Here is a 72,089-nt window from a genome sequence, read left to right as displayed (position 1 = left end):
TATCTCCCTGTGCATTCCCATGTGATAGCTCAGGAGCTGTTGATGTTGGGCTAACGTCTACTGGGATTTCATCTGACAAAATCTGTCTGCAGCACCAGCTTGCCAAGTCTGAATTCTTCTTCCCTGTTCCCGACAAATTACCGAGCAGGCAACAAGAGCACATCAACTGTAGGCTAAAGCAGAACCCAGAGCAAGTCTCTGGATTTTCTAGCTAACTTTAGGGAATATTTACTTCACAACTTTCTCAGCTCCATGTGATATCTGCTGTCCCCATTCAGCTCTGGAAATTTGGGGGTTGAAAAATTAAAGACAACATGTCAGATTTTAGCAACACCTTCTCATGCAGGACTTTCACAGACTTGTGAGGAAGTGCCTTGCATTGTTGGGTCAATGAAAACTGGTTCAGTACAAGGAAATATCCTTTCTCTCTGCCCATGAAACCTTCTTGGAAGTTGCTTGATCCTGGGAACAAAACCAACTAAAGCCTGTCATCAGTGTCACCCCTCACCTGGACACAAAGGCACAGCCAGGGACACAGACAGCCCCGGGCTCCCAGCAGAGCAGGGGCAGACCAGCTCTTCTGTAGGCACCTGCATGTGCAAACAGACTCCTTTATTTGCTCCAAACCCTTGGGTTCTTCATGTAGGGGAAACTCTGTACAAAATTACCAAGAAGAACTGGAGCACCCAACTGGAATACAGGAATACTGCTCAGGTACATCCACAGATTTATGCAATTCCCCAAAAGTTTAACTGAAAGATGACTGGGTTGCATAATTCTGCAGAGTTATTGACGAAAACTCTTTGCAACTATGTTTACTTTGGCTAGTTGATGACAGCTCTTCTCCATCTGTTAGCCCCTGGTTCTTAAAAACAGTTTAATTTGAAAAAGGCCTGCAAGGAATTCCTGAGCCTTCTATAGACTTGAAGAGGAGGGATAGAAAGACATTGGGGAATTATCACCTGAAAAACATATGCCACTTGCTTACTGATGTCATCAGTCAGCTTTCTCAAGCTGTACTCTGTAGAAATTATATTTTTGTCTAAACACAAGACCTACAAAATTAAAAACTGGAACTTTAGTTTTGTGTTTCAAAATTATATTTGCTGAAAATTATATTGTAAAGCCATTGATCACAGCAAAAATTTTGCCTAATTTGAAATAATTTATTTTAAAGTTAAGCTTGCTAGCTACTTCTTTTTTGATGTCTCTTTCTTTCTTCCTTTCAGACCAATTATTTTCCCCAAACTCCAGAGAATTTTCCCTTAAATTTCACCTACACATCTCTTATGCTTTCAGCAATTGCCACTCACCTGTTCCTCTCCACCTTCTTTGCACCCGTCCCAAACAAGGCTATAACATTTAAGACTAATCCTTGTGCTGCTGCTGCCACCTTCCATATTCCCCCTTTGGAAAACATTCAGGCCAATAAAGCAGAGCAACAGCCAGGCACTCCAACAATGAAAAGGTCACAACATAGTTGTTGATGCCAGATTTTTTTTCTCAAGGTCCCTGTCTCCTAGAGAGCCTTTTGTGGCAGCAACCTCCGTCACCAAAGGACGCAAACGTTGAGGCTCGAGGCATCCCACGGGGCAGGAATTCACAACATGGCTTAAGGGATCATATAATGTGAGCCCTTTCTCCAAATAAAAATTTGAGGACAGTCAGAAAACTGAACAAAGACAGAATCTATTATGAAGACAACATGAAACCTCCTTAGAGACCCAGATGACTCTGCAGGCTGCCATGGAAAATATATGCCTAACCCTTCATTACGGGCATAGTCCGTGCTCTGATGTTGCATTTCTCTTTCTTGTCCCAGTTAGTGAGCTAATAAGAATAAAGACACCAAACAACTGTTAAAGGGCCAGCTCCTGTGGGAAGCTGAGCCTGTTTGATGAGTGTTTGCTGACAGGACCACTCTAAAGAATACCCAAGTATGTGCTTGTTTAGAGTTATCATCTGAAAAAAAAAGAAAAGAGAAACAGGAAGCACAGAGGAGTTGGGTTTTTTTCTTCCTGAACATTTAATGGAAGTAAATGTTTGATAATTTACTGCTAGAGGGAAAAGGAAAGGAGAGTTTTGCCATGCAAGTATTATTTTTGATTTACACCTTCCAGACACTACATTTGGCAAAGGACAACCAACCAATGGTGATCAAACAGATGATCAATATATTTTACTCACACATATTACTTCAATTAAAGTTGGAGCTGCTTTTGACATCATAAAGGAAGACATGATAAGATAGATGTTTGTGGTCCTGATCTGGTCTTGCATTTAAGGATGTGCCACTCTGAGATGTTCACACTGACTTTGAGTCCTGCTGCAAAACACACACCTCACTGAGCACCTGAGCCTAAGCCCCCTAAAGTTACTGGCACTGCCTCTCCTAAAACAAACATCAGCACCTGCTCCTTTCAAGTCCTGTGCAGCTCAGTGAAGCCTGTGAGCGTGTTGGAATAAAAGCTCGTTCAAAAGCAGCAGTACACACACCTCCAGAGCAGGCAGTGAGGGGCAGAAGCAGCACAAGCCCCATGCCTCCTCACTGTTAAGTGCAATAACAGGATGAAATTTATGACCTTTACTATGTGCTCTTAATGCCTCTATGCCTCATCAGTTCAGCCACTTAAGCACAATTAATCTGATAATACCTACAAGTTTCTTGTGCTGGGAGACACAGCATGGTAGCACCACCCAAAAAGGCAACAACCACTGTGGCCACAGGCACCAGGGCTGGGCTGGCATTTGAGCCACTGGCACATGGCTCCAGGTTCAGTGTCATTTTCCATCACTCTCCCTTATTTTTCATACTGCAGAAATAGATGACATTCTTCATAAACTTGACATGAGCAATTTCTAGAGGAAGATGGCAATTTCCTCACTGTCATCCATAATATACTGTGTTGCCATCTGGATGGCAAATGGGAGTAATGGTCTGATCTGTTATTAACTATAAAAAACTTAGTAAAATGCTACAGCTCTGCCTTGTTACCTTACACCCTTCACTAGGGAAAACATGCAAATATAACTCCAGAAGAATCATGCATCAGCCTCCTTTCCAACTTCAGACTTTAGTTTGCTTTAATTTGAATTTTGTTTAACCTTCATAGCAGATCCATATTCATGTAATCTGAAATTTCTCATGCCTTCTCTGCACACAGGGTAGCAAAAAAAAAAATTAATTAATAGAAGCAAATACAGGATTTAGCAGCATCTCACAGGTGACCATCTGCACTCACAGTCTCAGCTCCAGCAGTGGCAAGAGATTTCCCAGAAGCCAAGCCTGGAGTGTGCAATTGCTCTCCAAGCACACAAAGATCTGTAAAGGCAAATGGTTTCAGATTCTGAGAGATGACAAGCAACAGAAAACTTCAATGATATCTGTAATAACAGTTCAGACTAAATTTAGCAGTTACTGAAAGGCACGCTTTGTGAGAGTCTTGGAATTTTGGAGAAGCCTTCCTTTTCAACCTCTAAACTGAATTTCAGAAAGCTAGGAGTGACTGGGAAAAGAGTTCAAACAGGTAACTCTCATGATAGCAATAACCAGAAATTACATTAAAAAATTACAAACTTTTCAGTGGTTAATATGAGAATCTGATTTCAAAGTCATCACAGCCTCAATTCTGTTTCCTGTATCTAAGACAGATTACAAAGTTATTTTATCAACATAGCTTTCCATGCAATAAAATGAAACCTATACTTCACATTATCCTACCCTTTCCTTTTGATGTGGCACAGTGAGTGTAGTGATGCTTGATTTGAAAATACTTTTTTTTTTCTTTTTCCTTTACTTTTTCTTCTGCCAAATATAATTATCTGTTGGATGCACTACCTTTAAAAACAAAATGAACTCAAAGCTTACTTTGCTTTTGGAGTCAAATAGTAGATTCAGCTGCTCTGTACAGCTCAACTGTGTTCAACATTATTTGCTCTATTTGGATCCAAAACAGCAAGCAAAATACTAAATTCTAGATGACACAAAAAAAAAAAAAAAAAATCAAGAGCCTTTCAATGTGATTAGCAGTTCTTAGGAGAAATTCACTGGCAAACCCAAACACACAATTCTTTCTGTTCAGCAAAGAGAGTTCTTGCTCTCCCAGCTATGGTCCTTATTTAGGTCCATTCATTCTCCCTGAACAGCTTCTAGCCCTAATCTGCTCAGAATCAGCACTTTGATTCACATTAGTGAAGGCTTTTCAACAAAAAAATTTTAGATAGGGAGGTATGTATCAGTATTTATATAGCTTTTGAAAAACTCCTCTGCATGCAGCATGAAGATCTAAGATTTTTCTTTTTTCTTTTTTTTTTTGTTTGTTAATTTTAAGACTTTCTACTACAAGAGAAATTCAGCAATGCCAATAATTGCTAAGCATAAGAAATAAAGGGGACAAAACCACTGAAAATATTCAAGTGCTCAACTTGAACCCTCACCTGACTATAAGTCATAAACTAAAGACCATTGGAAAAGTTAAGAGCTGCTTGCCCAGCATAAGTAGAAAGCTTATGGAGGCACTGATAAACATCCAGCTGTCCAGTCAAACACAAGCAGAGATCACATAGGAAAGCATGCCAGGAAAAACTTTGTTAGAATGGGTTCCCAGCATGGGAATGGGAATGGGACCCTGCTGCCCTCGTGAGTAGGAGCAGCCACACATCACCTGCCACCACTCAGACAAGCTCGTGTCTCACCCTAGGTAATCTCTTCCTCCTCCTCAGTTCTGTGGGCTGTGGAGAAGCCCAGCATGGCATGGTAATTCTGCATTGAGCTGTTTAGAAACAATGATATTTGGAAGCCAAGGAGAGCAGGGGAGCAGGATCCTCTCCCATGAAATGAACAGGGCGAGGTTCACACATGCAGTGAGTTCACTTGCCCACGTTCAGAGGTGTAACCATTCTCAAACCTGATCACACTTCAGAGAATTTGAGAAGAAAAAGAGACAAAAATTTAATCATGAGGGAAACCACAGACTTTGAAATCAAGGAGACAGCTCTTGCTTAGTCCCACTAAGCCACAGCATTGTGGGTTTAATTTTCATACATCAAGGAACGGTGAAGACGTCAACATTTAACAATGCAAGCTCTTCCTCAGACATGCCCAGAGCCCTCCCTGAATCCAGCAGGATTTGGCTTCCAGCATGGTCTGTGTCTATTTTCCTGCCATAAGGTTAAAATGCCTGCCAGTTCTAAGGGGTACTTCATATCAAGTTCTAACACTGCTCTTAAAAACACAGCATTCAAAAGAGATTGGAAACAGAGGAGATCATCATGGCATTTACTACAAAAACACTTCTACCCTTTTAGGAACTCACACCATAAAGTAAAGACTACAACCTGAGTGTCACAGTGATCTTCCACCCTCCCAAGGACAGAAAACACATGCAGGGGGAGATTCACTCTCCTCTCCCAGAAACAGTGCAGGGCAGAGATGAAAGGAACAGAGAATGCTATCACAGTAGCACAAATCCAGCCCAGCCACAGCCAAAGCACTTGCAAGACGTTAGAGGAACAACCCACATTTTTTTTCATTGTTATTTCTTCCAATCCCACTAAATGAGTTCACAAAGAAAGAAGCAGCCCTTCCTTGTTTCACAGCCATGTCAGGATAACATCCCAGGTCACTGCGACCTTCGGCGCTTGTGAGCTTTTCATTTTCACATGAGCACCAGATGTTGAGCCCTCTCCCTCTGATATTCACTTTTCTACAACACCAGGCACTCCTCACCATGTGTGTTTGTAGCACTCCCTCTGAGTTTTGGTTGGGAAATCTCCCCGTTTAACTGTAGCTGTTACAGCAAGCATCCATTAATTTCAGCTCTCAACCCTGTTGACCTGAATCTTCATGGGATTTCAAATACAGCTTAGATTACATCACTGCTGTTCTCAACAGCAGTCCCTTTCCAGCTGAAGCAACCAAGATAGCACTTCAGTTTGATCTATTACATCTTGGCATCTGTTGCCTGTATTCACTTTTTAAAGCATTCACTTTTTAAAATACTCAGAACAGCTATTTGTATTCTTGTTCCAAAAGTCTGCTTTGGAAACACAACAAAAGGAGCAAAATAGCAATCTGGGGTGTAAAGAGCAACAATAGGATGAGCCCCAGGTGTACAGCAGAGAGGACAGAAGGTGTACAAAAGAGGCAGCAACAGCACATGCATCCTCTCCAAAGGGAGGGGTTCTGCCAGGCAAGGAGGGAAAGCACTAAACTGTGTTTTCTGAACCTGAGGCTAAGATTTGTTCCTGTGTTTCAGTATTTTGGTATTAGTCCTCATAGCCACAGCTGTGAGAGTGCAGGGAAAGGGTCCCTGAATGCATAATGTAGAGAATGGGCTGTGAGCAATGCAGGATCATGCCAGCTCTAACAGGACAGCATTTCTTTCTTCTTAACTGTTAGGAAAACTTCATTTCCTTCAGTTAACACAAGCAGTCCTGTTAACACAAGCTGGATTCAGCCTTGTGTGGACAAGTGATGGAGTCTGAATAATCTAATCCTCCACTACCAGGACCGTGGCTAATGTAAGAGCCCCCCGAACCCTCCCATACCTCCTGCATGAAAAACACTTGGAAGGAGCTGCACGAGAGCTGGGAAAGCCCAAGGAGAAGCCCTCCTGCCATCTCCCTCAGCATTGCTGTGAGTGCCCCCCTGCAGATCAGGCACACCCAGGGGGTTGCACTGGCATCAAATGAACCAAGTGTGCAGCCCCTGGGAATCCCTGCCACATTCCTTATCCTGCTGGGTCTGTGCCCACAGCAGCCATGGCAAGCTGCTCCTGTGCCATGTGGGGGACAGAAACAGGACAGAGCACACATCCACAGTGCAACAAGGCTGATCGAAGGAATCCAAACTAAATTCCCATATGGATTATTAAAAAATTATACCAAAGAAAAGAAATTTAGCAATAAAAAAATACCTACTCTAGTACTCTAGACAGGGTGGTTTACTCACAAATGATAAAAAAACACACAGAGAGAATGTATTTTTCAAATGCAATCTTTTATATCTCAGTGGGCAGACATGAAAAAAATTTCTTAAAGCAAAGATAACCATTGTTTTGATGGAACTGTGCTTTTAGAACTTAGAGGAAAACTCTCTCTTCCTCTCTTGGCTGCTTGTAACATGTGAATGATCAGCCCAAAGTAAACAACATGTGGTCTTGTGTGGTCTTTTCATATGAGGTTGGTATTTCACTTGAAACTAGGAAGTGACAGGAAGTGGGGAGTTCTGCACAGATACAGGAGACCTTGTGCTTTCCCAACAAGCTCTGGAAATGCAGTGTGTTTGAAGAAAAAAAAATCATTCCTGTTGCAGATGGGAAATACAAAAAAAATTACATCTAAACACATAGAATGAATAAATGTTTCTTTAATGTTTCTTTGAGTCACATAACTAAAGAATTTTGTGTAGCCTAACTTACAACATTTCCTGACTCCTTCATGAGCATTTCAATGCTCCAGAATCACGGAGTACCTGTCAATTCTTAAACTGCACTGTTAAAGGAGTTCCTGAAAGCAACATAACTGCTGCATTATTTGCAATATAGCTCTTGGTGTGCTGACATAAATCACCCACCTGGGGAAGAGGAGCAGTGCCCTGGCAGACAGAAAGGCTCAGCCCAGCAGGGGCTGTGCTCCCCTTGCAAGGAGTCCATTAGCTGCTTTCTTCAGCAGGGCTCCTGAAAGAATGATGAGTGTTTAACATCCTGCTGCCCATTTTCACAGCCATATGGGCTGTGGAAGGTTTGTGTTGGTTTTCTGAACCACTGCTTGCTCACCCAGCCCCAGCATGCCCAACTCCTCCTGCCACGGCACGGGATGCACTCAAAGCATCAACTCCCCGACTTTTCCAGCTGCCTGCTCCCTTTCCCTGCCCCAAAACCTCTCTCACACAGGACCTATCCATATCCCCAGCACTCTCTCTGTGTGGTTTTGATCTCCAATCCAGCTCAACCAAAGCCCAGGAGGGGTTTGTTCCCTCCAGGCACCCCACAGGATTTGGCTGGGTCCCTGTGTCCCCCGGGCTCAGCTTTGTGCTCTGTGGAGTACAAGGACAAGAGGACACAGCCTGCTCTCATACACAAAATCCTCCACTGTGAACTGAAAATGCAAACTGGAAGCCATTGCTTTGAACACTGGCACTCATGTGGTCCTTGCCTTCATTTCTGGGCTTGCCACCTTCTGAGTTAAACATCCCACCACCTTCTCCCTCTGTGGCTCTTGTCGCCTTTGATTTCTCCCAAGTTATCTCATTTTCACAATCAGTCCTTCAAAAACCAGGTTGCCAGAGCCTCTCCTTAAAAGCTCTCTAAAATCAACCTATTATCTTCGACGGTGGGAAGTGAGATAGAAAAAAGATTTTAAATAACACTAAAATACTCTGAAAAAATACTCATGTGCACTCAGTACACATCCTTGCACTTGTCCATGCCTTCTGTGCCTTTTCTCTGACATTACTGGCTGTGAGCACAATGTGTCACATCAAACCAAATGGCTGTGTTTGTGCTGGGGCAGGACTGTGTTTTTCTGGAGCTAAATACCTCAGATTTTTCTGAGCCCTGAGATATCAATCTCACCCCATACATTTGGGAAGCACTCTGGGCTGGGACAGCTCTGCAGGCTTCCAAGTGCTTTCCCAACACCTCCCTTCAAGAAAGAGCTGCCCAAAGCAGTTCCTTCCTCTCCCCAAAAATGAACTCTCTCTGCCAGATTTCCCTGGGGTGCAGCTCAGCCCCTTGCTCCCCACACCACCAGCACTGGGGACATTCCAGGAATGCTTCCAACCATAGTCCTGTGCTTCCAGCTCGTAACTCTGGCCTCTTTTCCTGAGAGTTCACCCATGGTTTAGTCAGAATTTCTCATTTTAAATAGTTGTTCATTTGAAAGCAGAGTGCATCTATTCTGGAAGGTTCCCTGCTCAGGTCCTCGTTGCTTAGTATATCCTATTAGGATTGGAACACAGACCAAGAAAATACTAATCTGAATTCATTTCCATTTGTAAATAACAGATTTAAATGAAAGAGTGAATGCAGATTTAACAGCATTAGGATTAGCTAGCAGAATAAGCAAAAAAAGAACCATGGGAAAAAACCACACAAAAAAATTTAAAAGCCAGTTCTTTGGGATTAAGGAGTTTTGACAATTAAGCTTTATGATTTGCTGCTGAACCAACCAACAAATCAAAATATGTCATTATTTTTTTCTAAACCCAAGAACTAACAAGGAAAAAAAAATAAACTCCAATCAATGTTTTGGTCTATTATAAAGGCTTTTTTTTTTTCAATATCAGGATCTGAAGATTACTACAGACCATAACTAAAATGCAAACAGCACAAGATTGCCAGTGATGAGCTGTGCCAGGGTGCAAGTTTGAGATGACAAGGGCAGAACCAACTTGTTCTGGACTCCTGCATGATGTGGGGGTGAATAAAACAGAATAAATCTCTTCCAGTTACAAGAAGGACTAAAAGCAGCTGCAGAGTCACTCAGAGAGGCACAAGTCAGAAATCCCTGAGGGTACCCCAACCCTTATCTGCAGGAGCAGCAGGCAGGACCTGCCTCTGCTGCAGCCCCACTGGCTTCTGCAGCTCTCTCAGGAGGCAGGGCTGAGCTGAGAGGCATCACAGGATCCCAAATGTTCCCAGAAGGAAGCTCACAACCCCCAGCACACTTCATTTTAAGGAAAGAAAATATCTCTTTTATTACAGACACTCAACCAGCACAGGCACAGCCTGGGAGCTGCTCAGTTCCAGAGGACACAGCAAACCCACACAGAGATCATTCCTCACTGAAGTTGCTGGGTTGGTTTGTTTTTCTGTAAGGTGAATCATACTCTGCCCTTTGGGTTTAATACCTACATCCTTTTCTAGAAAAGATTCCTACCACCTCAACTCTGCAAATTGCTTCATAACATCCCACTGATGTCAACAGCAACAAGGGCTGGTCACCTCTTCTCTGTGCCCCAGAACACCACAAATCTGCCCCTCTGCAGCCACCTCCAGGTCCCACAGGTCAGTGTTTGCTGGTCCTGGTACATCTCTGCCATGAGAACCCCCTCAAACACAACTCACGTGGACTCTCTTTGGTAGTCAACAAACCACAACAGGTTTCCAGCAGGTGGGAGCTGTGATAGATCCTGTCTCATCACAAATCTCAGGGTAGGGAAGTTTAGATCACCACTAAAACACAAAGTTGGCTTTTTAGTTTTTTGGTGTTTGGCTCATGTCTTTGTATCCTGCCCCCCATTACCCATTTCAGGGTCTGATGAAACTCAAAAAGGAAAGAAAAGAAAATGAAACACAGACATTAATTTGGGTACCCAGTGCTCAGACACTTCCAATAAATTGCCCTGTGCCTTGCTGTAATTGAGCTCAGGAAGGCAGCCCTTTTGCTAAATTACAGATATTAGAAGCCTTATGAGTAAAGTGATCCTAGGCTTTGCCCCCTAATTTATTAGCATTTTCATTTAATTTCTCTTATTTTACTCAACCCTTCATTTCAGAGCTGGTCAAGTTACAGCCACAGAGGTTCATTATCACATGGAAAATCCACGTGCCAGGCCAGTGCCACGGACTGCAGCAGCACCTTGAGGGCAGTGGCTCCGGCAGGAGGGAGATGCACGGCCCCAGCCCGGGTTGCCATGGCTACCAGCGATGCTCAGGGAGATGAGATTGCCATGGCACCGGCAGGAGAGGCCACCGGGGGCAGGGGACACACTCCTGATTCCAGATGCCATCGTTTTAATTAATAAGGGATTGTAATGGAGCCAACTGCGCACAGGTAGTGCAGATTTCTGGGGCCATTTCTGTTGGACTAAACTTAGCAGAGGTTCTCATCCAGCTTTAAGAACAAGGGGCAAAACTGCACGAGTTTGTTCACAAAATAAATCACAGACAAAACATATTGGATTTCTACTGTTGCAACAATAAAGTGGGGTCAATTAATATGGACTAAACATAACAAAAAAACCAAATGAGGATCCCTCACATCTACATGAACTCCATATTACTTTCTAAAGATGAAAGGTGGAGGCTTCCACCCCAGGAGGCAGATACAGGGCAAGGAAAACGGAGCAAGCAGCAATCTCCTCTGTACCAGGATTTTTAATCCTGGAAATTTGTGCACAACTGGGGGTGCTCAAAACTCACTCTGTGTGACTCACAGGCACTCCTGAGCAGGACCGTGTTATCACCTGCCCCCATTTAATCAGATACCTTGCAGCACTGAGACACTCACCTCACACAGCTGAGCTGTTGCCAAGACACCATTCACACTTCTGGCTCCCATTAACATCAGCTAATAATCTTCTGCCCTGGGCTTTCAAAGCACTCCAGAAGGATCCAAGGCTGCTGTAAGAAAACAGAAAAGCTTCTTGCTCTTGCAAGCAGTCAAGTTAAGTTTAGCCCATGGCTTTTACATGCCTCAGATAACCAGGAAACCAGAAAAATAAAATCCTAAATCCATTACTTTAATCATCTGGGGATCTGAGTTGTGAATTTTGAATTACAACTTGCTAGGAGTTGGCAGGGGCAATTAAACTTTAAAAAGCAGACACGACCACAGGTTGCCCTGCCTCCACCCGTTTCTCCCTCGAGTGCTAACAAGCTCTCTCTCCCTGCTTACATCCACAGCTGGGTCCCTCCTCCTTCCCTGGAAGCCCACAGCACAGCCCCAGCCCTGCTCAGCTGCTTTCCCATTTTGTTCAGAGCACAGAGGATTTGAGCAGAGGTGCAGAACTGTTCATCCTGAACAAAGCTTCTGGGATCAGCATCCCAGGGCTGGGGCTGGGGAAAGCCCTGCTGCACAGGCTGGCCAGCACTGCTGCTCCTCAGCATGGACAAGGGCAGGGAGACAGAAAAATTCCAGCCAGCCTCATCTCACCCCATTATTTCGCTCTGACTGAAACAAACTGTTATCTTTGACCCTACTCTCCTCCTAGGACGCAATCACAGCACTTGTGAAATGCTGCTGCTTCTGCAACACTAAATCCTCAGTGGGGAAATCAGTTCCATAGACGTGAGTCTGAGCAAGAGCTGCAGACCCTGAGTAGGTGCCAGCGTTTGCAGGGCTGTGTGTGCCAGGCTCTGCACTGCTAACACTCAATCCATGTCTTTACCCTCGCAGAAAGGGAGCAGGGGCACAGGGAGATGAATGCCAAGGCTGCTGCAGGAAGCCAACAGAGCAATAAATGTCCAAACTCTACTGTAGCAACCAGACTGTTCTTACCCTCAGGTAGGTTTGTGTCAGATCTTATTTCAGCTGAATTTGATATTAGCCTTCAGAACAGGTAAAACAGAGAAATCCTTACATCTATGAAAAAAAAAAAAATACAGGCAAATAAAAGAGGGATAAGAACCCCAAACCAACACATTTTGTTGAGGTTGTTGTGATGATACCTGGGTGTGAGAAGTGGAGATTTCTGACTCGCACCCTTCATTCTGTCGCTGGACACGTCACTGGCTCCAGGACTGAGAGGAAAACACGACAGGGTCATTGCCCAGCAGGAACACGACCTCCAGGGAGGTCAAGGCCTCTCCCTACAGCACGAAAACTACAAAGGATAGATTCAGAAGAGATAAAGATTTTTTTATTCTGCTCTGCTATTGTGAAATAGACAGTCAAAATCCTTTCAAAAATAAATAAAATAGGACTGGGAAGATAATTCTTTACAATAATGAAAGGTATTGCTTTTTTCTTGATCCAAAATGTGAGGGAATCAGGTCAGAGCCATGGGTCTTTGCTCTTGTGGGAGATTCCCAAATTCACAGGAAAACAAATGTCGCTGCTGCTCACCAAGTCATCCTGCATCACCAAGGCATGCACGCAACTGCTGTCGTAACTGAGTCATTGAGGAGCTGCAAACATTTCCCACCATTTTCCTGTAAGGTTGTGGGGGTTTTTTGGTCTAGTGACTGAAAAAAAAAACCAGAAACAAAAAACAAGTCAGCACCAGCACAAAAATTTAAAATTACATTTTAAAGATTACTTAAATTATATTTAAATAGTATAAATGTCTATTGCCATCCTTCACACCTTCTGTCAGCTGAGTTTTCTCACACTACAGTTTCGGGGGATGAACACACTCAGACTGTGCCCCAAGATACTCACACAGCTGCCTTTTAAGGCTATCACATGGACCAGCAGAGAAGCAACAGTAGAGATTTTTTTTCTTTGAAACTACCAAAACCAACATTTCAGTTCATTAGCCAAGGAAATAAAATAAATTCAAGTAAATGATCCAGCCTCACATGGTCTGAGTTACTGATTCCCTCAGTGCTGCAGGAGCATTGCCCCCAGAGTGGCTGCAGTGACAAGGGGCTCTGTGACACTTGTGTGCTGATGTCCCCAGCAGCTGGGGACCCCTGGCTAAGGTGGGTGCACTGCAGGGGAGCCAGGCTGCTCCAGCCCCACCTGTGTAAACACCTCCTGAAGTGATGCCTGCTCTCACCAAAAAACTCCTGCAGAGAGCTGGAGGTACAAACTCTAGAATAAAACAGGTGAAGAGGAGGGATAATCAAGAGGGTTAAAGTTTCAATATACTTTAGAAAAAATTTTGACAAGACTTCTGTCAACTCAGTTAATACACAGAAAGTCTTTCACTGCAGTGAACACGTGCTTCCAATTTAAAAATGATTTATAAATTAGGAGTAAGATACCAGATGTGGAGATGATGCAAGCATTTGAGATGCATCAATCTTTAAAGCTATTTCTCTCTGAAAACTATGAGAAAGGTCTTGGCAGCAAAATCAAAAAGTTTTTAAAAAGGGTGAAAGGATACTAATTGTTTATTAAGGGGAGCTGGGAAGAAAACCAAAGCAGGACTGGGGACAGTGGAAGCTGGGTACCATTTTCTGCAGCCTCTGCTGAAGGTTGCCACAGTGTTCTTCACCGTATAAAGTCGGTGTTTAGGAGGAATGAGCTCAGTTCAGGGGCTGCTGTGGGGAGGAAAGGCTCCGTTTGCCCGGCGGGGTTTGTGCAAGCCCCGCATGGGGTGGGCGGCCCTGCCCTGCCCGGCCCCGCCGCAACCCCGCTGTACCAGGGCCGAACTGCAGGAGAGCGTGGGGGCAGGAGAGCACGCACTGCCAGTGCTACCCATGGCACCCCAGTGCTACCCATGGCACTGCCAGTGCTACCCATGGCACTGCCAGTGCTACCCATGGCACCCCAGTGCTACCCATGGCACCCCAGTGCTACCCATGGCACCCCAGTGCTCCCATGGCACTGCCAGTGCTACCCATGGCACCCCAGTGTTACCCATGGCACCCCAGTGTTACCCACGGCACTGCCAGTGCTACCCATGGCACCCCAGTGTTACCCACGGCACTGCCAGTGCTCCCATGGCACCCCAGTGTTACCCATGGCACCCCAGTGCTACCCATGGCACTGTCAGTGCTACCCATGGCACCCCAGTGCTACCCATGGCACTGTCAGTGTTACCCATGGCACCCCAGTGCTACCCATGGCACCCCAGTGTTACCCATGGCACCCCAGTGCTACCCATGGCACCCCAGTGCTACCCATGGCACTGCCAGTGCTACCCATGGCACCCCAGTGTTACCCATGGCACCCCAGTGTTACCCATGGCACCCCAGTGCTACCCATGGCACTGCCAGCGCTACCCATGGCACTGCCAGCGCTATCCATGGCACTGTCAGTGTTACCCATGGCACCCCAGTGTTACCCACGGCACTGCCAGTGCTCCCATGGCACCCCAGTGTTACCCATGGCGCCCCAGTGTTACCCATGGCACTGCCAGTGCTACCCATGGCACCCCAGTGCTACCCATGGCACTGCCAGTGCTACCCATGGCACCCCAGTGCTACCCATGGCACCCCAGTGTTACCCATGGCACTGCCAGTGCTACCCATGGCACTGTCAGTGCTACCCATGGCACCCCAGTGCTACCCATGGCACCCCAGTGTTACCCAGGCACTGCCAGTGCTACCCATGGCACTGCCAGTGCTACCCAGGGCACCCCAGTGTTACCCACGGCACTGCCAGCGCTATCCATGGCACCCCCAGTGCTCCCATGGCACTGCCAGCACTACCCATGGCACTGCCAGCACTACCATGGCACTGCCAGCACTACCATGGCACCCCAGTGGTTACCCACAGCACTGCCAGCGCTATCCATGGCACTGCCAGCATTCCCCATGGCACTCCCAGCACTCCATGGCACTCCCATGGCACTGCCTGCACTCCATGGCACTGCCTGCACTCCATGGCACTCCCATGGCACTGCCTGCACTCCATGGCACTGCCAGCACTACCCATGGCACTGCCAGCACTCCCATGGCACTCCCATGGCACTGCCTGCACTCCATGGCACTCCCATGGCACTGCCAGCACTCCCATGGCACTGCCAGCACTCCATGGCACTCCCATGGCACTGCCAGCACTCCATGGCACTCCCATGGCACTCCCAGCAGTCCCATGGCACTGCCTGCACTCCATGGCACTCCCAGCACTCCCATGGCACTCCCATGGCACTGCCTGCACTCCAGCTCTGGCAGACAAGGGAATAGCCAGAGACTCCCACAGGTACAGGCAGAAGAGAGCATGGAAGAGAAGGAACCACACAGTTCTTTAAAGATGTCTCACTTTAACAAAAATCTGAAAGAAGCCAGAGGTTGGCTGCAATCTCAGCCCTGAGAGGGGAAGAAGATGTGAAATGCTGTCAGCATGTGTTCCTAAAGAGACTTTCCAAGGCTTTGCTGCACTGAATCAGCACAGGATTCTTCAAACCACAATGGGCTAGAAATTTCTATCACAATAAAGCTGTTCTGAGTACTACTGGAGCTTTCTTGAAAAAGTAAATAAACAAAGACAAACAGATGGAAATAATTATAATTCAAATACTTGGAATTGTTGAAGTGCTGCTTTCAACTGTCCCAAATTAGTTTGGGCCCTAAAAACCCATCCAAACTTTTTCTAGCTAAAGCTAGAAAAGAGAAAATAAAATAAAATAAATGAATCCCTCCTGGCATAAAGAGGTGGGAGGTTCCTGGGCTCTGGCCCATCCAGCACACACTCCAGGGAGCCCTGAGGAACAGCCTGGCACCCTGGGCACCCCCCACCTTCAGGAGGGACAAGCCCTGGGAGTGGCACAGCCAGGGAAGGGCCCAGCAGTTCAGGTGACTGACCAGGTGTTTCCTGTGGCACACAAGGGCCAGGACCATGGTCTAGCAAAGGAGAGGGGCAGCCAGTTCCCCCCAGCACAGAGGGGGATGGAGAAGGGGTGAAGGGGCAGCATCCTGGCACCAGGAGTGCATCCTGTGGCCAGTTAAACAGCCAGACATCACCTGGCAATTCAGGACCTTGTTTAATTTTAACTGTGGAATATTTAGACTAACGGAAAAAGTAAGGTGTCAGGATAATGTAATTTTTTTTCTCTTCCTTTTTTTAAATGAGGTTTTTCATTTCCCACTGAATTGGGGCTGCTACAGACCAGCAACCCTGACTGCTCACAGCTCCTCAAGCCAGAGGCTGAGGACAGCAAATCTTTGCTTTCATGGCAGGCATTTCTCAAATGGAGTTCTTTCTCTCCACCCAATTAGCTCCCCCTTCCACCAGGAGCACAAAGACAGGGTGGGTACTCACCTGCACAGTCCCTGAGCACAGGCTGCTGCAGGTGACACCTGGCAGGCACAGCCTCACTGCTCCAGCATTTCAGAAAAAATCCTATCTAGAAATCTCTGTCAGTCAAGACTTACAGAGAGCATCATGTCTCCTGTGGAAGCAATCCATTTTATCTACACCTTTTTGTAAATTCTGTAAAATAATTTTAAAAGACAAACCATCAGTTATGGAAAAAAAGCACACCAGAAAGATCTGATCAGCCTATGGTATAATGAAAAGTTACTGGCAGAAAATAAAAGTGATAGAAGGAAATGGAAAAATGGATAAAAACAAGTATCCCTTAGTAGCACTGGGAAAAATTCTGGGGAAAGTCCCAAATCTCATCTATTTATGAAAAGATGAGGAAAATTACTGCAAAACACACACTTCCCATCAGCAACATTCTGCCTTCAACCAGACCTGCCACCTGCTAGTCCTGGAGAACCTCAGATAAGCTCAGAAAACCTCCATTGCTAAACACATGGAGGAATAACCATATGGGAGATACTTTCAAAGAGATATTTCAGAAGTTTATCAAGACTTCAAATAAAAATGAAAGAAAATTTTGACAGAAGTTTTAGCACGTTTTCCTTATAACATCCTTGGAGAGACATCAAACAGTTCAGCAGGAACCACCTCCCCTCAAAGCTCCATTCTGCACCAGGAAGGGACAACCCAAAACCTTCTGGCCCTAAATCTGCCCTGTTGCAGGTCACCCACACCGTGTTTGCCTGTGCCTGTCAGCCTGGGAGTGCAGAGGCACAGGCACATGTCCCACTGGAGCTGCACTTAATCAGCAACTTATCAACCCATTTTGATACAGAAATACATCAATGGGAACCAATCAACCCATTTTGATACAGAAATTACTCTGGAAAAGTCTCCCTTTATTTATTCTCCTATTGTTTTACAGCTCTTCTGCAGCTTTGGCAAGCAGGGGAGGGAAGAGGATGTGATGCTGAACAGGCCACATTGCTCACTGGCATTCCAGCCCTTCTGCTAATTGTGTTCCACTGCTTTAGCTGGAACACACCAAGTCCTGAATTGCAACAAAATTGAGCAAAATCACCTCATTTCCAAGAAACCTGGCAGAAATACCTAGTGAATTTGTGTGAGATCCAGAGAACTGATGAAACATAAAATGCTTAATGAGTTTCAGTAAATAGCTTCCTTACAGCTTGTGAAACATCCACAGCCTATCTTCCAACTACACTGCATAACAGGAACTATGCTTTCCAAATCATTCTTCAGTCTTTTAAGCTAGATGCTTAAGATTTAAAAACAGCTATGCAAATATGGTACTAGAAAATGTACCAAATATAGAGTTTGCTAAAAAATTCCTGATACAAATCTTATTTCAAAAAACTGAACTGTTTTTTGATCTGACCAGCATTATTAAGATAAATACAATAATTTTATGGGAATGTGATAGTTTCATTTCTATTAATAATGTCATATTTCAAAATGATGCTTCTTTCTCTCCCTTAACTTCTCTAGGAGCCTAAAGCAGCAGAAACTCGATGTAAATTTACTTTATGTAAGGAAACTCACTCAGTGTAAGGGTCTACATCAAAATCTCACCATTTCAGAAGAATAAAGGTAAAGTTTGGCTCATTGCCAAACACTGCTGTGATTGCACATCAATGGGAAGCCATATAAATTTTCCACTGAGGTTTAACTCTTACATTCATAAAGTTGCCTCTCAGTTATCTGCAAATAACTACCAAAACAAAAACCAACCAACCTACCCAACTTTGCTACCAATAGAGGCATTGCAGTTCCAGAGAAAGAAATAAACACAGCACTTGTAATGCAGTGGGAAAGGGTACAGTGGAATACATGGAAATTCAGGAGCTGGGATTCAAATAGGTACTTGGCTTTTCCTGCTGTTGCACTTGGCAAGGCTCAGCACCCCTGAAGTCTGATATAAAACATCTTTTTGACATTTCATGCACAACAGGCTCCTCTATCCTTTTGGGTACATGTGCTCCCAGGAAACTGAACCCACCCAGCTCCAAGAGGGAAACAGTGTTTGCATTTCTACCAACCACCTTGTCCTGGGGACCAGGCAGCATTTGGGGATGCCCACCAGGAGTACCTGTAGATGGAAGTGCCCTGATGGCCAGCCCTGTGCGAGCTCTCTTGGCTAAAGCCCAGCCTTGTTTGCACATAAAGCAGGAATTAAATGCTGAAGCCAGTCCATGTAATGAAATCTGGAATTCAAACCATAGAGACACTACTTGCTAAAAGCCACAGGTACTACTTTAATTGTAGCTAGAGTAGAGAAAACACTTGCCAACACTCTCTGAAATGTCCAGCCCCACAGCTGGATCCATGCTGGACAGCCTGGGCAGACACAGTCCCAGTGCCACCAGCTCTGCCCTCAGCTCCAGCTCTCCCACTGCTGCAGAGGCTGCCCTGGGAGCATTCCCTCATTTCCCATTTATCACTGGCACCTTTCATCCCTAACAGAAACTCTTCTCCCACTGGCTGCCCAGCACAAAGAAAAGGCACATCTGTCCTCTGCTCCCTGGATTGCTGAGGGCACACAAATCCCCTTTACACCAACTCCAGGGAAAGCCAGAGCTCCCTTCCACAGCCCTGAACAGGAGGGCAGGGGACTCAGAGAGCAGCAGAGCCATGGCCAGCACTGCCCAGCAGCTCCCTGGCACAGCAGGCAGGACAGGCACTGCTGAGCAGAGCTCAGGCCTGGCTCTCCTTTAACCTCCAGTGCCAAGAGAGAAATCCTACACACACAGAAATAACAACAGGGCTTAAAAATATTTTAAAGTATTACAATTATTTTTTGAAAAATTACTCACCTTTTTAACTGAGTACTCCCTTTTCCTGCTGTCACCCCTGGATTTCTTCGTAGACAGGAAGAGCAACTCAGGTTTACAATGTTTTTATTTGTATTTCTAATGTATCTATTTTGGATCTCTCGCTCTCTATTTTATTGTAACTATGTTGTAGCCCTTCTAATGGCTACATTAACATATTTTCTGATATGGTTACACTTATCCTTCCTGAGAGTAGTTGCTATTATAAATACCTATTACAATAGTTCTGAACTTGTTTATTTCTCTTTACTAAAAAGAGCCCTAACAGCATTTTATTAGCTAAAAATGTCTAACAAAAGAAAACCAAAAAAATCAGTTAAGGTGGATCGCATTATCCAAAATAATGTGAAATAAGTTTTCAGTCTAAAACCCCCCAGGTATTTTTGAAAGAAAAAAATAAACAACTAAGGATATAACTGAATCTAGAGGAAGCTGAAGCCTCCTCATGGCTGGGTAAAGGGATAAACAAAAATATCAGCTACACAGCAAGGAGGGTTTGACATTTTGTCAGCACTATGAATGACCCTGGGCATTTGGGGAACCTGTAAACAGAGACACAAAAAAGGGAAAAGAGGCTTCTGCTGAGATGCCTCCAGGCTGGACTGTCACCAGCAATGGTTTGTGAGCTTGCAACCAAAATCTGAAATTTAAGTGCTCAAGATCTCTTAAGAAGCCCAATTGCAAGCATCTACTATCTGACCCTTCAACACAAACTTAAGGGAAATTACACACTAAATACAAGTCCTAGCACACTTGGATAGGAAAAAAAAAGTCATAAGCCTATAGCTTTACATCAGGTATTACCCACAGCCAGTGCTTTAAAAGCAGGTAAATGGCAGATTATATGCAAATAAAAATTGGCCAAACACAATTATTTTTCCTTCAGTGAAAATCCAGGCTAACCTGGGTAATTCCTGCTCCTGCATTCAGTCCAAAATGGTCACGTGTATTTGAAACACTCGACAATAATGAACACATTTCTATATTATCAACTCTGTACCACTGAAAAACTGGATGTACAGGACCCAATTTGTGAAATTAATTTTATTTTTGAAACATGATATCCAATTACAAATAAATAATTCATACAATATAACTCAGGGTATACAATGTTCAGGCAGTTCATAGTAACAACCAAGATCACATTGAAAATGAGTTTACATTAAATAACCCATTACAACAATATACAATTGGTCATTCAATTCATGTTTCAGCCTGGTCCAAGGTGTAGGCAAGTTGAAAATTGTTCCTCTTACCAGTAAAGAAACAGATGTACACTATTTTATACCAAGTCCAAAGTAGTTAATACACCACAGTAATAAAAATTAAAAATGCTGCATTGCATCGCCTAAATGTAGTTTTAGTACAGAATAAAAAGGTTGTGAATTTTAGCAGGACAAAGGTTATTGCAAAGGAGTTTTATGTCCTATAGCAATTCCTGCATAAACTTACCAGCTTTAGAGGGTGTTCCTAATGCAGGGTTTGGATTCCACACCCTTCTCTGCATCCTGTCTGTAAAGCAGTGGGATGTAGGGACCTGCTGTGTTCTCAGCTCCAGTCACACATTGCTGTTCACTGCCAGTCCAGCAGAATCTGTCCCTGCTCAGCTACAGCTCCCCTCTGAGGTGTGCTCCTGCCTCTGGCAGACCTGCAGCAGCAGCAAACTCACGCTGTCTTTTCTGACATGCAACTTTTGAATGTCTCACCTACCCAAGAAACCCTATGCTCTGTAAAGAGCACTTACATCTAGATTGAATGATAGCCTAAAGTCCTGAAAATATTTTAAAGAATTGTGAAATTTAAAGGATAGTCACAGCATCCCTGGAATTTCTTGGTCAACCTGTTTTAATAATGAAATACATAGGATTTTTCACAAGAGAGTAAGTAGTTACAATTTTCAACAATTCAGAGACCTGATAAGTTTTTATTTACAAAACTTTTGTTAAAAATCCCCCTCTTTTGGGGGCCCTTCAGGTGAGGTATATGCCCCTTTCTCTTAGTTTGAACTCAGATTGTTTAAAGTTTGCAGCTCTTCCCATTACAGATCCCCCATGTGACAGAGAGCACCCCTCCCAAACACCTCTCAGCTCCTGCAATTGCCCACAGCCCCTGGGACACTGCAGCGCATCCAGCAGGTACTTTTGTACTTTTGTTCTTGTAACTCAGGGCATGGGAAGACACAGACCAAGAAAAAACAAACAAAACAAAACAAAAAAAAATTATGGAGGTGATTCGAGCAAGTGCATCTCTGCAGGGCTGGAACAAATCCCTCCAAAGCTGTTCTTGTGCTCAGCAATGCAGGAGTGGCAGCCAGAAGGACCTGGCAGCCCAGAGGAGCAGGGGAGGGAGCCCCACACCTGAGCTGGAGCTTGACTGAACATCCCATCGCAGCCCCCAGCACAGGTGGCCTCAGTGGGACATGGAAGTACTCTCAATCCAGCAGGAGTGGAATCTCTCTTCTGCTATAAATCAAAAGAAAAAATCCCACACTCATCACAAAGATTTTTAAAAAGTCTCTCCATCTCCAGCACTGGGACTAAACTTAATGAACTGCTTTGTTTTCACATTCTGTAGAAGAAATAAATGTCCACAATGGATCTTAATGCCTAATGAAAGAGAAACTATATATATCATATCCATTTTAAACATAAAAAAACCTGAACTGTAAAATCAAATGCACAGTTAGACTGCAACCCCATCTTGTGACTGGATTGGAAAAAAGAAAATAAAACTATTTCCAAACTATTTTAAGTTTTCTTTATGTGATTTCTCAAAAGGGGATTTAAACCCTTAGCAGAACAAAATACTAACTGCAGATTTGTTTAACCAAAAGCAGATTTGTTTTCTTAAATCTGCTGCACAATGCACCGAGTGATATAATACATAGTACTTGAGCAATTTATTATTTTTCACTAAAAATCACAAAAATATTTGAACAATGTACAGTCTGTGCTGAGTTCTATTTAAGAACATGTTGATGGAGCACAGATAGAAATTTAAGTGTTAGTAATGTCTAATACATGGTGTGACACTTCCCTACAGCCTTGGCAATTTTTCCACATTTGGATTCTTCAGTCATTTTTCAACATTTGTCTTAATCTCTATTTGTTACAAGGTTTTCATTCATGATCTGGATATCTAAAGGCAATAATCTCAAAAATATGGTTCTGATTTCTTTTTGTTCCTTCTATTTCCATTTGATTACTTACACCAAAATTTACCAAATGTTAACATTTTGTCATGCAGCAGCAGGGGAAATCCATAATTAGCATAAACCACCTCATCATTTCATCAGGGAACCTGCCTAATAACCTTCAACTCTTATGAATCTGCTTTCTATAATCAATGGAGAGCATTGGGTTAAAAAAAATATTTCAGAGGTTTATAAAATGAAACTTGCACATCAAATACCTCCCAAAACCTCATGTCTCAAAGACAATCAGCAGGAACTCCCTCTCCCAAAGCAAGCTTCAGCATTGCTATATGCTACCATAGCAGGGCACTAAGTAAGCATCAGGACCTTGAGTTTTAGTACTACAAGTAAATGATACACAAGAGAGTGATCTCCAAATCAAAACCATTTTAGTATTTGCTTCATCACCAAGTTGACTGATGTATGCCTTTTCACATTCTCATGTAACCCTGAATATTCTTTCCAGAAATATTTTGGAAATAAAATTCACATCTGAAACAAATCTGAACGCTCTTACTCAACATGAAAAGAGCCCCCATATTTTTTCAAACAATATCCATGAATCTCTATTGAAACAGAAATTGAGACTCTTTCCCAAAGTAAGAATTAGATGTAACATACCAAGCAACATAAATAACTCTGGCTGACAAATGCTTCAAATATCTGTTTTTAAAGCAAAAAGTACAACACAAAAGAACAGAGAATCAAAGGGAGATTTTTAATGGCACAAAGGGCAGCTAGGCACTGTGTGAGCTGAGAACATAACTGTCATTATGACTTTAAAAATCCCCCCAGGAAGATTTGGGTTGCAGCTAGGGCAGGGGTCTTGCCAAACCTTAATAAACAACAAAAGAGGAAATCCACTGTAATGTCCAGACCTAATGAGAAAAGACAAAGGTTGCTACAGTCCCTCTGTTAAAAGGACACAGTCAAGCTTGTAAAGTATAAGGTGAAATTAATGATGAGAGTTCATATTAGCACTACACAATTCAGCTCTGGATGAAATGGTCACGAGCTATTTTAAAAAGGAGTTTCTGTATCTGAGAGATTATTCCTAGGTTTAACTTCTGCTGTGTTAATAGCATCTTCTGTATTAAAGGAGCTTTAACTAACACCTGCAAGAGTACCTGCCTTGAGGCAGAGCTGTGCCACAAGCATCCTTCCATTTTCAGATAAAAATAAAAGTAACCATTAGGCACATATTGAAGGTGCATTACACAAGCTGGAATGTCAAACATTTTCTCCCTCAGATTTACACAGAAAAATAGCACAGCAGCAAATAACCTGGTCCTCTGTTCAACAATTACCTTGTTACAGGCATTTTCAATGTACATAATGTCACAACATCAATACCTTCTTATCTTTAAATAATTAGGTAAAAAAAGGCCCCCAGTATAACCATTTCTTATATAGCCAAGTTCTCTCTATATACACCCAAATTTGAAAGATACAAATAAAACATTATACAGGATTTATAAATGTTTAAAAACTTGAGGCTTCAGAATCGTGGTTTCCCAAAAAGACCTGGGAAAATCCACAGACTGACAAGGTAGCAGAGAAAACTGGAGAAAAGGAGACACACAAATTTGCTGCCATAACATTTTACTAAACTCGCCAGTCATCGTGGTGATGTCATTAGAAAGAGCAGTTTAAGCTGGAAATGAGGAGTGGTGGTTTTGTGTGTTGATCTCAAGTGTTGGGTTGAGACAGGCAATTCAAGTATTTGCTGTTTGATCCCAGCTCAGCAGAGCAGCAGTGGGCAGGGCTTATTTGACGTTGGTGCCGTACATGCGCTCAATGTCCGGCTGGTAGAACGCCGTCAGCTCCTTGCGCTTCAGCTTGAACGCGTCCGTCACCAGACCAGTCTCTGGCGTCCAGGGATCCGGGCTCAAACGGATCTTCACTGGGATTTCAAACTTCTCCAGGTTTGCTGTCAAAAGAAATATTTTTAATGCAGAACCTAAAATAAATGGAGCTGTTTTCCTGAAGTTAAGCACAAAACGTGACCCAAATGAAGAAGTGCTCCTCCAACCCCCCCATGGCTGGTTTGACCACCTCTGGGGTCACAAGCAGAAGGACAGAATCTGCTAGTACTTGTTTGTCCCATTTCCACAGAAATACTGGAATAAAGCCCAGCTGTTCAGGTGTCTCTGCAGTTCCCTAACTTCCATGCACTTCCTCAGTGCATGGAAATGATATCCTCAAGACAAACGCAGTCAGAATTCAGGACATCCCTCTGGCTGCCCTGGATGGCTCAAACCCCTGCCAGGGGGCTCAAGAGACCTTGGCACAGAACCCAAGGCACCTGTGACTTTGATTATGACCCATGGAAAAAATTGCCAACTTTATATGAGGATCTGCAAGCCACAAAAGTCTAAATAGAATAATAGTTTGTCATGGGGCAAAAAATAGATTTTTGGGGTTTTTAGAATGGAGGTTCAGGAGGCAAGATAAAGGAATCTGGGTGTGTCCAGTCTTTCTCCTTCTTCCTGGCCTCCACCTTCTGCCATGATGGTGGCACTTTTGGATTGGTTTAAGTAGAAACTCACTGTCTAACATAGATGATAGATATTGGGAAGTTACTGTAAATAATGTATACGTAGTTTTTAGTATAAAAAGATAGCACTGCCCTGAGGGCGGCCAGTGTTCCTCTGTCTGACCTGCTGAACAGACCTCAGCAGGCCAGAGAAAGAATTTTACAGATAAGAAACAATAAACAACCTTGAGAACAAGAACAGAAGAGTTCTGACTCCTTCTTGGACTGCCGGGCTGGGAAAAGAGATTTTCTAACACATCTCAGGGTCACTCTGACCAGCAGAAGGCTTGAGAAAACTCTATCAGCATCATGGTGCTCATCATCTGGAGAGAAAACCTTAAAATCCATACTGCTTAGGTTAGAAAAAATGGGGGAGTTTGTTTTTTCCTCATAGCTCTAAATTGATCAAGGGAATTCAGTTCATATGGGAGCTCTTCCCTGTACTGAAAGAGAGCAGTGCTCTCCATGCTACACCTTCAGCACAAAACACTATCATTTGCAACAATTTCTGCTGTGGTTTCAGATATAAGAAAAGAAAATAACTAAGAAAAGTAGCCAACAGATAGCAATGATAAAAAAATACTCTCCTTTCAAGTTGAATTTCAAAAATATACACAAATGTATATTTATCACATGCAACCTGCCATTTTTAGATTTTCCTGCCCCCTTTTCTCCCTTTGACATTAGATTACTAGTTCTGGGTTTTCAGGGTTTTTTTGCAGTTTATCACTAAAATCCATAGTATTTAGAAGTAAAGCCTGTGATACCAACATGAAAACCAAAACCAAATATAAAATAACATCAAAATCATTGAATCAAATACTACCTTTCATCAAATTTTAAAAGTACTTAATTCTGCTTAGAATAATGTTACACAAAAAATGAAAACAACTTTTACATGTTCCCCATCACAGCAGCTTCTGAGAATGACTTTGGCCATGTGCTCCATACAGTGAAGAAAAGCAGATTAGAGAGGTGGGGCAAGGAAAGAGCAGCTGCAGTGTTGAGACTCCACTCATGGCAGGAGGGTGTTTAACATATTCACAAGCAATATGGAGAAAATATTAACAAGCAGAGATTGTTGGAAGCATGTAGTTATCCAGGGTAAAAAAGGATGAGGACAAAGGGCAAAGAGGGACAGAAGGACATTATGATGCTGCAAAACAGTAGGCAACATCCATTGCAGGAAAGTGCCCAGAGATGAGTATGGAAAATTCTATACCCCTGATGATCATTCAAAAAAATCATTCTGTGGCCATAACTGACAGTGTTATGAAAAAAGCCCAGAAATGCTCAGAAATGGCCAAAAGCAAGGCAGAAATTATTATAAGGAACAAACAAAATACCCCCGTGCCACTGCTTCATTCTGCACCAGAACAGCCTGACAGAGTATGGCCAATTAGCATGAAAAAGATACTGAGGGGGAAGAATAATCCACACTGCCAGAACCACAAGCAGCACTGGCACTGTTCACTGCCCCTCCCAGAGCAGAGCTCAGCAGAGTCAGCCTGAGCTGGCAGATGGAAGGCTGGGACAAACAAGCATTTCTTCACACAAACAGGCCAAGAAGCTACAAACTCCCATGTGATACTGTGGACACTGGTACAGAGTATCTGAGTAGTTTTCAAATGTGGCTAGAGAAGTTAATGCAAGGAAAGTCTTCTGAATATTACTAACTACAAAGATGCTGCTTTGGTTTTGGAAATCCTTCAGATGCAAGGTCAAGCCAGGAGAGCCCTTGTCACCATGGCTTTATTTCAATTCTGCACTGGTATGTAGCATGCAAGACTGTCTCATACCTAATGCATATGTAATGATTATGGATCTATAGCTGGCCCACACTGGTTTTGGACCAGCAGCAAGGCCAACAAGATACTACAGAACATCTTAAAGAACACACATACATACAGAGAACTGTACTTGTAAAGCTTCATTGGTTTTATATTCTTTCCTCAGCTATGGGTGACAGTAAAAGAAGCTGCATGTGACAAAAGGACTGGCCCAATTAATGTTTTGTTGTTGAGGGTTTTTGTATGAAAATCTTACTTCATAAGAAATGAATATACACAACCAAGGAAATATTTTAGGGCCTATGCATACCTATTTCACAGACATTGCAGTCCACAAGATTGATACCATCTACCAAGGCACTCACCTGCCACAGCAGCCTCAGCTAGCACCTTCAGAACCTCTTTTTCCATCTCAGGACTGTTGCAGATCTCTTCCCAGGTTCCTTTAAATCCTTTCTTTCGGGCTAGTTCTGCGAGCTCCTTTTGATTTGGCACAACAAATCCAATGACATAAGAATGGAAACTGAGAAGCACAATGTACTTTAGTATGAATTTGGCAAAGTAAACAACTCTTCAAAAAATAGCATTTCAAGTTGGGGGCTTTACACTTCATACAGAGATATTGCTCTTAACAGCTGGCTTTTGTTCACCTGATAATCCTCCTGAAATAGCACACAAATTACCTCTGCCTGCTTAAAAGTAAGTAGAAAGAGAAGCTACTTACCTTACAGTAACTGGATTGCTTCAAGGTGTGCTGTCCATATGCATATTCCACTGTGTCTCATGCCCAAAGCTTTGGGAAGCAGCACCCACACGATGCCTCTGCTCATGTTTGGCAGCCCGGAACGGAGCCTGGTGTGAGGCCTCCCTACCTCAGATTCCTCTCAACTGCAGAGTCCAGTTACTGTAGAGGGGTAGAGGACTGCAGTGAAGAGGGGTTGGACAGCAGGTTGTGGAATGAGCATATGCACAACACATCTCAAAGGATGCCTGCTTCTGTAAGGGAAGTGACTTCTCTTTCTCTTTCCAGTGATTGTCCATACACTCACTCTACTGTTGGCACTCTTTGTCTGCTCCTGACAAGCCAGAACATAGAAAGATGTGATCTCAAAGTCTTTGGGCCCTGAAGCACAATTCACTCTGAAATAGGTATTCAAAGCTTTTCTGATGGTGTAAAGTTTAGGTAAAACGTGCACAGAACCTCAGACAGCAACTTGACACACTGTAACAAAGCAGATCACAGAGGCAGAGTTGAAAGTGATCGCAGAAGAGCTCCTAATCAATTCACCTGCCCTGAAGCAGGGTCAGATACATCTAACAGATGTTTGTCTACATCTTGCTTAAACATCAGCAAGCCCTAATGCCAACACTTCTTCACTCATAGCATAGATAAGCTGCTGCTGATGGCAACTCCTGTCTCTTCCTCTTTGAAATTGACCTCACAATTGTCACTTGTCCCTCTCTTTTCCACAGAAGCTATTTATTCATTCACAGATTTTCCTTGTCACCTTTTTAGTCTTGCTTCCTTTCTTAGGTTTATTTAGACATACCAGCAGTGCCCTTTCCTCCCAATTCACACCATCACAGGCCTCTGCCCAGACATTGTCATTTTTTCCCTGGACTCTTTTCATGAAGTCCATCTCTTCAGATAGGCTACATGTGGAACTCAGACCCCTTAATACTGCTTAGAGCAAAGAGATCATGGTGCATTTTGTAGGCAATACACCTGATTATGCCTTTTACCTTCTTATAACAGCATGGCACTTGTGGACTCATGTCAGCTCCTACAGAATTGCTACCAGCTGGTAGTTCTCACCCTTAACTTCTGCAGTTTGTTTAGCTGTAAGTATAATCTACAACTCCTCTCCTTCAAATTACTGCTCTTTTCAAGCAAATCTCCATCTAGCCAAGCTTGCTCTGAATTCTCATCCTATCCTCCACTGTGGCTTTGGTTCCCTCCCATCTTAACTATCTACAGAATTATTAAATCTTTTCAGCTCTCATCGGACAGATCATTAACACAAAATATGGAAACTCAGCCCTAGCATGCAGATTACTGTGCTATATCCTTTAAGGTTTTCAAGATAATTTTAAAATACCACCTCTAAATATGCTTTTGGTTACTGAACATTGCAATTTTCTCCCTTCTTACTAGCAGAAATCATAATGGGCATCTGACAGGAGTTGAGAAGACTGCACCAGAGTCCATTATAAACACAGACTTCCCTGGCAGCATCATCACAAGCTTTGCCTGCCAGCTCAAAACCATTCTCATTTTTCTCTTCCTGAAAATGTATTAAAGGATGATTTCAGATTAGCCTCACAATCACTACTGCTTGCATCTCACCTTCTGCCTTTGCCCCTGCCCCATTTTCCCTCTGCACACTCATGCTGTACTCTGCACTGAACCCGTGTAACTTTGCCTCCATGCTGTGTATGCACTGTGTGTGAAGGCACCTGGGACACAAAGGACTCTGTAACTTCCATTCCTGGCTCCTCTAGTCTTTTAACATGCTCAAGATCATGTCCTGCAGTATCACCAGTGTCTCCAGGGATAAACAGCACACAGAAGTAATCAGCTGGCTGGGTAAGCATCAAACTTCCAGTTCATCTAAAATTCAGCCCCTTCAGTAGAAGTGTACTTGTTTTGGACAAAGAGGTTCATCCAATTGTTTTTTTCTTGGAGAGAACACCTTGCAGCTCTCAGGTCCTGGTACATGTAGTTTTCATTCTGTGCCACGAAGTTCAATCTTCACTTGTTGCAGTTCAAATGCTAAAACACTGTTTTGTCTTGAGAGGTATCCTGAAGGCACATCTTCCCTCTCAAGCAGTCACTGCCCTGTTGCTGCTCCTTATGCTGGTCCTTTGTATTTGGTACCTTTGTCTCGGAAGTGATTTTCAGTGGAAATTTTCAGACTTTGGTCCTCAAGACCTCCTTAGTCATCTCTTTCACAATGAAAGATTTTGCCAAAATGTCAGTCCTACACTAGGGCAGCCTCATTCCCTTGCTGTGCTTATGGTTCTATGCACATATGGCTCTCAGACCTGTGGTCAGAAACATATTTCATGGCACTACACATAGATACCACTGTTTCTATTCTGTAAAGCCTGGTCCTTATCTCCTTCAGATTACTGAGGACTTCCTCAGGTTCTTTGCCATGTTTGCTCATTCCTCAGGTAACTGAGCTACTTCTTTTCCTGACGTGATGCTTGAAACCCACTTTGTGTGTCTTGGATGGGTGAAGTGTTGATAAAGCAGTAGGAGTCTCCCCTGACAGAGCTCTAATCACCATTCCTTTCAGCAAATATTTTTATTGCTTATCTCACTTATTTTGTCTGAAGTCAATACACCTTTTGAAGTAGCAATATCACACAAACAATTCTGATTCCCTACTACCATGTTCAGAGGAGCTTTGCACCCTAAAATCGAAGGTCAAATCAGATATTAAACCCATTTGTACAAGTGTTCCCTCCTTGTCCTTTTGCATGTGGGAGACAGAACAGCTACAAGTAAAGGACTCCTCCTGCATACAAGATCACCCAGACAAGTATAAGGAGAGACAGGATCCAAGAAAGGTCACAGGCACTGTTACAAAGCCTCTCTGAGCTCACACTGCTGAGGTGAGCCCATGGCCACAATGAAATGTGCATATGGACAATCATTCAGGGACTCTATCACGTGGCTACTCAGGCCACATCACACATGTAACAGTATTAACAAAGTACAGCAGCAACAGAAAAACCTATCTGGAATGTCTTGTCTTGTTTGTCCTTGGTCTGGACTCTTGCTTGTAAATTACCTTTAAAAATTGCTCAAAGGTTTTCCTGTTTTTAAGTAATAGACAAGACATTGTCTATCAAAGTCAAGTGTCTGGTTGGCAAGTGTATTTTAGCTTCCAATGTTATGTTGGCCTGGCAAAATTAACACAAAAATTTGGTAGCACAAGTCCAATAGTGAACTGCAATCCTGGAAGAGAAGAAATCACACTTAGGAAGCTCTTTCTCCACAGATTACAGAGGGTGCTTGGAACAGCTGCAGCTTCAGGCTGTCAAAGCCAGCAAATGTGAGACTCACACAGTGAGTCCAAACCACAAATAAAGCTTAAAAGAATGGAAATTTCCTCAGCATTGGCTGGCCCAATGCATGCCAGCCTACTGATCCAAAACTGTCAAAACTGCAGATACAGATGACTATACAAACCCCCCAAAATTACAGAGAACCAGGTGAACAAACCAGAAGTTAATTGTTTTATTTATTACCACTGAGCAATTCTCTGGTATGCTTATCCTGGCTTCTTTCAAAGTAAAGTGGGGCTTTTTGGGACACAATGGGAGTCAGAATATTTCTGATCATTCAGAAGCTCCAAAATAACTTTCCAAACATCAGTGTCAAATGTCAACAGGAAACAAAGACCACCTGAAGTACATTTATATGTGTAAGAGCTAAGAAACTCTAGAAATAGAAACTTAAGACATGTTTGAGCCCTTATCACCTCATTTATTAGTACACATATAAAGCAAATAGAAATGACATTTGATTGTCATTTATTGTGTGTTTGCACAGTGTTTAGATTGTGGTTTCTCTCAAGCTTCAAGGTGGTGTACTGCAGGGATAAAGAAAAGTAACTTTAATTCACAAGGCAACTACTGGGCCATTGGTGTTTTTTTCTCCCACCTTCCTCTGAAGTACCACAGTACTTCCTCTGAAGGACAAATGACAACTAAACACAGCAAGGAACAAGGTCCTAGGGCTTCTAAAGGTAACAATCTCAAAGTGCTTGAGTGATGCCTGTAATTAATGCAATAGAGCTCAGCTGCTTTTCAGATTGGGGAAGGGGGAATGTAAGACTCATCATTGGTATTTCCCAATAAATGATGACAACAAATGAGAAAGGAAAAATAAAAATGGATTTCAGATCTTTTAGTTTTGATGGAGAGTTATTCCATTGTATTATAAGTAAAAGCCTTTTTTTTAGCTGATTAAAAAAATTCTACACATTGAGCAGCAATAAAATTTGTTTCAAGAGGACAAAGAACAGAGCAGTGACAAAGTATAAGCTGCTCTTACCTGCTTGCATATGCACAAATATTATCTACCAGTGGGAGATTCTTCAGAGCTGCTTCCACTTTGCCAAGAGAAACATACTCTCCTGCCTGCAGTTTTACAAGATCCTTTTTGCGATCTATCGAGGAAGAAAGGAATTAAGTGTTAATTACAGAATAGAAAACTCTGAAACATTGATTTTACAGTTTCTGAAATGCTTATTTAAATATCCAAACTGATTCATGTTTGGTGAATGTACCAGAAACCTTTCATGTTAGGTTTCTAGAATGCATTTTATCAGTCTGTCTGTCCCAACAAAATTAGGGATATTACAACTCCATGCATTTTCTGCCTTCAGAACAGCATTTCCTATATGACAGCACCATCATGTGCATGGAAGACAAATAGGACTATGCAAAAGCCACTGTTAGCCAGGAGCACACATTTTGTGCTCTCTGGCCCAGAACCATAAGGCAGGATATGCACCACTTGGTGGCATTATGTTATTTATTTCAGGCTAAATCCATATTTAAAGAGAATTGTTCACCTTTTACTTTAAAAACAACACTAGGAACAAAAATTACACCCAAATTACTTGAGGTTATTGAACACAACAGTACAAAATTATACAATATAAGGCAGCTTACTTACTCAGTTAGCTTGCATTTAACTCCCTAATTGCTAACCAGTCTCACTAACTTAGGGACTCAATGTTAAGGCTGTTTCAAAGTGAACCAAGATTCAGCTTTTAAAGCACATAAACAAGTTTACATTAACATATCAGAACTTCCCTGGGATACATGGGAAGGCTTTAGATTGCATGACAAGATATGGAGGTTTTTTTCATTACTGTATTTCACAGTCCTGAAAGATGTGTGTATATGAATATCTATACATACACATGTCACTTAAATTTATTAACTCACCAATAATTTTTAGACATCCATCATGATGAAACTCCCCAATGTCTCCAGTATGGAGCCACCTCTGCCCATTTTCATCAACAGTGAAATCTTGTTTGGTTCGTGCTTCATTTTTGTAGTAGCCCACAGTCACATTCTGCCCTCCAATAAGGATCTCACCTCTAGGATATGGTTTATCAGTGTTGTAATATCCACCTAGAAGGATGGGGAGTTTGATTAAGTTTATGAGAATGAAAACATATTCCAAAGCAAAAATTTGTGCCATCCTTCTGGCAGTAGTAAGTAATGTGCTTTATCAGCCTCATACAGGCTCAAATAAAACCAAATAATTTTGCCTCATAGTTTAAAGAATAAAAAATCCATAAGGTTTTGCATTAGTCCACAACACACTTGAGTATTATGTATTTCTACTCTACAGTACATAAAAGCCTGCAGTGAAAGGAAACACCCAAATGCATTTCAAAATTTATTATATGTATTTTATAATGTATCCATTAAGCTTCTATTCTACATGCCAATTTTAATGACTTTAAGAATATTATGAAGATTATTTTAAAATAATTTCTTAATGGACATTGAAGGTTTCATGCATACTACCTAGTCAAAATGCCACTTGCATTGATAGCTTCTGTCTGGATATTTCCCTGTTTTTAAAATACTGAGGAATTTATTTTACGCTTCTTCTCCTCAAGAGCAAACTTTTATAGGCAAAAGTAGCATTTAAAATGCAAACAGCCAAGAAATAATTATTGTAATTGAGAATAAAGAAAAGAAATAAATATTGTAATTATTGTACTGTAATTACTGCTACAGAGCAAAGCCCAATAGAAAAACACAGTTCTTACAAACACATTACAATTAAATCATAAGCAGGAATTCTCACCTTCTTCCCAGTTCATTAACTTGATTTCACAACAGACCAAAGGTGCTCCCACTCTTCCAGTAGTGTAGTCCCAAACTAGAATTTAAATGAGTGCATGTTCAGAAAAACAAAAAACCAAAGATGGCTAGAAAAAACAAACTTTTATTGCCATGCATCCTCAGTGAAAATTAACTGCTATTTATTTCTAAACTTGAATTCACAGAACCAAACCTCCAAGAAAACCCAACGGATTTATCAAGAGAACAAAGACAAAATTCTTATCCCAGCAGGAGAGTAGATGGCCGTATTGACAGATACCCTCAGTATCTAAAAGGCAACTAGGTTTATCTAAATCTAAATCTAAAAGGCAATTAGGTTCTGTTATATGAAATTAAAATCTGGTGCAGGAAGATTTTAATTCCTGACATCTCAATATACTCAACAAAATCTGACAATTATTATTAAGTTGATGTGGTAAGTACAACAACGCTGAGATCCCATTCACGCTAGAATGGGCGGCTCTACCACTCACTGTTACACGTGGGTCACCTGCTTGAGCACAATGCATCCAAATCAGCACCGCCACTGTTTGATGCATTTTTGGGAACACCTGACTGCAGGATACCCTGATGACGTTGGTGGTACCAGCAAAGGAGCAGGCAGGCAGGGCTGAGCCGTGCCGGGCTGAGCGTGGGTGCCAGGTGCCCAAGGGCCTGTGGTGCCACCCACCTTCAGTGACGGTGCCAGCCCTGAGGACAACACTGCCACCCACCTTCAGTGATGGTGCCAGCCCTGAGGACAACACTGCCACCCACCTTCAGTGATGGTGCCAGCCCTGAGGACAACACTGCCACCCACCTTCAGTGATGGTGCCAGCCCCAGCAGACTCAGTGAGGCCGTAGCCCTGCCCCACAGGGCAGCAGAAGCAGATGTTCATGAAGCGCTGCGTGGCCGCCGAGAGCGGGGCGCCGCCGCACAGCAGCACGCGGATCTTCCCGCCCAGCAGCATCCGCACCTTGCGGAAGATAAGGCTGAAAGGGAAAAGGGCATCTTGGAGCTTCAAAACAAAGCAATAGAGAACCTAGTCTTGGATCTGAACTGAGTTTCCACTGTCTTCAAATACACTTTTATGACTTCCAAGGAAAGCCTTGAAGGAGCACACTGAAGTTTTCAGAAATACAGGCACAGATTTCTAAGATGGTTTCCATGTTCTAGTTTGAAGATGGGTTAAATGTTTGAGAACACAGATTTAATGAGGCAGTATAGCTGCACGATTTTCTCCTAAAAATACTTTAAGTTGTATAAATTTTGCAAATACATTATCTTTTACTCTCATGGAAACCCAGAGTTAGACTCAATGGTCCTGTGGGTTCTTTCCAATTTGAATATATATACCATTGTTCCCTTCTGAAAAAATGTGTAGTCTACGGTTTTCTGTAGGAATAAACTTCTCATCTTACCCCAAAATGGTATAAATCAATAAATAAATGTAAATTTTCCATCAGTTTCAAGTTAAAGAACACTCAAATTCTATCAGTAAGTATTTAAATCCATCACACAAACTCCTGATTTGTTGTTTCAATTTACACTCAAGTACAGATTTGTTCATAAAATGAAGAAAACCACAAGAAAACCAAATATTGCTCCCGTGGTAAGACTTTGACTTTTTTAGTGCCATTACAAAGGAAGTTAACATTACCTGTCACAGAGTGGGGTAGTGTAACCTTTGGAAATCTGTTCCATTTTGTAGTTGTAGGCCAATATAAATAGATTCCTCTGGAAACTGGTCATTTCATTCACTTTATTCATGACATTTTTGTAAATTCGATCCATAATTTCCTAGTTACATAAAAAGATGAACTTTATCTCAAAGAAACAGAAATCCAGCAAAAAGAAAACACAATCTAGAAATTCAACTGAGCTTCAGGTGACAACTCCACTCCCAGGTTCCCTCCTCTTCCCTTGCTAAGAGACAGCAAGATGTTCATGGAAAGGAGGAAAGCAAAATCTGGGCAGGAGCAGCAGTTAACCCCCAGCTGCCAACTCTATTCCACTCTTTCACTATAACAAACTAGAAATTACTAATTAAAATGGGAATTGGATCTCTCTAGCTATCTTAACTTGGAAAGAGTTTGATACTCGTATCATGATTGTTTATCTTCAACATACAAATAAGTACCAAAATTATTTTAAGGCAGCTTAACATCAAAGATGCTACCTTTTCTATTTAAATGGTAATGGTATTGATTTTGTTGCTAAAAATTGAATTATAAATTATATTTTAAAAAGGTTTGAAAAAATCATTCATCCTTCAGTTACTTACCGGAACTGCTGCCATTAGAGTTGGCTTAAGCGTAGTAACATCCCCTTTGCTTCCTTTCTTTATTTTAGAAGACTAAAGTGAAGAACAAGTTTACTAGCAGACACATTCAAGATCTTTAACATCAGAAACAAATTTTTTACTGTTTTTAAAGAAATATTACAAAGATATAAGTAATTTTTTTAAATTTCTTTTTTACTTTACTGTAAGGACTTACAACATACCTGGTCAGCCAGTGTCTGAGGGGAAGAGTAACCGATGCGGCACCCGTGAGACAGACACACAAGCTCAGCACTCAGCTCCAGAACATGGGCAAGGGGCAGGTACCCAATATAAATATCCTTTTCCCTGCAAAGAATTTATTTTAAAATATAGCTTTATGCTGCAGCTCCAGAGTCCTCAGATGCATCATTAAGCCAAATTCATGCAAAGTTTACTGCAGAAATGAGAAAGTAGAAAATGCCTTTGATCTTGAGAGCATATTTCAAATCACGTGGGTTTTGTTTCAAAAGTTGCATACTACACACTGTAGGTTTAGGCATGAAAAAAGGGTGATGGTTACTCTGGTTACTCATCCCAAGACAATTAACCACGTGTTATGGTTGCAAAGGCAACTCATGGATGAGTGGATGAGATTAAAAACTGCTCCACACAGAAAGAAGCCACAGGATTTAAACATTAACCAAGGCAAGCACTGCTTAGGGAGGCTTTCAACCACTCTAGTGCAAGTGGCCTCACAGGTTTTTGTGTCCTGGCCTTGCCCACATACCAAAGAGGAGAGAACAAAGAGCACATGAAGTAGTATCATGTCACTTAGTGCAGTGCTGGAAGATGCTCAGATGTCAGTGCACAGTACAGCCACAGCAATATAAAACAGTTCATATTTTACACAGTAATTAATCTAAAATTAAATGCAACTACATGACTTCTTTACTTGCTGGTCAGTAACAGTTGGTACCCACCCCAGATTTGGGATCCTCTCAGCCATTCCAGTTATCCCAGCAATTATGTTGCAATGGGAGATCATAACTCCTTTGGGAATTCCTGTGGATCCACTTGTGTACATGATCACTGCGATATCCGAGGGCACAGGCCTGGACGGCTGCTTGTTTCCTGCAAGTTGTTAAAAAATAGGATGTGTGGAGAGCCTCTCAGGCTGGCAGATCTGACACACTGACACATTTCAGCAGTGCTGCAATACAGCACCACAGGTCTCATGCTATTACATTTTGCTTTTGCTTAAAAAAGATTGTGGTCAAGCTGAAGTGCCTCCACAAAGAGCTGGAACTCTGCACTAGCTGAGCAATACTTTGACTGATTGACCTTATCCACCACAACAGTTTTCCTATTATTTTTCCCCTGCTCCTGCAGTGGAGAGAAAAACAGGCAGAGCTTTGTCTTGTCCAAAGCACCACTGAGCATCCCTGCCTGGAAGGTTCACTGCCCTGCTTCCACCCCCTGTGCCTCACGTGCTCCCTGGCAGGGAACAACACACTGCCTCATTTGCAACACCTGCAGCAAAGCACTGCTGAGGTCCCATCTCCATAAATATTTAAAAGAAGTTCAACAGCTTTAATTGGATTAAAGTGCTTTTTAAATACTTGTGCTGAGAGCAAAAAAATACAAAAACTACTGTGCTTACTCAGAGGAAACTGCATCCCACACAGTGCATGAGGCACAGTGCACACACTGAATGAGAAGCAAGAAAGCAACATTTAATAATTTTCCACTCACTGAATCCTGCCTATCCTGCACAATGAACAACACAGAGGAAAAGAAATATAAGCAATAGCTCATCTACTTAATATTAATTGGACATGCTTGACCATAAACAATTCATTATAGTATTTCACAGTTTATGAATGGTTAACTTGACAAAGATAATGTTTCTTTATTGTAGTGCAGAGTATGTGATATTTAAAAATTAAATACCTTTTTACACAGCACATAGATTAAAAAATTTCAGGGAGCTAATGAATTACAGCCAAGATTTTTCTGCTGGCGTTGTATTAAACTGCTTTGGTAGTACATGAAACTGGTATATCAAATAGGGAAATGCATCTTCCAAAGAAATTGAGAGGTCACAATGTTTGGAGCAAATCTGCCATTCCCCTGAACGTCAAAATCAGATGGACTGACCACCCCCCCACTCCTAAAATACAATCCAACATAAAATAAAGCAATTACTGAATATATTGAAATTCCTTAAAATATCAGGATGGGCAGCCCTTCAGAGCCAAGCATAAAAATTTCTTAATATTACAATTAAAATAAGTACTAAAATTCTGAATTAGAGTTCTAAAAATATTACATAGACCAGAAATAGATTTCAATGAATTTACACAGAATGATCCTTTCAGAAATGTAATAAGTGACCAAGTTCTATCAGATTCAAATGACTATTTTACATTTTGCTATCTGTGAATTTTACAAAACTTAATGGCAATAAATTACTGATTTCTTTTGTTATAAAATACACAATGATTTTCCTTCTGTGCCCTGAATAACCTGGTTTTAATGTGTCTGATCATAAGAATGCTTTTTAAGTTTCTATCCTGAATTAATTGCTTATCCTAAAAACTGCCCTTCAACCTGTGACACTTGATTGTGGAGTCAAGTTTTTACTCTGTTGAAAAACAAAAAACAAACTTACACTCCAAAATCCAACCACCCACAATGAAAATAAAACAAAAAACAAAAAGAAAAAAACCAAAACAAAAACCCACACAGATTTGATTTAAAGGAAAAGGACATAAGAAAAGCTTAAATCTGCAGAATTTTGAAATCTGCAATTTCTCCAAGTTTACTCAACAGGGTCAAACTAGGGCACCAACAGAGATGGTCTGCAGAGCAAGAACCTACCAGTGTCTGCCTTGGCCCCCATGGCTTGCACAGATGCCATGGTGTGAACAATGACCCCCTTGGGGAACTCTGACCACGTTGTGGGTTTGCCATCCACTGTAATTATGTGTCGCAGTAGTGGAACTTGAGAAACAATTTCCTGTGAAAATGAAAAATGGGTTCAGAAATTAAAAATTATTTTATGTCAGAAAGTAAAAAAAAAAACCAAAAAAACCAAAAACCTCCTGCTATCTGCTGTATACTTTTTAAAAAGCATTAATATAAAACATCTCAGAATTTTAAAGGATAAACCTGCCAAGCTCAAGTAGCTGCAAAGCTCAAAGCTTTCCAATTTTAAGTCCAAAAACTTCTCCAAACATTTGCTGATTTGTATTTTATTTCATGAGAACCCCACAAATAAGACTGCAGTGATTTGTAGACATTATTGACTTTCCCTTCCCATAGAACACAGAAAAATTGTTGATACTGAGCTCACAATAATTCTTAGGCTGCTCCTTGGTTATTATGCTATTTAAAATAAGCAACAGCTAGCAAAAATATCAAAAATTACTAGCTAAGCATTTCAAGAAAAACATGAGTTCAAAGACATTAATCAGTGTTCTCATGGAAGAAGAGATCATCACCTATAGCAGAGCAAATACATTCTCTCACTGCAAGCTGAAATAAATGTGCATGGCATAGATACTGTCATTGTAGTAACTTCTTTTTAAAGTTTAGGAAATTCTCATTCAAATTTCCACAGCAGCACAGTTTCTCATTAAAAAAATTTCCTTAACTGAAAGGTCCAGTTTCCCCAAAACACACAGTGATGAAACTCATGCAGATTAGTTGTTCCACTTGGGTATTCCACCAGGGTCAGTAAGTCAAAAAAGTTCTTTGACTGTGCTAATGTTTAGTGAGCTTTTTCTCCCCCTGCATGGAAAAACAGCTCTAGCTCTTTAAACACCCATCTTTAGATATAAAAACCATTCTCTGCTGGGAAAGCATCTGAGAATAAGCCAGGAACATGATCACAGTTAGCTCTTTATACATTTTTCTGCTCTTCCCATTGTTACATTTATAGGCACTAAATCCACCCAGAAACCACGGCAGTTTCTTGTAAAGGTGTTTTTCCAGGCACCACTCCAGCTCTGCAATACTGCAAATTGCTCATTCTCCAGTCAGTGAGCTGCCTAAAACCCACTAAAAGCAAACTACCACTTTCTGTACATGAACAGAGATACATAAATCTTCTTCCAAATGTGTCTGCCTTATGGAAAGGCAATAAATCATTGCTCTGTACAATGGAACCAGACCATTTAACAATAGTGAACAGACATACTGCAAAGAGATAGCCAAAGAACAGCTTTCTGACCTTCAATTTTGTTTGCATCAGCTCTTTACTAGTAATGATGGTGGTCACCTCTGTTTCATTGAGCCCGTGAACTATGGCTGGGCCTCCCAGTGTGGCGTACAGAGTAACAACTGAAACACAAAACAGGGCAAATGGTCAGTCCCTGGGTTATATTTTCAAGTGTAGTTTACAAAAAAGAACTGAGATTAATCTACTCCAACTTAGGCAACACAGTAAAAATATTTGTCAACTCAAAGATAGGACAGTTTTGCATTTAAAAAGCCTCTTAACATCTGTATTTAAATACAGTGTGATCTTCAGTTACTCCCAGAAGGAATAATGAACAACCATTCTCTATGTGACTGTTTACTCTTTTCCAAGGTCTAATTAGAGGTCCCAAAACCACATCACCTTATGAAATTCTCCTGGATCTACTCTCATACTGTCACTGCTTTTACCATTTGAAAAATAGGCAAACCTTCTCAGTTTAATAATCACTGTGTTATATTCCTCTTGCACACAGGAAAGAAACAGCTTTCATCCAAGTGACTTCTCTTTCCAGAATTCACATCCTCTGTTACTAACCTTTTACAATTGACTGCTAATAACAAATTATTACAGCATGGCAATATGTGTCATCAGCAGAGAATTCTCACACAGAAACACATCTGTGACTAGCTTGTTCTGCCATCTATTTAAAATAATGTAATAAAGGTTTAATCATCACAGTCATTAGACCTTGAACTGACATCATGATAATCATACCGAATAGCAAGAAAGAAAATATTTCTAAAATTGACTATAAGAAAAATTGTTTCCTGTTTGTAAGGTCAGCTCATTAGTGAGCAGGTTACAAAATGATTAAATGTTATTTTAAAGGTGATAATATGAAATTTCCTGGAATTTTCAATGGAATTGAATGACAAGAGACCAAAAGAGACCAAGGAAGAAAAAGGCAGCTAAAAACTGAAGAGAAGTATTGCAGAAAAAAAAATCTATTTTCCAAGCACAACCAACACTAAACAAGGACATCTCATAAAAGCTCTGAGGTCAATCAACACAATCCATAATTATAGTATTCTCGATGGGAGTTTTGCCACATCAGGTATCTGAATATCTTCTGCTTTTTGGTCTGTATATAGCTAAATATTTAAAGAACGTAACTATGAAAATAAGACAACCCACTGTACATTAGGACTGTAATCACTGCAGCAAAGATTAAAAATGAAATAAAGTTCTGTTGTATTCTAAGGTTTTTGTTTTAATATTTCAAATCCAAGGAGTTACTAACCCAAAACAACCCAAAAGCAGTCTTACACAGAAAAGTAAATAGTTGACCTCTACTTATTTTTTTCTTGTTAAAACAGCCCATCATAGTTCAGAACTGTTGCAGGGCAAATGCACATGCACTGTGTTTTCTTTAATTTGGTGGGAGCAAAGTCCAGAAGAGTGCCTCTCCTCGTTCCCACGAGCTCTCTCTCCTTACTGCAGTGACCCCTGTTATGTAAACATGTAGCAGAAATTCAGCTGCCCCGAGCCAAGGAGCAGAACTGAGCTGACAACAGCGCCCAGAAGGCAGAGCAGCATCTCGGGAACAACCACGGGGTACTTAGTTACTCATCTGCAAATAAGCACATTAAGACACTCAGAGCCATATGACAGAGCCAACGGGAAAGAGAGACCACTTACATGATGGTGCACTGATGTCATGGAGAGAGCAAACTGAGCAATGACTCATCTCTGAAATTGTCCCTTCTGCACACTGGCACCTAAAACTTTTTCAGGCAAATCTGAAAGTTTTGATAGTTTTCTCTCTCCTCATTCTCTTGAAAATGTACTGAGAAGGGATTATTTTGTATTCACCTTTATACATGCAACAGTGCAAGTGTATCTTTGTTATCTGACCAAAGGCTTGAAAAAAGAAAATCCCTAACAACACTAAATTTGCCAGCTTGTGGAAAAAGACAAAATTTTACCCTAAAGAAACAAACAGACTTTTTACAATTTATTTCAAGGTAACTGGAATGTTAAACCAAGTACTTCAGCACCCATCATACATCAAGAATAAAAAGCAAAATGCACCTTTAAAAACTTCAGCCAAATTTACTTCTGACAAAACCACTTCTGCTCAAGCATGATTGAAAAATGAAACCTAACTTCTCCTATTCCACCATTTGGCTATGCACTTTTGTGTTTTATCTGCCTACTCTAGTGAAGAGCTGTTCACACACATGAAGAGGTACTCAGGAAGAAAATCTGTTTTCATGCTAGTACTACTTCTTCTATCTCTGATATAGCAATCCCACTCCACCTCCTGCAAATATAAGACTTAGAGAACTTCAGAAAAAGACACATTTAAAATCAAGCAAGTATTTCTAACTATAAAATAACTTGTTTGTGCAAGTAATCCATAACAAACATCATTTTCCTCATTTTAATTCTGTAGTGCAAAATGCATTCTCTCCAACACTACGTACAAAGCAGATGAACCTGTTCTGTTGACACCAGCTCTGGGCCCACTCCATCAGACTGAACACATCTCACATTTGGAAACCATGTCCCAACACCCCCACAGCAGCTGGCTGGTACCAACCCTACACACTGAAAAACGCTAACGTAAGCCATTTAACAATGTCTTGCCACTATTACTGTTTCAACATCATCTGAATCTCCCAATTTGTCCTGCAAGCTGCCTGTGAACACTGCACAGCTCTCTCCTCATCTGCCAGCACAAGTCAGCCAAGTTCACGGAAGATGACACAGCTTAGCTGCTGAACACCACGTCAGAGTGTGTGCCGAGGCACGTCGCAGCAAGGGGATTTAAACCTCTAATCCAGCAAACCCAAAAACACACACCATTCTGCTCACAACATCCAGCTCCTAGCTCAGATTTCCCCCCTCAAATTACAAATCCCCCTAGGATTTGTAAATGTGCTTCAGCTCCGAGGGAAAAAAATTATTCAAGCCCTTGCATTTTATTCCCAGGATAGCCACTAGGAATCTGACAGATCCCAAAAGTGTTAAAAGGGAACTGGAACAGAGACATGTAGTTTAAAAGCAGCACAGGTATCTTATGTGAGAAGAGTCTGTGCTGTTCTCTGCTCTGGTTGGAAGGCCAGTAGCATTTACTTACTGAGGAACCAACCAAAACCATCACCAATTTAGGTGGGTGGGAAGGCACCTGCAAAGATCACACACCATCCACTGCAGCAGAGTGCTCAGAGCCACGGCCAGTCTGGGCTTTAGGGCTCTCCAAGGATGAAGATTTCACAACCACATCTTATTGAAGGCGTAAATGTAGCACAGGAGGGAAAGGCCAAAGCCTGTGAGGAACAGCAGTTTCTGGCATGCTCTGAGGGACAAGATGTGTCCCCCTGAGAGCATCACAGAACACAGCCAGGCTGGGCTTAGTTAGGTAAAGGACATTAAGGAGTCATGATGAACCAGACATTTGAACAGCTATAGCACACTGAAACCAGCATTCAGTACATTCCTGACCAAGAAAAAAAGGCCCAACCAAAATCAAAATTGAAGAACTGACAAAATATCCAGATAAAACAAAACTTGCAGGCACAGATGAAGGTTTGACGTCAACTCCTGAAACTGAGTCAATGAATTCATGGGTGATTTTTGTTTGCTTGTTTTCAGAAACTTGGGAATCTGTACTGATTGAGATGAAAAGAAAATAAACCTCTCACAAATTCATTGAGCAAACTATACTTACCAAAACCATTCTTCCCATCTGCCAACAGATACAGGTTTCCCTAGTCACCAAAGCAAAAGGCTACAAAGTGCACAGTTCCCACATTACGCAGCATTTTTTAATTTGAAAACTTTAATGCTCTATATAAAATCTAAATAAAGTTTTCTTAGTACATAAAGCAAAGCAAGAAAGAGTTTCATTTTCAGATTGTGAGGCTGAAAGCCATAAAACCTTCAGGGAAGACAGGTACTCACGCTGGTAGTTGCACATAAAGCAGGCCTGGGCTGCAATCATCCACTCAGCTCTGGTCTCACAGAAGATAGCAATGTTAGTCTTTGGCTGCTGACCCAAGACTGCTAAGCCATTTCCAAAATTAACAGCTTTAATGTACACATCTTCATAAGAAAGCCAGGTATACTTGCCAAGGATCACCTAATAAGAACAATAAAATCAATTTAGAAAATGAAAATCCTTAAGACATGTCCTACAACATCTTCACCCATGTGAAGAATCCACAGATGTTTGAGTAACACATGCTTGAATTGTAACTGCAGTTTATTCAAGATAAAGATGACACTTTTTCTTGCCAAAAGCTACAGGGCCTGTGGAAGTTCCAACATAAATACCGTATCACAGTGCAATATCTCCATGCATGTTACTACCTCAGTTTCTCTTTTCACAGAAGGGAAAGCAATTCTACACAAATACAACACTCAGATATTCATTAAAAAAAAAAACAAACTTGAAAAGGGAAACTGGAATCCAAAAAGCAGTATATCCATGGGCCCTCAGTCAGAAATTGTGAAATCCCTTTCCCTTTGTTCTGAAACAAATGTCAAGGGGATGAGCAGTAATATTTTTGCCTTTTTTTTACTGTTAAACAAAAGCGGGACAGAAGACAGGATAGGAAATGACTGACAAACCTCAGTTCTGAGAAGTCATGTAGAATATATTATGCAATCTCACTTTTCCATATGGGAAAGCTGGTGCACAGTAAAACTGGATTTGAATTTACAGGTTTCTGTGTGCACTTGCACCTTGCAGTACTATTCCCTTACTGATTGATAGGGTATTTCTTTGAGACCAACCTAGAAATGTTCATATGTAGATATAGTGAAGATGAAGATGTTTTATACTGAAAATCTATGCTTTGAATTATTATATCCTCCCCATCTATTTATATAAGCACACTGACAATTCTGAAAACAATTTATTAATCAAGTATTTCAGACAGGTTCTTTACAAAGCATTAGTAATAAATGCAAGCAAACACTACAAAAAACTAGAAAAGCTCCTTCATTCTTTTTTCTAGATTTCATTCATCAATAGGAACTAAATTTCAAACTTTGGGCTGTCAAATCTAACAATTTTTGACATGTAACTACATTTCTAATGAGTCTGTATTTCCACATCTGCTTCTTTAATAAAACATATTTAAAAATCTCTCTCAAACTCTAATAGAAGAATAAAATTTAGTAGATTTCCTTTGTCAAGACACTTTTCCAAACCGTTTTATAGTTAAAATTAGTTGTAACAATGCATTGTACCTACTACAGCCTACTGCATACTGCTCATTAAGCTACTTGTTTAGTAGGGCAAACAGGTACATGTGCAGCTGCTTGGAATTTCACAAATGTCTTTATGGGAAAATATCATTTAACATGCCCAACAAACAACATTTGTCAACAACAGCAATATATAGCAATTCTACCAGAAAATACAGATTTCTCACACAAATATCTGCTCAGTTTTTCCTGGTTTGTTTCCAGAAGCTCTGTTTCAGTGGCAAACAGGCTGTTTCAAAACCCAAAACCTGGGAGTCCCTTTTTGTTTCAACACACGAGGATATATCTGGTGTGGAAAACTCTCACTGCTTCCAAAAAAAATATTGCACCTCTTCCTGTCCATCCAAATTTTGGTAATTTGGAATTTAAATTCCAATTTGGGATTTTTTTTTTCCCAAAGGCAGTATTTTTGGCAGACGGGGAATTTCTTGACAAGCTCATCAGCTGAAAACAATTTATAGCAGTGACTTGGGCAATACCCTTTCCCTCATTATACTCTGCCTACAGTGCAGCCTCAGGAAAACTGCTCACAAATAATTAGGCCAAGAAATACAAGCAGATTCTTTTACTGTTTCTGGTAAGCCTGCCAATCCATAAGAGGTTTTAGTAATTTCCACCACTCTCACTGAACTGGGGAACATAAATCAGTAATTGGCCAAAAATTAATCTCTCCAAATACTTGTGACTCTGCTTTTTTCCCCTTTTTTATTCTCTTAAATAATTAATCTTAAACTTGTTGATATGTAGTGAAAGATCACTCATTGGTGCTTTCTTTTCTTAAAAAGGAAAAATCCTTTTTAAGGATGTGTAGCACCATTGGCTGTAGCTATTTTTATAAAAATACATTTCTGAAGAACACTGATGTGAGAACAGGTAAGACCTTTTTCAATGCAGCAATTTTGAGTTTTACTTTCCTACTGCCATCCATATATTCCAATTCCAGTGTTCCTTCCCCATGCCCAGTGTTTTTTCTCTATTCTCTCCCTATGACATTTACATTATACACACATGAGTGAATAACAGCTACTCATATATACATATTACTAAATTGGCTCCAAGTTCCTTCCTCCAGCATTTCTCTACAAGCTTCCTCTGCAGGACACAGAGCATGTTACAGTTTATCTCACACTCCTCATGTTGGAGGGTGTCTCCAAACCCATTTCCTTCTTGGCTTTGCCCTCAGTTGCTTTTGCTGACATTTTCCAATGTACAGGCAAGAAAGACAAGGAGCTACTGGAGAAAGTGCAGTGGATGCCACAAAGATGATGAGGGGTCTGGAGCATCTCCCTTGCAAGGAGAGACTGCAGGAGCTGGGCCTGGTTAGTCTGGAGAAGAGAAGACTGAGGAGATCTCATCAATGCATACAAAAATCTCAAAGGAGTGCCAAGAGCATGGTGCCAGGCTCTTTCAAAAGTTCCTAGTGATGGGACAAGGAGCAATGGCCATGAACTAAAACATAAGAAATTCCACTTTAACACAAAGAACAACTTCTTGACATTGAGGGTGGAGAGCCCTAGAGCAGCTGCCCAGGGAAGGGGTGGAGTCTCCCTCTGGAGACATCCCAAACCCACCTGGACACGTTCCTGTGCCACCTGCTCGGGGTGACCCTGCCTGGGCAGGACTGGATGATCTCCAGAGGTCCCTTCCAACCCTAACAATTCTGTGATTCTGCTTCTGCTGCCAACAGATAAGACTAGCATGAGGCACCAAAATCCTTTAAACATTCACACACATTTAACTTAACTTTCAGAGCTTATTTCTGCTTGGTAAATAATGGAAAGAAAATAACTGTCCAAGAGCTTGGGCAGAAGGGCCCAAGAAGTGAGTTTGAGCAGAGATGGAAGAGCCCCACAGAGAGCAGGCAGCAGGACCTGCAGTGCTGGGGTTTTCCCTGGAACCACAGCATTCCACGGGAGAACGCTGCCCTCTCGTGCTCCAGCATTCCACTGCAGCCTGAGTCACACTGGCACACAAAACACCAGAACTATCCAGACTCTGTTAGTATTTGGAAATCCAGAGAAGCAGAGACTAAACACATAGCTAGCATTTCTTTTGCCTGGATTTTAGAAACATACTAAAATTTTTAGTGAAATAAAACCTCTTGATAAAGCTGCAGGCTCATGTAGAGTCATTAAACTACCTGATCTCGGTTACTTTTGAAGGTCTTCCTAAAAGTACTTTATAAGACTTAAAAGAATATTGACCATGATTTGGAAACCAGTGATCATGAATTAAATACATCTTCCTGTACAAGTATATTAAAAATAATACAAAGGAGGTTATTTGAAATGCCCACTTTTGGCCTTTTTCACATGAACACATGGAATGCAGATAAATATATCTGAAACCCCCACCCTAACATACCACATACATAGCAATCTATGGTTTTCAACATCTTAAGTGACTCTCTCAGTGCCCAATGATTCGGCATGGCAAGAACCTTCACTTTAAGCTTCAGTATCAGCAATAATGAGTAAAATTCTGAATTCCCAGAACTGCCCATGTGCTTGCTGTTGCACCCAAGTCTCTCAGGCTTTAGATGCATCACCTTCCCCAACAAAGCTGTGTTTTCTTCTCCCCACTATGTCTTATTTATTATGCTCCCAGTAATTCTGTTCTTGGTTACCAACCCTTTATAAAGCTGAGCAAGACAAACAAACTACCCCCCAAACAAACAGACATTTCCTCATAAAATAAACCAATGAAAAAACACACGCACAAAGCCAAATCCACATACCAACATAGATCAAAGCAAGCACCTGATGACATAACCTACAACTAAGATGACACAAAATAATGAGGCTCATCTTTTGGGCATTATAAAATTTCTGCTGTGGTTAAATTAAGTCCCTTTTCCAATTAATTACATCTTAATCTCAGAGGTATTTTCAACATTATTTTATCCTGACTTAAATGCATGGTTTATGATATTAATATTAGGTATGCATGTTATTGGAGAAGGAAATGGCAGAGTACAATATAGAAGGAAATAGAATAACCATTTAGGATTACTATGAAATGTAACAAGTGCATTAGCAAGTATTTGTATTTTAGTCACATCCATGAATTTCTGCTACTTTGGAATCTGCACAGAAACAAACATTTTTGCAACAATACGCCATCATAAAAATTTTAAAAATTACAGATTATCTGAGATAGCATTGTTTTGCAAGAAATTAATGGAGTATCTGATCTTAAAGATGTTAAGAAGCTCTAAATAATTTTAGCTGCAAGTGCAAGGAGACTTACTTTTCCCAATAATCAAAAGCCGAATATTTTACCTTTTTTTTTGAGATATATATAAAATATAAAAATATATTGCAACTCCTGTAAGGTATAGAAATAACATGCATTATACATAAGAATTAAACTTGTTGTGCACCTTTTTGAAGGACTGCACCAAACCTCAGCAAGCTGGCTTTGTGCTAAAGGGAACCAGGCAATAAAAGGTGCCTGGAATGAAAGAAATCAAAAGAAGAGAACCCTGACATTTAGAATCAATAAGGTATCTTGTGAAATGTTCTGATTTTCCTCACTTGCTAACACATGCCATGAGACCTTAAAAAACAATGTACTCCCTATCAGGAAAAAAAAAAAGAAAACTAAAAGGTCTAGTGTGACAATGCCACAACTTGGAACAAAGTAACAGGAGATTAAGTATGGCAATTGACCACAATGAACCCTTGTGTCAAGCTTAGACAAAATTACCTAACTTGGGTAATTTCTAAGCCTAAATACTCACAAACAAGTAATTTAAGTGGATCAACACAAACATCCTTCAGATTTCCAATATTCACAACACTTTGCTTGCATAAAGGAAAAGGCTAAAACTCCTAAGTCCTTAAGTCTTACATTCAAAATTATGATTAAAAAACAGGGCACATGTTTTTTATGTAAAAAACAGGGCAGCCAAAATTCTGATCTGTGCTCAGAAACCATTCTTTGTTCAACATGAACTTTCTGTTTCTTTATAGGATAATGAGGCAGCAAAATGTGCATCAAGCACACATCCTTCATACTGCAAAACTACCTCCACAGCTAAGGGCAAGTTTCATTAACAAAGTTTGTATAAAGATTTTAACAGAACTGAACTTTGCCATATATTGTGGTATTAACCTAATTTGATTTTAAATATACTCCTCTATCAGACAAAACTAGCAGCATGAAGAGAAATTTTGTCCATCTGCAGAGAAACTAATCTTAACTAAAAATTATCTATTGTGGATTTAATAACTTCTAATACAGAAATGCAGAACTTTAACAAACAGAGATGCACAAATATGAACATTCTGTTGAAGTATTCTGCCCTTCTTCAGGCAGAAGTGCAATTTTCAATGTGTCTGAACAAATACAAAGCAGCATATGACAATAGTCTTGAACATAATACACTATAAAAAGTCAGTCCCTTGAAACAACAGAGCTGCTGTCAGACACTGAAATCACATCTCCCACACACATCAGGATTACAGATTAGCAGAGTAGTTCACCTTAAAGCAGACTCAAAGAAAAAAAGACTCTTCAATCAAATCCAAGCAATCTTTTTACAAACAAAAAATTCATTTAAGTCCTGAATTCCCTGGACAGAACAGCAAATCCTTAAATCACAACTAAGGCTGCTGGAAAGGCACATCTGAGTACTGGCATCTAGTACTTCTGTATATTTATCTGATGACAGTTCAGAATAACACAAAGGGAGACTTTTTGAAATTCACTTAAAAAAGAAACCTTTAAAACTACTTACATCACCAGCTGAATATTAAAAACAAATACCTAAAACATACTTGTGTTTTTTCTTTGACTGAAACCATAAACAGGATATCTATTCAAGAGTGCAAAAAGGTTTAGATTTGGCTTAAATGCCAAGTATTGAAAGATTGGGAATTAGATAATTTAATTTCTTTTCACAGCTACTGAATCTAAGCAGAGAAATTTATTTTTTCCCCAGCTTTGCTTTAGTGGACTTGAAGTGCTGTGTAAAAAAGTAAACATACTTTGGAAAAAAACTCTTGAAGGCAGACTGCAAAAAGACTTACCTTTTTAAAAACTTTTCCTGATGGCTGGATTTCATCTTCCTCTTTCAGAATTTCGCGTGTTCCCAAGAGTTTTTTGTCCTTATATTTCGTTTTAGCATATTTAAAAACTTTGTCGAGTGTATCACACCCAGGATATAAAACTGAAGCTAAGCAATGCAGACTGTTGACAGATCTGTATGCACCCCCAGGCTTGTTATTCACAGGCCTGGCTTTAACCTGCTTGGCTTTTGCTATAGCCTGCTTTGATCCTGAAAGGATGTACCATGGAATGTATGTTACAAGGGAGTACACCAGGACTATGAAGTTTATAAACTGTAAAAGAATAGGGTTGATGTTATGCTTCAACTTCATTTTGGCCGCTTGAGAATGTTACAAGAGACAGTTTGGAAACATGGATCAGCTAGACAGAGGTCCAAAAAGATCTGAAAAGAGAAAAGAAAAAAGAAAGTGTTAGTAGTAAACTATCACTGTTGGCAGAAGGTATTTCTACACATGATATTACAATCCATATCCCAGTAGGTGTCTTCATGCAGGAGTTAGAAGTCTAAACCCCACACAAAAATGAAAGCAGACACAGGAGGTGGAACTGTTCCACTCCCCTTTAGCAGACTGCAGTACAATGACATATGCATCTCAGGTATTTATCTGAAAGTGTTGTGATTATACAATTTAAAAGATCCTCTTCAACATCAGAGCACCTCCATGTGCACCTTCACTAGGAACCCCCATGACCTCTGACTGAACAAACAAGCCCTAGGAGCACAGGCAATGTCACTCTGCACATGGGAACCCCAGCTATTAAGGATGTTGAAATGTTTCCCAAGTGCTGGACACACTGGGACAGCCACCTGAGAGAAGGAAAGCTGTGTATGTGACAGAACTTTGCTGCTTTATTCCTAGGCACTTCCCATCAGTCCTATGATTTCAGTCTCAGAACCAGTATCCAATGAGCCCACTTGTACCAATAAACATGAGCTAAGTAATATTGGGTAAATACCAGAAAAGAGCTTATAAATATCCCCAAATTCCTGGCAACAGCACAATGCAGAGATGTGTAACTTTTTCCAGAGTCCTTAATGATGCCAGGATATTCACTTTGTCTTTTTTAAAAGCATAATTTACTATATCTAATGACTACAATGGTGATGCAACTTTCTAATGTATTCTACTGTTGAGTCATGAAATTATGCAATTTGTCTAAAAGATTAAAAAGGTAAATCAACAAAATAACTGAAATCCTTATGGAAATCAGGGATGGTGGCCATAATGGCTAAAGATGAATTTCTGCAACAGTCCACGAGCCACTAGCTGAAAAACAGTGTTTTGTACATAATAAACTACAAATGCACTTCATTCACTTAACCTTTCAAACATATTGATACAACTTATTAAAAGCAGTATCATAAATCAAGCAACTAATAATAATGTATAGATAAGCTGCACAGCTTTTGACAATTCTAAATTAATTTTTATTCATGAGACGCATTACTCTGTGCTGATGTCTTACACTCTTAGACTTTTCCTCCACTAACTCTCTGAAATCCCTAATAAATAGAAATTTGAGTTGAAAAAAGTAATTTTTAAATCATATAAGATCTTTCAGTAGCAATGGAAAGAAGCCTTGCTTCATTAATCCTAGATCTGCAGTCCTTTTGGGAATGGATCAACCCAGCATCCTTCACTTCTAGGATGAGATTCATTCCATCTTTCCCTGAAACACAAAACTTCTTAAAACTCCAAGCAAAAACATTTCATGATCATATTTTTCCCCTAACAAGCTGCTGTAATCTCACTGTTAACAAACTGCCTGCAATGATGCAGTGAAGGAACCAAACAACATCAAAGTCTGTTCTGCAGAGCACCCTGAGACACAAACTCAAATAAACCACAGGAGCTCTTCACAGTAGGAAATCACTGCAACAAGCAGCAGTGGAGGAAAGATTTAAAATATTTAAAAAATTAAATGGAAGTGCATATATTTTAATTTTCAGATCAAAGGCAAAAAGCAATGACAAATAGAAAACAAACTTAAATAGGCTAAAGGGCAAATTCAGTAATCTCTTGAAGAGATTTATGTTCTTAGGGTGCCACTGAAGGATACTTAATGAAAATAATCATGAGCCAGCCAATCAGCTACTGCAGGCCAGAAAAATTATACTGTTGTTGATAGCAGCACAGAACAAGATGTTTAAAAGCTGAATCCAGAGTACACACAGCAAGAGTTTGGCCATTTTTACAAAATTTTTATGTTGTACTATTATTTCGCCTGGCACAGTTCAGGAGATGAACATCTTTTTTCTCCTTATAAAGCTGGAGAACTTCTCTCTGCCTAAAAAGTAGAAACAGAATTTAACCAAACACTGCTACATATGAAAATTAAAGCAACTCATTTAATACCTTTAGGCAAACTGTTCTTCAAAGAAACTCCCTATCTGACACACAGTCAAAGCTGTTCAAATAATATTTTCTCTAGGCTTCATAACTTTCCTTGGTTAGAGAGGCACTGAACCCTTCCAGAACAGCAGCCTCCTATTTCAGTTTGCAGTGAGTTATCCCAACAGCTTTATTCTTTCCTCAGAAGGAGAGAGGAACCTTTTTCACTATTTCTATGCCAACCATGCCAAGGTGCCATGTCAAGTTCCTCTTCTGGCTCATCCTTGCATAATAACCCCCAAACCTGGAAACCTTTGCTTTGAATTGCAAACATAAATTGTGCTTTGCTCATTATTTCATAAAAAGCTGCATTGCAAGGAAGGGTCTAAGGAACACTCCAACAGCACAGACTAAAGGGAAATGTCCTGGACTGCCCCTTGGCTCAGAAAAGCAAGCACCCTGTTCTAGAACTCTGCTCTGATGTACATCTCCTAAATTGCTAACTATTTCAGTTACTCCTTCACAAAAGTGAGGCCATTACCAGTCATCTATTGAAAACAGTTTATTTTAAAAATTAAGAATTTTTTTTCACTCAAAATGTAATGTTTTTACAATTCAGAATTATCTTTTGCAAGTGAAGTTTTTTGTCTTACAGACCAAGTAAGAGTCCATTTTTTTCCTTCAAAAAATCTTATAATTATGAGATAGCAAACTTTAGCAAGAGAGAGAGCTCAGGTGCCAATGTCTTAAGAATTTGGCAATGGATTGAAGACTGTGAAATTTACAGAGAATCCATGCTTGTAACTAATTGTAATTACCATTGTAATTGGACATTGGAAAAGTGCAATGCCTTTTGGAACAAGAAAGAAAAATATATTCCAGTCCTTTCATAAGAAGAATGACCTCCAGGATCTTTGTAGGGTGATGGTTCTAAGGAGAGCTGAGCCATGACACCAAGTTCCTGGGTGGCACTATAAAGGCTCCCCCTCTTTCCTGTGTAACTGAAGAACAGAAGCTTCATTTTAACTCATCATTTTGTTTATTTGTTTGCTATGTTGTTGAAGAGGAAAACACCAGGTAAGAAAAGGAGATGCAGTTTAAAATGCCTTTGTGCCCCACAGATTTATAACTGCCATTCCCAGGAGAACATCAAAGTCAGCTAGGTGGATGACTAAACATTCAATTAAAAAATCATTTTGATGATAGTGTAGAAGCAAAACTCTACCCTGACTTCAGGCTGGAGTGCTAGATGTAAGGCAATTATGTTTTACAGCAAGCAAAACCAATGCAGCTGAACATGACAGTACATTTTGTCTTGGTTTTTCTTCCTTATACAAAAGGTCATTTAACCTCCATCAAGAAAACTACTTTAATGACAATGTAAAAGAACAACACTGTTTACATTAAGATACAATGGTTGCTCATGCATTCTTCTCTGTAACAATTATTATTTCAAAATGTATGCTATTTTTAAAACTCAAAATGAAAATACAGCATTAAAAATCGACCTGCAGAACTAATCTAAAAATTAGAAGTTTTAGTGAAATTTTCAAGGTTATATCAAATCTGGAAGATGTAAAAGGGAAGCAATATTTGCTGTTTAATATTCTGCCTTAAAAAAAATAGTACCCAACAAAAACAAAACTTTGAAAGGTTTAGTGAAATACTATACATGGTTTTAGCATGTAATTGAAGTACAATATCTTGTACTTTTTAATTTTGGAAGTAGATGACTGCCTCTGACCATAAAAAGACTGTAAGCAAACCCATCATTTAGGGCAGGGAACAGAAAGCAGAGGACATGATCCTAAGCAGTTTTTGCAAGTATGAGACTATGGCACAGTGAGAAAGTTCACTGCATTTTCAGCACTGGAATTTTGTTCTTTGGTAGCTCCTGCTTAATCACTGACAAATAAAAACACATGACGTGGTAATATTCTAACTCAGTGGTTTGGTCTGCAGATTAGCTGTAAACACTCAGGTTCTTACAGAACATGAGTCCATCCTGGTTTCACATAATCCTGCTGGGGTTTTTGAGGATTCAGTGCTCAGACTCTGACTAGTGATGCAGGAAAGGCTGGGAGGTGAAATCCTGGATGAAAGGACTGCTAATTCATACAAGAATATAACTTAGAGAAAATCCACTCAAGCAAAGGGCTCTGGACATGCATAAGAGATGTTCACTTACATGTAATTCATGTTTAGTCTGGTAGTCAGCACATGGGAAAGAGCAAGACCATAAATTAAGTTTGACACACTTTTTCAATAGCAGAAAGAAGCAGCAACCAGCACACTCATTCATGAGTCTGGAGAAATAAACCAGTACTTTTCAGGACTGATCCTTCTTAATACATAATCAGTGATTTGGCCTGATATACTACTTATACTAATACTGTTATACCCTTTAGTTTCAGAAGAAAACTTTTGTTAGATGACAAAGAAAAAAATCCTTCAAGGAATGTGTTTACTAATTGACCTGCTTATAACAATTACACGACAATAAAAGCATGAATTAACAAGAAAAAAAGGAACCTTATGCAACTTCTCATCGTGGCAGGTACAGGTACAAGAGCTGATACAAGATGTTCCAGTCTCAGTTTACTCAACAGGAGCTGTCACAGGCAACTGCATGAAATCTAAAAATGGAAAATTCCCATTAAATATGGCAATTATAAAACACATCCTCCATTTTTTTCACTCTTATTTTATAATAAATAAAAACCTTTTTCTCATCTGATACTGCACTGTATCACGTCAGAGAGCCCAGGCCCACTGCAAGTTAACACAAAGCCAGATGTGACACCCAGCACAGCCACTGCTCAGACCTGAGTCCTGTACAATCAAGGTGGCTGCAGCAGCTTTGGGTGAACTCAGGAGCTCGTGGGACTTGTCTCCCTGAGAAATTCTAACTCCCAGGCCTTTCAGTGTACACTGAACCATTCTACCATCTGGGGCAGGAAAAAAACAGACCTATCTTTGTGTATCCACCCACACAGAGAATGCACTTCAGCCTGAGTAATAAAATATTCTTGAACACTTTATAAAAAGACTTAATAAAATAGTAATCATTGTATTTATTGATTTTGCTCTACTATACATTAAAGTATTATTTATTGTCCTTTGCAGAAAGAAGTCTTGAAAACCTGTGCCAGCAAATCACATTTAAAATAGGCAAATGTAAACATTTTGTACCTATTGCTTTTCTGCAAACATTACTATTTATACAGTTCTTAAAGATAATCTTTTCCAGTTTCAGTGGATTAACTATTTGCTGCTTGAGGTGAGCACCCAGGGTGCTCACTGCCCTGGTTTTTGACTTCCATGGCTTCACACACTCCAACCCAGAGGCTCCAAGACACTCTTTCAAAAAACCCCATTTTTGTCAACAATTTATAGTAGTAGAAATACATATTAAATTTCTCTTATCAGTGAATCTTGCAAAAAAAAAAAAAAAAACAAACTGATTTGTTAACATTCACTGAAAGGATAAAAAAGTTATTCACTGGGTTAGGCTTTAACAGACAAAATAACAGAGTAGCTTCACGTACTGCCCAATCTCTTCATTACAGAATATAACAATAGGAGTTATCAAGACAATGTAACAAAGCCCTTAATACTTCTAACTGCACCAAAAAATAGCCTATATTAGTTTACATCTGGACTTCAAAAGTAACACTAACCCTGAAGAGGCAAGCTTTTACTACATCTGGAATTCACTCAAGAGCTGTCAGTATTTGCTAGTACTCAGCAAGTAAGCCTTTCTTTTACAAAAAAAAAAAAAAAGAGACCAGAAAGAAAGAAATCCCCATCACTAATTTAAAAATACTCATGCAGTCATCTATATAAAAATAAGAAGGCAAACCAAATGTGCACAACAGCCAATGCTTCACAAGGCAAATCCCTGGACTGTGAAGCAAGGAGGGCCTGAGGCAATGAACAGGGCACAGGAGAATCCCAAACATGCACCTATCTAAGGGGAAGGTGTCTTTTGCAATATGGGTTTAAGGGACAGTTCTGTTTGAAAACAGATGCTCTTCACAGGTACAGCACAGGTGTTTTAACATATTTCTTGAAACAGAGAGGATAGAAATCCCAGCAAGCCCTAGTGAATGCTGGAAATGGATGCTTTGGGTCCCTGAAGAGGAGCTGGTCCTCAGCACATGCTCCCAAATTGGAAGCAACAGCAATGTGGGCACAAGGACACACCCCACCTCCCCAGCTGACCCTTCACTTTCCCACAAGCCTCTCCTCCCACCACCCTTCTGCATTCCCTGAGCTCTGCTGCCCTGGCACTGCCTGTGGGAGCTGTGCTGCTCTCCAGGCCATCCTGGCACACCCCTCTCTCCCAGGCCCTGTGCTTTCCACACAAGTGCACACACTGTCCTTGTCCCCTGCTTGCCGATTTTCCAGCCTCTGACCCCTCCCAGTTACCTTTTCCAGGCTGCTACCTGGGTCCCAGCATCACTTCTAGCACAAGGGAGACCTTCCACGAGCCTCCCAAACATCCCCAAAACCCTTCTCCAGGCAGATCTGGACCCTGTTACAAACAGGAGTGCCTCTCTGCAGTCAGGCTGGGAACAGGCCCATGGCTCTGTCCCAAAGGACATCTGCTTTCAACAGGGAGGAACAGCACTGCTCAGCACTGACCCCCAGGAGCCCCCACCCACTGGGAACACACCCAGCAGGACCTTCCTCAACAGCTCCACATCACCACACAGGGCTTGTCACAGGCATGGAACTGCCTCTGCTACAGAAAGATCTAGAAGAGGATTGCATGGCTGTAACACAGGCGAGCACTCAGCCAGAGGTTCTCCTGAAACTCTTTCAAGCACACAAGAATGAAACTGATTCCCACATCAGCTGCAGTCCCTGATGTCTCACTCCCAGTCCTGGACAGGAGACAACCTGTCTCTCATGGACTTTGCCCTCCCTGCTGCTCCACATTCTGTGAACTGCTGTGGTCTCACACAGAAAGAGGGATGGTGGGAGACCAGAATTGCTATTGATTATGTCTCTGCTCTCAAAAGGAAGCAGATCTTCAGGACATTGACTGAAGAACACTCTCTGAAAGGACACGTAGGGCAACTCTGAGCTACCTTATTGAGATCATCTGTAGCCTCCAGCTGTGAGCCACCTCTAGCACAAGCCTGGGTGAACCCTAAGGCTCTTTAAATGCCTCCCCTCACTCTGCCAGGGAGCACAAGGCTGGCAGATGGCCAGAGCCAGCACAGCACTCCCACTCCTGCTTCCACAACTCAACCCACTCAAGGCTTCAGCACAAGCACATCCACAAGTCAGCTCCAGTCCCGAGGGAACCTCAGGCACTGCTCTGCAGGAGAGCGGCTCTGAACAGCCCAGGAGGCACACAGAGCAGCAGGGAACAGGCACCATGACCTGGAACAAACCAGCTCCCAGGTAGGATTTAACAGACTGCTGGGGCAGCAAAGGGTGTGCATGAACTGCACAGCCTGAGGCTGTGATTTCAGCGTGGCTCAGGCAGATTTAACGCTGGGCTGCTAATAAAAACAGACTGTTCATCTCCAAAAGGTAATTCCACTCTTGCCCTCCATTGTACCAACACACAGCTGCCTGTGTGCCTAGGAGTGAGTCAGATTAGCTTGTTGATCCAGTTTAAACCCTCTCCTTCTCAGGGTGGATGGTGGATTTTCCTTTATATCAGCTTCGGTTTGAACCTACCATGAGTCACTGCAATCACCTAAATCAACAGAAAATTAGCACTACAAAAGATGTTATTCTTCTGCTATGGCAAACTGAGTAACCATGAACTGACAGGAGTTACTGACAAGGCAAAACCTGAGAGGAGAGAGAGGGAAGGAGCCTGGCAGGGGAGCTGCACATGAAATCCCACTGGGCTGTGGATGAAGCAGGCTCAGCACAGGGACAGCAGGACACCCTGTGACACGGGAGTCACAGCACAGGGATTAACCTGCTGCTCTCCTACTCCTGATCTCACTGCTTACTTCTACAGGAGCTCAGCCTTGGGGGCTTCAAGTGCTACAAGCTTAAATACCTTTAAACTTTGGGTATGGGCTAATATACATCCTATAAATACAAAGGGGTTTTATGTCCTTCACATGTCAATGCTACGTTTGTAAAATTATACACCTATTTCCTTAGGAAGAGCCAGAAGGTATATTATTAGGATTAATAAATGATTATGTCCTTGTTAAACACCAAGATACTACAAAGGTAGGAATCACTTAAACCAAAGAAGTCCTTCTACCCTAGAGAGACACTCTCTATGGTATTAAGTAAACTTTGATACAAAGGAAGAAGTTTTATTATCTAGAAAAGATTCCTTTTCCTCTTAGTAGATTAATTTACATCAAGTGGAAAAAAAAAATCACACCTAGTGTTGGCAGACACCAGGGAGACAAATGCAGAAACACAGAACTAAACTAGATAGAAGGAACTGATGCTTCTCGAGGGCACAGAACTGTGCTTTCTCTGAAACAGAGCCTTAGCATATCCAGTTATTCTAAAAAGTTAATGGTAAGTGGGTATTAAAAACTTCTATTTGACATCAGCCTCTTTTAGGTACACCCAAGCCTCACTGTCTGCAATATCACTGCACACTGCAGGACAGCAAGGGCCCACGTTTGTACATTTCTCCTCTGCTTCCTAACAAAACAGGGTGACACTTACAATAAACTGAAAGCTAAAGTGACATCACAAAGCAGACAAACAAAACAGACAAACAGATTTATTTCCCCCACAAAAAAAACCACAGTACTCCAACGCACAGTCTGACTGCATGGGCTACAAACTTAAGTTTAAACCCTTGTTCCAGGTGAAAAATAAAACTAAATCAAAGGGAGTTCAACACTAACAAGCTCCAGGAACAATAATGAAACACTCCTAAAGCTACCTTGACCCACAACATGAACACCCTTCCAATAAAATCAACTAAAAATGCAAAACCTCATTGTAAAACAACATCTTAGATTTTATCTATTTAAAACATTTTAAAACTTATTTTCCTTAAATAAGGGGGGGTTTATAACTTATCCAAGACAGTTTAGATATTTAGTGGATTGACAAACACATCTTTATTAATAAAAACAATAAAACACAGCTCTAATGTGACAACTTCATCAGCAAACCTGAAAGCACTTCCTAGAAAGAACTTTGCTGAAAACACATCCTTAAAATCATGTAACAAAGTAACAGCTATGCCAGAACACAATCCAGCGCTGCTCCATCTTTCATCTCCTTCCCCTCCCACTACATACATGACACTTCAGGGCAAACAAGTGTCTTAACTCATTTCAGGCACTTTACCAGACACTGTCAATACACTGCTTCCATTCCTCTTCACAAGCAATTATTAGAGCATTTAAGAAATGCATTTAATGTCTAACTAAATTAAATGTTTTCATGTTTGTGACAGAGAAAAAAACAAACTAATGGATAAAGTACCTTGCTAGTGGAGAAGGCCTCAGAGGAACTTTGGTATCTGCCAATTCACTGTTAAAGAGAGATGAAACCACCAATTTCCCCAGCATACTGCTGGATTTTCAAACCACAGAGACAAATTAAACGTGGAAGAGTACATAAACAAGAACATCAACACCACGGCACATACAGTATGAAAAAAGTCTGCATAAAAATAAGCCAGAAGCTTCAGCAGTAACCTTTGCCTACTCAAGAAGTGGTGTAACAGCCGAGTTATCACCGCCAGCTTATCACTCCAAATTCCTACAGTCGTTTTCCAGCTCGTTTAGGTCAATTGCCCTAAGTGCTTCCACTGGGAGGCAGACTCTGCTCTCCATCCCGATCCAAGGGACTCACCAGAAGGGCTTCATGTGCTGTTTTCTACTACAAAACACAGCCTAAGATCAGCTCTTCAATTTCCGGGAAATCTGAAATGCTAAGGCATGAACAGTTCTGGCTTGTTTGTTTCTTAGAAAACAGAACAAAAATAGATGGTCTACTGCCATACATTCAATGTGGTTTGTACTGCATCCTAGTCATGTATTCATTAGATCAGAACCAAAAAAAATTTAACAAAACAATCCCACATATTTTTAACTGTACAGGTGCTTTGAGATTTTCTTCTCCAGCAGAAGCTATACATGCAGAAAATTGTTCTTATTTACTTTTAGATGAATTTGATTTCATGTAGTGCCACAGTAAAAATTATAACCCATTATCCTATATTTTCAATTAACTTTGGCCAGGTCCAAAATCTGGTAAGCCTGTATATTTATGTTGTCTTTGCCTTCTTTCTTTAACATTTCTTCTCTATTTGATGGGATTTTGTTAGGGATAACTCTTGACCCTGATGCTGGCTCATTCCCTGGTGTGCAGTGTCAATTCACACACCAAGATGAGATATTTAATTTCTTTATTCTAGTTTGCACAAAGTAGGGATCTAGGTGTAAACCCCACAGAGTCAGCAAAACTTGACACTAGTTAAACCAAGGGAATCAATTTTACAAACACACAGCCTTCTCACTAACTAGTACTCAAACCCCTATTCACTACTTATCTCTCTCACTACTCCTTGCTCATTAGTGCACATGCCCAGCCCTTCTCTGCACTGGAGCCAGGGTCTGACTCAGTAGGTGGGCATGGGTGGGTGGCCATGAACCCCCTTCCAGAATCCCCTTTGCCCAGTTACTGCTCAGTCCTGCTGACTTCACTCCTGGTGGCTCTTGTCCAGACAGCCCTCTCATCTTGGACTGTGTTCCCCTTCCCTCCAAACAGAAGATGAGCCAAGCCTACAAGTCCCTACAGGTTTCACAATGCAATTGCTTCATCAGAACTGCCTTACCTATAGCTACTAATTAACATCAAAACAACTGCACAGTTCGGTTCAAATCTTGAGGGACTTGATAACCTTACACCAGAAGCTCCTGAAAAACAAATAGTAGACGAATACTCAGGTAAAAAAAACAAATCTGAGAGAGCAAAACAGAAGATATAGACTTCACAGGAAAAAGTGTGAAAATTCCAAGTCTTTAGGCAAACTTCTCACAAGAAAAATATCAATGAACAATACAATAAGAGAATTTTACAATACATTTCAAAGCAAGAAGGATATCCACAGCATGATCTAAGTTATCGAAGTGATAAAGTGGGATGTTATACCATTTAATTTGAAAGGCTAAATGACATTAGCTGGTGACATTTTTAATACACTTTCTCTTTTGAAGGATAAATACATCCTCAGGTTCCAATTACTTGGGGCTTTGTTAGATTTGGTTTGTTATTTTTTTTAAACATTATCATTGTGTCCAGTCATCTACAGTGATTTACTACCAAAATAAATGGAATTAAGTAGATCCCACAAAAATATCTACTTTTCTCACACCCCACACTTTCCACTGTAGTGCCCCAAACTCCAGAACAGGAACAACCCCTCTCCTCTGGCCTGCAATGGAAGTCACAAGTCCTTCAGAAAGGATCACCACCTTATTAAGGCAAGGCTGCTGCTCCTAACCCATGTGCATGGTTCAGATTGTGTTATCCAACATTCATCTTGGTACAATGAAGAGATGCCCCTCAAGCCACACAGCAGAAAAACAACAGGAATGCAATTTATAAAAATCACAACCCTAGCAAATCTTATCTCAAACCAATACTCACACAAGATTCATTGGGAGTTTCAGAGTTTGTAGACTGAATCTCTCTGTAAGGACTAAGCAAGACATCTCAAAAGCAGTGCTTCACTCCAGCAGCAATATAAATGCAAAAAACAACCTATGGAGCTTTTCCTCAGCACAAATACAAGAGAGAAATTAAATTTGCACTAAGTTCTGGGAATATGTAATTTTCACTTCTGGTAACTTTACCTCTGCCACAGGTTATAAACCTATTCTCAAAACCAAAGTTATCTGTTTCTTAGATTGCTTACAGTGGTGTCTGTGAAACCCCACATCCTAAACACCCAGGTTTACAGATTACTAAGCCTGACTCTTAAACTGGTTTAACAGAAATACTTTGCTTAAGATTTGGGGTATATGTCCAAATGCAACTATTGTCCTGCAATGGCCACAAACTGCCTCACTCCTAGTATTATTTAGGACCTAATGCTAAAAAAATTACTTCACTTATTTAACTTCGTATTTCAAAAAACTCCAACTAAACCAAACCAATTTATAAGACACCAGAAATGGTGCACACACAATTGGTAGAAATGGGGCTTCAACAAATAATTCCTATGGATACAAGCATAGCACCATAAACACCAAATTGCCAAAAGAACTGGAAAGCCTGGAAACCATGGCCAAACCATTGACCAACCAAGCACTTGATGAAATCTGGGGAAAACTACCAGAGAAGATGATTTTGGCTGCTAATGCTTTGGCCTCACTCCTCCATCTATTTATGGACAGACAGCACATTTTGCATTCAACAAGTTGTGGGGTGACTGATGGGAAGTCACAAAAGGCTGAGCTACAGAAAGACAAGTAGGCTGTTTCTCTGCTAACTGCTTTGTATGGTTTTTATTTCTCTTGGCTGCTCCAAAGTTCCAGGGACAGTGGGGACTATGGTACTACAAAATAAAGAAACAGCCAAGGAAAAGAAAATACTTCAAATTCAGTGTTTTCTAAAGTTCTACTTGATCTAGATTTTTTATCTATACTGCTTGGAGAAAAATTACTCTTTTGTTCAAAATCCAGCACTATAATTTATTTAAACATGGCATAAAGAAGTCTACCCTGCTTATTTGAGTCATCATTCTATTTTCTAGCTTTAGAAATAACAGAGTATCAGGACAACCTCTCTCCATCACACTGGAACAAATATCCTTTTCTCTCTTTTTATCACTCTTCCTCTTGTAAGCAAAGCAAGGCAGGATCAGTCATGAACACGCTCAACAATTGCATAACTCAAAGCAAACAGGGAACAAGGTCTCATTAAATTAGAAGCCATTTTATTCTCTGAGAAGAAGCATTACACAAGTGTGGTTCTCAGCTCCAAGCCCTTATGCGTCACCCTTAAAAACAAAACTTACAAACACAGGTGGTGACAATCAGAGGACAATATCCAGTGCCCACAGATATGTTCAGAATGGGATGAAGGTGAGGAAGGAACTCCTCATCCTCCCAGGAGACCACTCAAGTCAGTGGTTCAGAATCAGTACACAAACACTGTGTAGGTAGAGAGAGGTTTGGGTAGAAGAGAATCCTGTTTTTCTCTTCAGGGAAATCAAACACACCCTTAGACTCTCATTACGTAAACATGACCAAAATGGAGCTACGTGGCTGGGTAGAGCCTTCACTGCTAACTTTCAAAAGCATTGACCTTTTTCAAAAGAAAGGTGCCACAGTAGCAACACCATTTGTAGGAATTTTGTGAATATTCTCAGGAAAAATTATTTTGTCTGTCTTATACAGATGTCAGCATTACATTAATGCAATCTGACAAGCTGGAAGTCCAGAATAGACTATTAAATATTTCTAGAAGAAGAATATAAATATTTCAATGTTTCATGAGCCACTAGTATTTCAAACAAGAGAAATACATCTTGCTTTAAAAAAAAAAAACCAAAGAATCATGAAATATTAAGCTAATGATGTAATTAAAATATATGCAGTTTCAACCACCATACTCTTGGAGTCTGTATCTTAGATGTATACATCTAAGATGTTACAGGTGCACAAAAAAACAAGTCAGGGTAGCAGCTGTGTCAGCCCTTTCACAAGCTGACCTGGCCACAACTGCATTTGTGACTGTGTAACACAGGATTTGGGCAGAAGACTAATTTTTTTCTTAACTATAACTGATTTTATTAGTAAATTAAAGATTTAATTTTTTTTGAATGCCTGTCTTACCTAGCTTTCCTGATCAAAAACCCTCACCCCCCCCTTCCAACACCCACTAACAGCCTTGGCTTGGTGACCTGGACATTCACACATGAGCACACAGCCCTGCTGGGAACTGGATTTGTACCTTGTTCTTGAAAGTACTCGATGTTACCACGTTAAGCCTTTTGTGCAGATTGTAAGAAAAGCAGGTAAGAATCTCCACAAGAGCCCTCAAGAAAGGTGAAAAAATAAAATCTACACAGTTGTCAGCATCGCAGAATTGGAAAATGTTTTCTATGCATCTCAAAGTTAGCCATTAGGAAAAGCATTTCTCTATTCAGTTTCTCTAGAACAATACAGAGCAGCAATACTTCATCAGGACGATTAAACCGCAGCTGTAAATGCTTGGAAAGTTCTGTTACCAGAGCTTTACAAGTCATTTGTGGACTTATAATGGGACAGACCAAACCCAGTTTGCCACAAAGATCACCAAGCTCCCTGCCTGAGCACTCCTGCCTGAGCTGTCTCCACCTCTCTTCAGCACTCACAAACAAAAATCCTGACAGAATCTGCAGACACAAAAAAGCAGATGTTTCTCTACATACCCACTTAAATCCTCCTGCAAGCCATCACCTCCTGATTCTTCTGTTCCCTTCTGCCTTTCTCCATACCCATACACTCAAAACCAACTACAGATACTTCTTTACCAAACACAAATTACGAACTCATCTAAATTCTAAGTTAACCACAGATGCTCCACTTTCCAGTTTTTCATGGGTTCTCACAGAATGAGCTCATAAACATTGATTTTAATAATGGTTTGGTGAAACAACTGCAGACCACACTCAGCTTCACAGACTGTCTTCTCATACCATCTTAACTTTGGTTGGTAGAAATTTTACTGTATGTCTGATTAACAGACCTTACATCAGCATGCACATTGATCTATGGCACTGCACTAATTGTTCAAGCAGCACAGCACCCATGGAAAACATTCCTGAGGATGGCCAAGGCTTCCCACATGTCTGAGCAGCCACGCTGAACAAAATGAGGGATGTTCCACACCCTGTCCTGGAGAGCAGTAAGGCAAAGGCAGAAGTCTTGCCTCCAAAGATGCAGAAAAATTGTTTTTACACAGTACTCAGTTTGCAGTATCCTTATGAAGTTATCTCAGGAGAGAATGTTCTACACACAGGAATGTCACACAGCAAATAGATGGGGACTGAACGTGGCAGTTCTGTACTAGTGCCACTCTGCTGCTTCAGCAAGTCACTTCTAATCTTCACTATCCATTTTCCCCTTCCAGGGCTCATACTGGTTTCATCTAACAGATACAAGCATTCAAGGTAAGGATATTTACACAGCTCAAGAAAACAAAGCACTAGATTTCCAGTTTTATAGTGCAATGGTAGAAGATTTGCAGTTTGTTCTTGCTGTTTTCACTATCAACAGTGAAAATCCAAAAGCCAGTAACTTCAATAATCTTATCTTCCCTGCTTTTCAGGAAACTCACCCGACTGAGAAGCCAGCTTGTCCCGTTTCAGATATGGTAATTAATTAGCACATTTTTGTAATTAACAAGGCTCTTGAACACTGAGGGAAAGACACTGTCCCAATGCACAGGTGGTGACAAATTGTTACCTCCTCCTCGGGGATTACAGACACCTGAAGTCAGCACCTTGACTTCCCATGAGCTGCAGGCTCACTTAAGGAAGCAGAGGACACGTGGGTGAGGATTCCTCCCCAGGGATCAGTAAAAGACTCTTGCAAGTTTTGAACTGAGTTGATTCCAACCATTTTAAATTGTGAACAACTTTTCTCTAATTGATTCAGAAGGTAATACAGAATAAGATTTGAGTTTCCTTCAGAGTCGCACTCTCCCCTCATTTTAGAATAGCCATTCAGGAGTTGTGTTTAGGATATAGCCTTGTCCACATGATTTCCTTCAACAGACTCAAAACCATTAGATCCCAAACTGTATCTGAGTACTGAATCCTGAGAGCCCCTCAGGCTTTACTACATGGCAATCCCTGATGTAGACCAGTCCCTCAAGGTGAAGAGCAGGTTCTTCCAACTCTAACTGCATAATTAAACAAATAAAGTCCTGCCATTTGAGAGCTGCCTAGGACTGGCTTGAGTGCTTGCTATACTGCTCCAAGCCTGACATGTAAACCTGCACTGCCAGACCATGCAGCTCTAAATAAGCTGGCTCACAACCTTCTACTGCAACTGCTCTGTTGGCAGGCACTAGATAGAGCCATGGGATAATTCAGGTGGAAAAGGACATCAGGGGACTCTGGTTCAAGCTCAAAGCAGAGTCAGCTGTGAAATCACACCTGCTTTCTCAGGGCTTTATCCAGCTGGATTTTGAAAGCTTCCACAGAAGGAGTCTGCAGAAGCTCTCTGGGTTACCAAGTCCCACCACCTGACACACCTCAGGGTGAAAAATGCCTTATGGACACAGACCTCTGTGACTTCAATTCACACCTGCTGTCTCTGCTCTTCCCACCATGCACCACTGTGAAGAACTTGGCTTCACTCTCTTGAAACCCTTCACACAGGCGCTAGAAAGGTCCCCCAAGCCTTTTCTTCTCCAGGCTCAACAACAGGCACAGTTCCTCTACTTCTCCTCACAAAGCAAAAGCTCACAACTCCAGCCAATCTTGGCAGCTGTCCCCTGAACTCACTCCAGTTTATCGACATTTCCCCCATTCCAGGGAGGGGAGCACGACTGGATGCTGTATTCTGGACAGGGTCTAACAAGTGCCAAATGGAATGGGATAATTGTCCCACCTGACCTACTGGCTGTGTTCAGCTCACTGGCCACCATGGCCCCAGAGCCTTCTCAGCTGGGCTGGCCCCAGAACAGGCTGTGCTGGTGCAGGGGTCACTCCTGACAGGGACAGAGCCAGGAAGCCCCCACCCACCCCTAAGGAGCTGCTTAAATGGTAAATTTGCTTAGTAATCGGCAGCAGATGAAACGGATCCAAATTGAAGCCAAGTCCTCTTAGTGCTAATGCACCTTACTTAGTAGGACTAAGTCGCCTCTTAGGGCCATATTCAGATGGCCTAAATTCCACATAAATCCTTCTGCCTCCTATTTCTTATTAGCTGGCTTTCAGGCAGCTCCCCACTCAGTGTCTTATGTAAATTCTCTGAATTGCTTTTCAGAAGCACCTAGAATTCTCCACTGACTGGGAAAAGGGCCTTCAGTGGAATTCAGGCCACCTGAGCCTAGTTTTTAAGGTCCAAGTAACACTGCAGCATCAGACTGCATGATTTTTTGGATTTGCCACCATGGCAGTAAGTAGCAGTTGGCTGTCAGGACAGGTTTAGTTACTCTCCCACTGGAACAAGTATTTTAAAAGAAAATTAGACTGCTAAACAATTCAGGACTCAGTTCTTCCTGCTACTTTCTGGGAATTTAATCCATAGCTGGATCTCCTTTAAAGAACACTTTATGCATAGTTCTTTTGAATTTTGTCCTGAGCCATGTGCTATGTTTGTTCCAGAAGTCTTGACAATCCATTCAAAAAAATTGGGTCTTTAGTATGACTCAATGGCTCAAACCATTCACTGGTCTACAGAAAGGAAGAATAAAAGCCCTCCAATCAGCACTGAATGGGGGCTGGGGAAAACAGCAGCCTAAATGCTCACCAGTTCAGCAAAAGCACACCATGCCTTAAGTCAAACATGAAGACAACTCCGCTAGTTCTTCAGAGATTCACAGTTTTACAATTAACACCATTCTGATTTTCTGAGGTTTCTGGCTAAACCACATCTTGGGTTTTGAGAAGTGTCAAAAGTGAGAAATTACTCACACCAGCACAGTCAGCTCAACAAGCCCTACTCAGTGTTCTTACATACTCAGGATTCTCCAAGCAAAAGAGATGGAGCAGGGAAGATGGGAACCACTCATAAACAATTCTGAAGAGGGGAACCTTCAGATTCTACACACCACAGTCCTCACACCTCTTTTTAGGCCATCAATAGTGCTGTTATCAAAGCCTCACAGCACTCAGGTGCACAGCTATGGAGAGTCTACCCCTTGTCCACAGCTGTAAGCCAGAGCTCTCTCAACACATCCCACCTCTGTGAAATATAAAGAATAAAACCGAGGCTGGAACTTATTACCTGCATCCTTACTTGAGTGGAATAGGACACTTGAAGATAGCACAAACATTCAGAACCAAGTGCCAGCTTATTGCAGGTCAGAGACTACTGTGGAACTAAGTCAGTGAGCCAAAAGGGACCAGATCCATACCACAGACTGACTTCATGATGAGTTTCAAAATTTTTCACCACACAGAGCAGCAGCTCCCTCAGACTGACTGAAGTTTGTCAGCCAGCCATCAACACTGAACAAACAAATGTTAAACCTGAACCTACCTCCCGTTCCTAGGGACCAACAATAATAAACACACTGAACAACTACAAACAAAAACAGATCTGTAAGTCACAATGCTTCGTTTCAGCCATTCCTGAGGCATAAATCTACAGGTCAGGGAAGAATTACCAAGCTTAAAAATGTCTTTCCTTAACTTTTCAAAGCACACAGAAGAAATGGTATGAGAAGTGCTGCACACAGTAATGAATACGAAGTCTTATGAATGCACTCAGATGATTACCTTCCTCTTAGGATACTGATAACACATCTATTATTTCATGCTTCTGGTTTTTTAGCCCCAGGAAGTAAAAATCATAAGCCACAGTGAATTTTTGCACAATGAGATAGCAATCCACTCTGGAGAAAGACTATCAAAAGCAGAATGTAACCAGTCAAAAATCACATTAAGGCTGTAGGTTTCATTCTATGTTGTTCTTTACATGATGCTTAAAACAGTAACAAGACAAAAAAAAAAAACCCAAACAAATTTCATGTGAACGCAAATTTTTCTATTTTGAGTAAAAATGACTGTCCTTACCCTTAACAGACTTTTTAAAGTAACCAAAATCTTTTATCATTGGTATTACTCTTTTTCATTAATGCTGTACTGATAACAACACTTGAAAACTAAGGCTACTCAAATACAGGAATTTCATGTCTCATGTTATCAAACCCATTTTATAGGCCAAAAAAAGTGCTAAACTATAGAATAAACTATAGATACTCCAAAACAAAATGCAGTAATCTTTTACAACAAATAAAAGATTACATACCAGCTACTGTACATAATTAAATGTTAGGGGGGGGAGGGCTTGTTTCTTCAGTAAGGTAAAAAAATGTAGTGGTCATAAACTATCTTACAAATATTTTTACTCTGTTACTGCCCTCATTTTTCCGGAGGTTACTGTTTTCTCATTTCCCAGAGATTCTGTATGAGTCCCAAACAGCGAACTTCGTGCTATTTATGGCACTATCTGCAGAAGTATTTTAAGGCGTACTGTGTCCCTACGAGTGAAAGGTGTTCCTGCCCTATCCTTCCCAGGCGAGTCCTGGAAGGGAACGCACCTCAGCCTTAAATCCCGCATCAACCCCGGCAAACAGAGAGGCAAAGCTGAGCCGAGACCGCAAATCCCGGCCCGCTCCTCCCGCGGCCCTGCCGCGTTCGCATCACCCGCGCCCACCGACCGCCAGCCGCACGCCGGGACCGCGGGGCCGCCGTGGGTCCCGGAGCCCGCGGCGGGGACACGGCAGGCACACGGCGTGTCACTACCCCCGGGAACCGGGCACCTGCCTCACGCCGCGCTCCCGCCACCGCCTCGGACACCGGAGCCCGAACACAAAGCAGAGCAGAGAGCAAACCCGCGCCTGTTACCGGCTATTATCTCGCTAATTATCCGGAGCGCCGCTCCCGCGGGGGCGGCGCCGGTGCGCAGCCGCCGGCCCCGCCGGCAGCCGGGCCCATGGCGGCCCCGCCGGGCGGCTTCAGCACCCCCGCGGCCCGGATGGCCGCCGCACTCGCCCCCGCGGAGGCGGCGGGACGCCCGGCGGAGCCCCGCGGCACCGCACGGCCGGGCGGGCGCGCTCGTGGCGGCGCAGGGCCCCGCAGCCCGCCCCGGCCCGCGGCCCCGCACTCACCGGCCCCGGCCCGGGGACGCCGCGGCGGCACCGCCCGCTCCGCGCACCGCCCGAGTGCGCGCCCGCGCTCACCCGCGGCCGGGCCGCCCGCCGCCGCCGCGCGCGCTCATTCCGTATGCGCCACGGCGCCTCCTGGTTGGCCCGCGCCGGGTGGCGCGCGGGGCCGGGCTCCCGCGGAACGGGGTTACTACAGGTCACCGCGCCCGGGGGCGGGGCCGGCGGCCGGGGCCAATGGCTGGCGAGGGGCGGGGCCGCGTCAGCAGCGCGTCGTTCCGCGCTCGGCGGTGAGTGGCCCGTGCCGCTGCCGGTGCCGGTGTCCCCCTCACGGAACCTCCTCATGGCCCCGGGCCCGCCGCTGACCGCGGCGCGGTAAAGAATGCTTTCTGCCAAGTGTCCCGGTCAGAGCGAGCGACCGCGGCAGCAGCGGCATGAGCGTGCCCCGGAGCCCCCGGCGCGGGTCGCTGTAAGAGCCGGGGCCGCGGCAAGGCCTGAGTGCGCTGTTCGGGCTTTGCCGGCTCTGAGGGTTTACCGGAGCGAGTCACCCGCGGCAGCTGCTGCAGGGGCTCCTGGGCTGCATCTCTGCTGGCAGAGATCGCTCATGGCGCATCCCCTGACCAGAGGTGGCCTCACCTGGACGGTTTTGGTCGGTGCTGCCCAAGGCTGGGCTCCTCCTTAACAGTTCCTGAGGATCTTTTGTCAATATTGCCTCATCCAGGCCCTGCAAATGTTCCTGCAGAATTAGAGGTTTTCATTTAACCGGTGTAATACAATACTGAAACAAAACAAACGAGCACCTGCCAAAGAGCAGCGAAACAAAAACAACCAATGTGAAGAAGGTTTCAAAGCCCAGGGGAAAGCTTTAGTTCCTGCGGGTGCCGGGGTGGCTCTGCGGCGGTGACAGCCACCATTGTCACAAGGCTAGGTTTGTTTGGCTCAGCGGGGGCAGGTCAAGCCCCTGGCACGGCAGCCCAGGGATGTGAGGGCACAGCACGTGGCAAGGAGAGAGCAGGATTGCAGAGCTGAGGGCATGAGCCGGGACGCTGCCGTAGCCACAGCCCAGCAGCTGTGAGTTACCTTGAGCCAGTTATGAGCTGTGCAGGTGCCACCGCCCGTGGCTGGATCCTGTTCCTCCTGCCCCTCACAGACACCACCTTTCAGAGCAGAAACACTGTTTGCATCTTCAGTCATCTGCAGAGTTACTCGAGTGGCAGAGAATGTGCTCTTGCTAAAAGCAGATTAACAGGATATATACTTGTAATCCAAAGACCAACTAAGTCAGTCACCTCAGTTACTGGA

The 72,089-nt window shown here is 41.8% G+C and overlaps 1 protein-coding gene across 4 annotated transcripts; it reads right to left on the bottom strand.

The window, feature by feature from the left end:
• Positions 1-20,486: 20,486 nt before the first annotated feature.
• ACSL3 (acyl-CoA synthetase long chain family member 3) lies at positions 20,487-70,935 on the bottom strand. Of its 4 annotated transcripts, none has more exons than XM_036388700.2 (16): positions 70,866-70,932; positions 55,527-55,630; positions 50,622-51,043; positions 44,278-44,455; positions 40,342-40,451; positions 38,988-39,126; positions 37,088-37,238; positions 36,350-36,473; positions 36,129-36,200; positions 35,505-35,644; positions 34,664-34,836; positions 33,827-33,901; positions 32,947-33,138; positions 32,045-32,159; positions 27,342-27,499; positions 20,487-24,580 (listed from the first exon to the last, which is right to left on the bottom strand). In XM_036388700.2, exons 3-16 carry the CDS (start codon positions 50,970-50,972, stop codon positions 24,417-24,419), a joined length of 2,142 nt encoding a protein of 713 aa, XP_036244593.1. In that variant the 5' UTR covers positions 50,973-51,043; positions 55,527-55,630; positions 70,866-70,932; the 3' UTR covers positions 20,487-24,416. The 4 variants fall into 4 exon arrangements, with proteins under 4 accessions (XP_036244593.1, XP_036244592.1, XP_036244594.1 ...); XM_036388699.2 differs by having other exon boundaries at positions 70,794-70,877; XM_036388701.2 differs by lacking the exon at positions 70,866-70,932 and adding an exon at positions 61,792-61,809.
• Between the last annotated feature and the right edge of the window lie 1,154 nt (positions 70,936-72,089).

This window comes from Molothrus ater, chromosome 10, assembly GCF_012460135.2.
Source record: "Molothrus ater isolate BHLD 08-10-18 breed brown headed cowbird chromosome 10, BPBGC_Mater_1.1, whole genome shotgun sequence".
In the NCBI taxonomy this organism is placed as follows: Eukaryota; Metazoa; Chordata; class Aves; order Passeriformes; family Icteridae; genus Molothrus; species Molothrus ater.
Note: the sequence above shows the minus strand (reverse complement) of the source record. Positions and strands in the feature narration are given on the sequence as shown.

Excerpts from the sequence above, each read along its gene's own strand:
- ACSL3 (XM_036388700.2), bottom strand. The coding sequence starts at position 50,972 with ATGAAGTTGAAGCATAACATCAACCCTATTCTTTTACAGTTTATAAAC. Across the intron at positions 37,239-38,987 it reads GGGGGCCAAGGCAGACACTG|GAAACAAGCAGCCGTCCAGG; the intron begins GTAGGTTCTTGC and ends AACAACTTGCAG. Across the intron at positions 36,474-37,087 it reads GAGAGGATCCCAAATCTGGG|GGAAAAGGATATTTATATTG; the intron begins GTGGGTACCAAC and ends AATTCTTTGCAG.